The sequence below is a fragment of the Adiantum capillus-veneris genome, chromosome 3 (genome assembly GCF_014529385.1).
Source record: "Adiantum capillus-veneris isolate H3 chromosome 3, ASM1452938v2, whole genome shotgun sequence".
Taxonomy (NCBI): Eukaryota; Viridiplantae; Streptophyta; class Polypodiopsida; order Polypodiales; family Pteridaceae; genus Adiantum; species Adiantum capillus-veneris.
The window spans coordinates 60,698,127-60,770,215 of NC_140933.1; positions in this window are offsets into that span (position 1 = coordinate 60,698,127).

Sequence of the window (72,089 nt, forward strand, 5' to 3'; positions counted from 1 at the left end):
GGGTGGTGCCCCCTTTGTTTTGTTCTTTGCTTGTTTGCATGAGGCGTGGTTTGTGGAGTGTGCACGAGTACAGAGGCCACCCGATTGCACTACTCTTTTTCCCGCTATCATTTTGGTGCCCCCACTGAGGAGGGCTACACAGACCTTCAGTCCACAAGCAATGAAGATGTGAAATCTAAAACATGGACGAATGGCGTGAGGAGTTTGCAAATTGGAGAACAGAAGAGGAGGAGGCTTTAGAGGCCTTAAAAGCTTTCATCGAGGTCTTGTTACCAGGTTGCAGTGTCATTGAAATTTAAGAAGTAAGTTCTTCTACATGCCTTGTTCGTGATCGTCGCCAACGAAGGAGAGTGAGAAGAAGAGCTTGATATACCTCTCCTCTCAACCTATGAGTGCTCCAGAAACCTCCAACGCACACGAGCTTGAAATATTCTACATCAACATACACGAAGGTACTGTGACACACATTAAGGGAAGAGAAAGCATCACCAGACCTCTCTTTCTTGAGGAGCCGACTAAGAGGAGGAAGATCACCTCTACACCTAAGTGGCCCAAGGCCGCAGCGCGTGCTCAAGCGTAAGGTAACATTTGGCTTAATCTCATTAATAAGGGATTACATGACCACTACAGGCAAGAAAAAGGCTAGTGAGCAACCAACTTCAACCTCCAACTTGCAACCACGACTCTCACCCCTAAATCCTCCTGAAGCAAAGAGGCGAAGGCTTGCCTACAAGATTGCCGCCCGTCTGTGAGTGCTCCCAGTGCACTTTGTGAATCCAGACACCACCAATCCCAAGCCAACATCCTGTCCGCGTGAAGATCACTTTGGATATTGTCCAAATCGCTTTCGAGACCGGGTGAAAAGCCTCCCTGCCCTACCTTTGCTGCTAATTTTCAAGAAGTTATCTCAATCTAAGGAAACTATCTTAGTTGATGATGTGCTGCACATTAATGGTGTCACTTTCATTCGTCATGCTGATTATGGTAATAGCATCCAATTGTTGCTTGCTAAAAGGCTCAGCATTGTACAAAGTGTTGCCATCACGCCTTACGTCTTCACAGATGCATCAGGAAGAGTCGAAGTGATCTGAGGTGCTGACCTTCTGTGGCTGATCAGGCTCATTGGTCCCAAGGTGGTGCAACTAAGCTAGGCTCTTGTGTGTAAGTATGGATGCCAATAATGAGATGATGATCCCCACATGTTTCCTTTCCATTTTGTGCGTCATATCCGTGTGAATATTTGTATTGATAGAAAAATCTTTTATCAGCAAAGAATAGCCCTGTTGTTTGGAGCCGAGAGACTTGGGGAAATCTTGCGCTCTCCTCATCCTGTCATTCTACCCTTACTAGACTATTACCATTCCTTTGATGTGTCGATCTTCATCCTATTTTGAGCTAAGTTGTGCTAAAGCTCCAAATTGTAATTACCATACTCTATTTTAAAATAAATTGGAGCTATTTGTGTAATTGTTTACTCTCTCACTTATGGCCTTCCCTAATTTTTATGGTAAGCCTGGGGAGGTTGCTCCAGACTTTTTGGATAATTTGGAAATGGCCTTTCTGGTATCGGGAAGGGATGACGAAGCTACTAAGTTAAGGGCCTTTCCTTTGGTCTTGAGGGAAGGTGCAAAATTATGGTATCAAACTTTGGCACCTGAAGAAAGAAGAGACTAGGAGTCCTTAAAGATGGCCTTCATCGAAGAATTTCGCCGCCATGAGCCTCCAGAGGAGATATGGAGACAGCTCTTAGAGCTACGCCAAACATCACCCAATGACTATAGAAGCTATGAAGGAAAGTTTTCCAACCTGTGGGAGATATGGTGTGCATCACTAGGTGAAGGAGAAAGGGCGCCAGAATGCCTAAAGAAGGACTGTTTCCTGGCAGGGCTTTACCCCATCCTTCGAGAAAAGGTAAAAGGTAAATTCCCAGATCCCTTTGATAAAGCTATGACTTATGCAAGGGAGAAGGATAGGAAGTTAAAATTCCAAGCTCAACTACAAGGGGGAATGGAGCCTCCACCGCTAGCTCAACCTACGGCAAGGGTAGTAGCAGGGACAGGAGCAACAAACCAAGAGTCCTCTCAACAAGAATTACTTCAACAAATCACCAATCAACTAGAGAGCCTGTCCATCAATCTGGTTGAAGGTGTAAGGGCTCCCCAGCCAGGAAATGAACTAAATAGACAAGAAGGACAAAGACAAGCACGTGAGTACATTTGCTACAACTGTGGAGAGGTAGGTCACGGCATGTATTATTGCCCCCATCCACGACGCTATCAAGGAAATGGTAATCAAAGACGGCCTCCTCGCCAGCAAGTCACTCCTCCTCGAGCTAGGCCACTAAATGGACAAAATGCACACGTGGCTCCACCAATCCAAATATTGAGACCCCCTCCTCCACCACCACAAGCACCAGCAGAGATCCCTCCACTACCATCGGGAGGGGAGGACAGGGCTGTCTCTGTCATAATTCTTGACAATGGTAAGGATAAAGGGAAAGAAAAAATGGAGGAAGCTGTTGCCATGCCAATAAAGAGAGTTAGGAGACAAAGAACTGATGAAATGGAAGCTTCAGAGCCGGATAAAGGGAATGAGGGTTCCTCCCAAGTGATAGGAGACAAGAAAAGGAACAGTAGGTCAAGGAGGCACATAGGAGTAGAAGACTTTCCACTAGGGGTAGGATCCATACCTTACGACCTGGTAGCAGATGTGAGTAAGCAAGGACCAAAGATTTCATGGCAGCAACTCCTCCACCTTTCCTCAAAGATGCGTAGAACCTGGTCTAAGATGGTCAGCACCAGGAGGGCTAAGGCAAAGTCAGTTGGGTCTATTAGTGCAAGAGGCATGTAGGATATCGTGCCAGTCATTGATGCAGAGATTAAGAGTCAGCGAGTCTCCAATGTGTACGTAGATGGTGGAGCCGAGATTTGTGTTATGACAGAGAAATTAATGCACAGGTTGGGTTTGGAAGTAAACGAGCAAACTTCCTTGCAAGCTAAGATGGCAAATAATGTAAGGGTGGCTTGTGTGGGAAAGGTTAATGGAGTGAAGGTTTCAGCTTTTGGTGTGGCAATCTCAATTGATGCTTATGTGATCCCAACTAAGGGGGAGGGCTATCCGCTAATCGTTGGAAGACCTTGGCTTATGGCTATGAAAGCTAGGCAAGATTGGGAGACAGGTTCCCTTGAGTTGCGACCAAATCATAAGGTAGGTGGCAAGCAACAAAAAATTGTGTATGACATGAAGCAGGGTAGACAACAAGACCTAGAGATGGAGACTTCTATGGATGAATGGAGCACAAGCAGCTGCTCTTCATATGAGGATGAGTCATCTGAGGAGGATGCTAGCTCTTTGGAAGTCATGGGTATAATACTGCGAAACCCAGAAGGAGAAGGTGGTCAAGACTCTCTAAACAAGGAAGAAGCCACAGGCTTAGAGGAGATGCTAGCTAAGGACCTACTAGAAGAAGAGAGAGAACCCTATTTGCAGGTTCTAAAGAAGCATGCTGGCCTCTTTATAACTGATTACGAGCACATTAAAGGAGTGACGGTAACCCAACACCATATCCAATTAAAGGAAGGTGCCGTCAACCTTGTTGGTGATGAGGTATTTGCACAGGTTGAAGCTCTGGTAGGTCATGTTTCTGAGTATAAAGAGATGGTTGTGGAGACTTTTACAGAGGGTTTGGATACAGGTTTGAAAAGTGATCAGGTTTGCTTGGCTATGTAGCAAGTGGAGGCAAATGGCAGGGTCTTGCTATGTTATGTGATGCTATGGATACATGTGTTATTGGAGGTTGCTTTACATATATTTTTGTGTCAATGGCGAGGTTTTTTTGAAGTGGACTATACCATGGAGGGTTCTGTAGCAGATGGTAGGATAGCTGCTTATGATTCAGGTTTCTCAAGTGATGGCAAGTATGCTTATAGTGGACACGAAGGATTATGGATGCAGGGTGACGAAGCTCCGTGCTATAAAGAGCTGGAAGGGTGGCCTGTCTATTGGCCTACAAGTGCAAAGGAAGGCTTGGATATACATGTTTTACAGGTTGATGGCAATGACCAATGCTTTACTTTTGATCCAGGTGGATTCTACACCATGCGTGGGGGAGCTTTGAGCGTTCCATTTGACCCTGGAGGGTGATGCAGTAGCAGATGCTTTTTTCTCTATCTCTATCCTATCTATATAGCCACTATACTATCATTTTTCTTATACAGTCTATAGCTCTATGATATATAATTCTCTCTATACAGTCATCTTTTACCTAAATAATACTATGGTTGAGCATGAATGCTCAACGAGGGGATGTGCAAAAAAAAAAAAAAAAAAAAAAGAGAATGCTACCAGTGAAAGCGGATATTGACAATGGATGGGGTATGGCTTTCAAGGGTCTAGGAGACCAGTTGTTAGTCATGGATGGATACAATTATTCATCAGAAAGGACTAAACAGGGTGCATCAGCCAAGAAAGCAGTAACATGGAAAATTCAATTGGTACCAGGTGGGTAAGTATTCAAGAGAACCCTATTGTAGCACAACCTACAGCTAGAGGCATCAAATACCTCTAGCTTAAGGGGGAGGGCTATATGGTATTTATATATGGTAGGGTATAGTTGAGATATTAGAAGAAATATACAAATGCTTTTTCCCCAGACAAAAAGAGGCACAATCATTGATACTTCTCTTGCAGTACTTTCTAATAGTAATGTACATTTATATTACTTGAAAGTTAAATACTAAGGTATGGTAGAAAGCTTTTATTTATGCATATGAGTATTATATGAAGTATACTTATGCATCAAAAAGTCACAAGATAAATCGTTTAATGCCCGTTCCCACTATATACGTGCCACAACACGACAGCGTTAGATTTAGATTTATGTTAGATTAGATTAAATTTACGTTTATTTTGAGTTTAAGATTAAATTAGATCTAGATTTATGTTCGATGGACCATGCGGACCAGCAATTCCATGACATTCTAGCGGTGGTGGTTGTTGTGGCAAGGAGCACTACCTATGCGTTTGAGAGTGCTGTCCTAGCCATTGCGTCGGAGATGCTGAGGAGTGACCCGAACACTACATCGGGGTTGCCTAGAGGCCTATACGATGAGCATTCACGGGACAGGGTTTCTATAGTTCACGGGAGGGACATGCCAAAGGGAAACACGTAACTCATCAATTGTATGTCCAATGAGATCATTATGACCCATGAGGGAAAGCAAATGATGGGCCGCATACGACAGTTGTGTAGACAGGTTTTCTCACACACTGTAGTCTATCATGGTCTCTTGGAGGGCTCAAGATAAAGCCTCCAAGGATTATCTTATTTCTTCAAGACATCAGGAGTTTCCATTTCCCTCTCTGGAGAATACATTTGACGATGCTTGGATGAGGAGACGCATGCGCGACTACATGAAGCATCAGAGGTCAGATGCACAGATGCGAGACCTGGCTGGCTTGAAAGAGAGGAGTGGTTCATGGATCGACGTGTGGAGAGGTAAACTCTTACATTCAAGTATTTGTATATGTGAGGCCCATTCACATCTACGTAGCTAGTAGCCCCATTGGTATGTCTTTTACCCTTCAATGGAGCGAATCACCACATGTTAAATTAGGTTAGATTTAAGATTAGATTTTGGATTGAGTTTCTATATAAGATTTTACCTTCAAGATTACGGTAAAAAAATTAGAGTTAGACGAGCAGTGAAAAGATCTACTGTGAAAAGATGTCAAGATGCTATGAAATGCTATAGCTAGAGAAGAGGCAAAGGGGTTTTGTCCACTACATGCACTATCATGTAGACGTGGGTGTGTAGATTTCTTGTACCCACAAATATAGGCATTGACCAATAAAGACGAGATTATAACCCGGTGGTTCTGATCTCCTTGCACCTCTAGCCCAAGGTGTGCGGGGACTGGACATGACTAGAGGATGTGAGGTAGTTTACAATGTGAACAAAGAGAGAGAGAGAGAGAGAGAGAGAGAGAGAGAGAGAGAGAGAGAGAGAGAGAGAGAGAGAGAGAGAGAGAGAAGACAAAGAATGCCAATAGAAGATTAAATTTGTTGTCCAGGTTATAAGGTTTTTACCCTCATTATGAGTAGTGACCAGGATGTGGGGCCATCCACCCAAAACACCTATCTCTCAATGAGGATCTTATGTCTTGTAATCAATGCAAGCATGATGTGCGACGAACAAGACGCGTTTCTTTGCAGCACGTTCACAAATTTGGCGAGTTCGATTCATCTATTATAAATCGAGTTGTTGCCAATTATAACTCGTCGTACTCTGACGCTAGCCAATAGGCAGCAATCTCACCACCTAAGTGGGATGAAAAATTCTATGTCACCTCAGGTGTTGGTGATGACTCATTGGGGGCTGTGCTACTCCAAAAGGATAGGACGACATCTTTCATGAGGCCAATCTACTTCTCTAGTCGAATGATGACAGCAGGAGAGAAAGGTTTCACCCATGTGGAACACTTAGTCCTAGCTCTTAGATTTGCAACTACAAAGTTTAGGTCATATTTGCTGCCTAAGCAATTTGTGATTCTAACCACGGATGAAATATTTCCCTATGTTGTACAACACATGGATGTGTCTGCTAGAATTACTAAATGGCTAGTTCGTCTGCAAGAGTTTGACTACACGGTACAGGTAGAAAGCACGACAAGGGCAAGTTTGGGGGGACTCATGACCTACCAAGTCTTTGAAAGGAAGGAGAAGAAATCTAAGGAAGGAGAAGTCTGATTACCTCCAGTACCACCGATGGTAGAAGGAGCATACTCTCTCTACTTTGATGGAGCCTACAAGCGAGCGTCCGACAAAGCAGCTGCAGGCATAGTGGTCTTTGATGACAAAGGGACAAAGGTATTTTCGTTGGGCCAACTGTTAGATTCACATTCTAACAATGAAGCTGAGTATGCAGCACTAACCAAGGGTCTACAATGGTGCGTCTCGCAAGGTATACAACGCCTTAATGTATTTGGGGATGCTCTACTTCTGGTAAGGCAAGTAAATGGAGCATGGACATGCAAGAATCCTAGTTTAAGGACTCACTTTTGTCATAGCATATGTATCATGAGATGAGGTTTATACGTCTTTTTGAAAACCATGTATATTTTTTCAATAATGACAATGGTGTTGTAACTATTACATTTGCAATGTTTAACAATCAAGTGATTTTGCCTATGATGTGTACAATTGTCATTGATTTACTTTCATCAGTTTACTTTTATAAGTTTTGTATCTTTATTCTGCAAACAATATTATGGATGATGGAGTTAATGGTTATATTGTCTTGTGGGTGGCTACTTTGGGTCTATATCTAAGCTTGCACTTTCTTTCAAAAGTGAAACAATTAATGAAACATTCAATATGGTTGATGGGTGGCAGGGCATTCAATGCCTTGCCACCAAAAAAAAATTCTCTCGGGCGTCGCTATGACCATCGCTATATATAAGGTTCTCTAGCGTCGCTATAAACGTCGCTATGAACGTCGCTATATAGCGATGAATATAGCAACGTATATAGTGACCGTTATAGCGACGTTCCCGTATCGACGCTCTCAGCGACGCTCTTAGCGACGCCGGGGAGTATAAAAACCGAATGTATTGCGGTCGCTAACAACGTCACAAGTGCACACAACCTCTTGTAGTGCAATGTGGATCATGGTTGAGTAGGAGGATACTTACAAAACGTTGTTCACTATCCCACAACACCTTAACTCATATAAGCAGCTGCATAGCTTAATGATAAATCATCTCAATAGAAATTACATTAAGTGTAAGGGAACTCCACAATCTTAGGATGGTTAATTTCACATGCCATGTAAAGAAGAAAAAGATCTTTTTGCTTTTAAATAGTCTAATGATATTATCCATGTTGCAAACTGCTTGAGTCTGTGTCCTTTAATATATGTACAAAGAGAACACTTTCAAGGAAGATTAGAAAAAAGTTTGAATTGTTAACTACATGTCCTAATGAAATAAATATTAACCAACTTCAAATATAGTATTGAAAAAATTATAAATTGAGGGAGGGATTGGGAATATATGTTGCACACTAAAAAGGATCGTAAACATCATGCCATGATAAATCACAATCAATAAGAAAGGAACAAGAATGTAAAAGGATCAATAAGATCCTGTCACAATTGCTACGTAGATACCTGAGAGATTTTTTTACTATTATTATTTTTAAATTTATTTTTTGGTTCAATTATTGTTTATTTATTATCCTTAGTTTCCAAGTTAAGCTGGTCCAAGTGTAGAATAGTAGTCTCATTTTTAAAATCTTGTGCATCAGGAATCCTACCTACCCAAAATGTATGGAAGACATGTGGTGCCTACTGTGAGAATTCCTTTTAGCAAAGAGAAATAATTTGTAGCAGCACCCTTATTAACTATGGTTACCACGTAAAATACCAGAAGGTAGAATCGTATGAAGTGCCTTAAAGCCAGATTTTGCGCTAGGAAAAGGCTCATACTAGGATTAGATGTTGGGCTTCTAGCGCCCAGGTCACAGGAAGGCTAAGGTTAAAGGTCCAAGATCAAAGGGAAAATTGATTATTTACCATATATACCATATGTGCCCTAGAAAATTAACTAACATCTAATAGAAATTTTATTTTTAAGTTTTCATGGTTAGACCATCATCTACTATCATGAGCTAATGATAATAGGAGAATGGGACATTAACTATAGACCAAAATTCCCATGAGTGACAAATTAATATTTATTCATGTGTTTTACGAGTATCATCAGATGTAGACAATTGAAAACTACAAACAATTGAAAATTGTTGACACTTTGTGTGGAGTACGAAATATTATTTGACTAATGAGTAGTCTGTGATTTGGTAGCCCAACTAATATATTTTTTGTAGTATCCACAGATTCAAAAAAGTACCATTCAGATTGGTGCTTTGTTTTGAATTTGCAGCATGCGTGGCAAGAGACAGAACATGGATTGTGAGTGTATTGGCCATTTTAAAGAAAGTGTGTAAGAGAACCTCCATGAAAAAATCTTGACCATCTTCTTATGGGACCAAATGCATACAATTCTTATGGATCGAATACAATGTCTCGGTACAAAAATAGAATGAAGTAAATTGTGAGACTAAACCTAAAAGCCTAAAATCAGCATCATCGTCATTGTCAATGCCGGAGTATGCTAGGTCGTGGCCGTTGTCAGAGAAAGTATTCCAAAAGTTGTTGAAGAGCGTCGCCGATATCTTCTTCTGTAAGTAGCCGTACAGGGAGGGGGAAGGTAGAGAGAATAGGAACAATACCACAGTTGAACTGAAACAGCAGATGGAACTTGGTAGAACAACCGAGTCAAGACATAAAGGGCGGAGTCTCCTTCTGAGAAGCACTGGCTATTGCAAAAGGATAATATATATATTGTACATTTTATTATTCAAGTTCTCTTTTATGAGCTTTGGACATTTATGTCCGGCCAGCTAGTTTGTACTCAATTGGACCATTCAAGAAATCTATAGATCAAACACGTGCAAGAGGGAAATGGTCACTCTTGCATGGGGGGAGATTGCACCCAGTGTCTATGTATTCTTCTCTCCTCTCCTCTGTTCTCTCTCGTCATGCTGGCATAGCACTCCACTCTAGGAGGTGCACCTGCACATGTTCTTTCGCTCTTTCCCGCTCTCTATCTCTCTTTGTTCGTGTTTATCATCGATTATGTGCTCGTGGATGCGTGAAGTATGCAGCTCTATCGTTTTATTGTCTGTAGTGTGTTATTTTACGTATTTTATAGGCCTTCCGCGCCCCCGTCTGTAGCATGAGCAAGTGTGTATCTAATCCCTCTTTTTCTACAAAAATTCTTGAACTCGGTTAATGTGTTCTCTTCTTTGTTATCAATGCACAAAGCCTTCAACTTCTTGCCAGACTGGTTCTCTACCATTTCAAGGAATTTCTCAAAGGTAGAAAAAATTCACCTTTCTTCTTCAAGAGGTAGACCCACACCTTCCGAGTAGACTAATATATGAATGTTAGGAAATATAAATCCCCCTTAGTGATGTGTGCGGAATAGGCCCACATATATCACTATGTACTAACTCTAGAGGATTCCCTAACTGTCTATTCAATGGTGAAGTGGTAACCCTAGTTTTCTTTCCATAAATACAATGCTCACACAAACTAAAATCAGAATAGTTTAAGACATGCAAGTAGCCCAAACATTGAAGTTGTTTCATGTATTTTTGACTCATGTGACCAAGCCAGCTATGCCATAACTCAATAGAAGGTAACTTGACAACACAAATGGAAAGAAGAACAGGATCGGCATTCATTTTTGAGAACCTACACAAGTAAGTTCAAAACTTCTTCAAATCTTCACCATCACAAGGATTCCCTCACTTCATTCAACCATATATCTTACTTCAACCATCCACCTCATTCTACCCATTGTAAATATATCATTAACTTTTCAGTGATTACTAACACTAACCACTAACCTACTAACACAAAATATCCATTGACCTAACCATAAAAGGCACCTCACCTCAAGACACGTACATACTAAAAACTCCCTCTCTCTCTCTCTCTCTCTCTCTCTCTCTCTCCCCTTCATTAACTCTATAATTTCACCCTATTTGCCATCAATAATGCCTTTTCCTTGAGCCCACATCCATGACTCAAGCAGACAAAGAAGGCCCGCAATGTTTTGATATTCATAAAAATCATAATCCTCATTTGTTAGCTTGTAAATTAGGATTTCCAATAATCTTAATGAGGGTCTCCAACCTATAAATAGCCCCCCTCTCCTTCTTTTAAATGATCCCCAAGCATCCCAACACTCTATACAACAAGGAGAGATTTAGGTGTAGTCATCACCTTGTGAGCTTCACACTTGGTCAAGGAGAAGCTTTGATGTTACACATTGCATAGTGAAAGAGTGTGAGTGTCCTATCTCAAACCACTATTGTACATGCTCTTTCGCTATCAACAATTGAGGTTTTGGTGCTTCAAAGGCATGCTTGGCTTCAAGATCTTTGTCCTTCCACTTGCGTAAAGTTCTTTGGCAAATGAAAGGTGACTTGTGTCTTTTAAGTTCTATCATTTGAGCTTGTTTAAAAAAGTGCTTAGTGTGTTTTTGTTGCCAAAGTTGTGTCGATTTTAAGAGGGTATTGTGGTGAGAGGTCTCCCACACCCCGAAGACAATGGGAGCGTGTGTTGGAAATGTTTAGCATTTACTATGCATTGTGTTAGGTTTTGTACAAGCTTTATGGTCGTGTTGTAACAAACCATCTCCATTTGCAAGTCACAAACAAGGTATTATGAAAGTTTCCATTTCTCTCTCTCTTCCCTTTGCTTAGCTCTCTCTTGCTCCATTTGGTGTTGGTCTTGGTGTGAGATTGCTTGTATGTGTGTTTGTTGCTCCTCTTCTTGGTTGTGACAAAATCTCTCTTGCGTCCTAGTTCGCATCCCATAACTAGGTGATCCCCCTTCATTTGTTTAGTTGTGGGTTTGTTGTTTTTGTTTCTTGCTTGTGGTTGCCCCAACCCCAATTGAGTAGCACGGGAGCCTTGAGGGGTGTTTAGAGGTCGCCTCTCTTGTTACCCGCCCCGGATCGCTCACTAGTAAAACAAAAATGTTTTTTTTAAAAAAAAATTTAAGCTCCTATAAGAGGGGATGCACACGTTTTTGTAGGGTCTTTTTGACAATTTGGTATTTTCCACTTTTGCTCCACAAAGAGGCGAGAGCCATTGTGTGCTGGCGAGGTGCGGCTATGGAGCTGTGATGTCTATGCAAAGCCTAAGGGGTTGCCAGGTTATGTGTTGAGATCCTCGAGGAGTGTGTCTTCTTGGAGCTATGTTGTAAATGGTGTTTTTTGTCATTCAAAGCCATCATTGTTGTGCAATTGTGTTGATTTTCCCTTTTTGTCTCTGCTTGTGTGCGTGTGTTTTTGGGCGTATGTTGACGTGTGTGCCCCCTCCTCCCCCCCAAAGTCTATTGCAAAGAGAGAGATAGAGAGAGGCTGTGTGTGTGGTGAAGGTAGTGAATCAGGTTGGACAGAATGATTGGTCAAGTTTGTGGTGTCGTAACATGCACGTGTGCATGTGCATTTGGTCATGTGCAAATGATGGTTTTCTTCTGAGTTGTGTGAGTTTTGAAGGTGAACGCTAGTGGATTGGGGTGATGTACTGTATATCCTGGGCTATAGAGAGGCATGTTGGTTGTGTTCTGGTTGTGTTTCTCTTTCCATCTTTTGGTGTCCCCCACTAAGGAGCCCACTTATGCTCTGACTGAAGTTGAAGCATAGATTTAGCCGATGTTGAAGGTGCGAGATTTGAAGAGCAGGTGTTGCTAAGCATGGCGTGGATAGGATTCTCGGTTTTCACTAGGGTTGAATATGCGGAGGTATGGCTATAGGATTACGGATTGTTTTAGCTGGAGAGCAGTGTGTCGAGGGAAGACTGTGTGGTGCGAGTATTCCCACCCCTGGTTCGTGGAAAATCAAAGCTGTGGTTAGATGAATTGCGTGATGAAGAAAAGGCGAATCATAAAGCCTTAGAAGCAGCTTTTTGAAGCAAGTTTGTTGCAGATGCACAGTTGGACGAAGTGAAGAGAAAGGTTGATTGATTGAATCAAAGTTTTGATGGAGATTTTCAGGCGTTCAAATGGGAGTTTGAAGCCCTTTGGGGGAAGTTGGTCAAGATAAATGCTATTGAAGAGAAAGGGCAGACAAAGAAGATATTGAAGACACGACATGCGAGACAGAGTTTTTCAGATGCAATGATGTCAAAGCGGATTGAAGCGATGAGAGTTGAGTAGAAAGGGTGCAAAGGGAAGTACCTGTGCAAGATGAATGGAGGGTCTTGTGGCTGCAAAGAGATGGCGTTGTTCCCATGCCAAGAATGCCAGTTAGAGCATCTCCAATTCTGCAAGAAGTGAAGACGGTTCTAGATCAAGCAAGAGATGTGTTGCCAAATTGAGGTATGGATGTTCAGGCTCCTTTAATGAATGCTAGAGAGAAGAGAGTATGGCTTGCAGATGATTGAAGTCAAAGCTATGAAGCTGGAAGAGATTCATGAGCTTGAGACAGAGGATGAGGTTGAGCGGAGTGATAGTAGCTTTATGGATGCAGATACGAGCTAGGAAACAGAGTTTTCCCGATCAAGGTATGAAGATTTTGCTCTTTTGAATGTGCATGGAGATGCGGTGCATGTGTGTGAAGAGCACAGAGCAGTACAAGAGGAGATTCTTGATGATGACCAAGCTGAGGAATCCAATCCTAGGGATGAAGACCAAGATGATGGGGTGCGGGGAGATTTTCTCTCTACTTTGCTAGAGCATGATGCAGCAGTAGAAGAGGTTATTGAAGGGGAGGCAATTAAATCTAGTAGGAAAATGGAGCGGATTAACTTTGAAGGGTTGATGGCTGAATCAGAAGGGCTTGATGGTGCTGAGATTAAGCGCATTGTTGATGAAGAGGAGAGCGTGGAGCCAAAGATGGTGGAGATTCTAGTGCAGCAGACATGTCATTTGGTGGACAAAGAAGAGGCCCACGTGGTGTCTTTGCTTCTCTTGAAGGTATGTGAGTTATGTTTGATGGGTGTTCTGGTAGATATATCTCTGCAATGGGTAATTCAATAAAGGTCTCCACTTTCTATGGTTGGGTAGGAGGGCTAGGTATATTTTGTTTGTGTGATGGTGGCTCGTGGCACGATGGTGCTCCATTTGAAGATGCTTGGATGCAGGTAGATGCTTGGAGTGAGGAAGGTAGGCCATGGGTAGCCTACAAGTATGATGGCCTATGTGCCGGGGTGCAGCAATATGGGATGCAGTTACACATGGGTGGAAGGAGTTAGAGCCAAGTTTTTGATCCAGATGGAAGACATGATGTGATGCAAGGGGCGGGGCAACCCACTTAAGGTCTGATAGTAGGAAGAATAAAGCTTAATACATTTGGTTTTGGTTTTCTTACAGTGTTTGCCAGCATGTGCAGTTTGTAGGAGAATAAACCATGTGTGTGGTTGAACATAAATGTTCAACAAGGGGGTTGGGCAATGATGGTGCAACCAAAGTTGGTCGACGATAGAAGATGGAATAAGCATGGATTTGTATTCTAGGAGGTTCATGACAAAGAGCTAAGCAGATGGGAAGATATTGGACAGATAGGTAGCAGCGGTTGTGTATGGTTGATGAGGTTTCATAGACCAGAAGGGTTCCAAAAAGGGCTGAATGGTATGGAAAGTGAAGGATGTCCAAGGTGTAGGTTTTGTGTTTAGAGGTGAAGAGGTTGGAGTTTTTAGGGAACTGGTCCAGACGGCTCATCAAACAGAGTCACGGTGTACAAGGTATGTCACTTTGAAGTTGGAGGTGTTTATAGATCTGAGATGGAAAGGGCAGGTGATGACAGATGGTCAAAACCGGTTTAAAGTGATGGATGTGTAGATCTTGTGATATGGATCATGTCGGTCTTCTTCGATCGACAATCAGGTCTCAGAGGCCAAGTTACAGAGGTTTGAAGTTTTGATTCAAACTAGTTCTGTGCCAGTTTGGTCGCCTCAGCCAGTGCGCCATCTAAGGTTTTTGGAGGCTTGCCAGGGTTTGTATGTGAAGCATGCGGTACGTGAATGCCACACGAAGAGACGGCTCACCCATCAATGTCCAGAGTGTGAGATTATAGCTGAGCAGGTTGGTCCATATGATTTTTTGCAATTTTGGGGTAGTTGGCGATTCGAGGCCATCCAGAAGTCAATGTGCAATGGGGAGAGATCGGCTCGAAGTCGGAAATGGCAAGTTCCTAGGGGATGTCGTGGTTTGGTCATCGTGTTTGTGTGCACCAAATGGTAGAGGATTGAAGAGGGGTGGAGAAAGTGATTTTCTTTGAAGTTTTTGGTGGTGGTTTTGAGGAGTTTGTGGGGAACTTCGAGGGCAAGGCCTCAGGGCCTGCCACATGTTAGCAAACTAGTCCCACATGGAAAACCGTGACAATAGATTGCGGGGTATATGGGCCATAGTGGGCATCTTTTATGGGTAATGTGATGGTGAGAGAGAGCTTGAGATCTCTTGGCTATGGAGTCTCCCCTTGGGCTCTGCACGGCGTGAGCAGACAACGCTATAGGCACATCCGGGTGGTGACCTTGGCGGTTTCTATTGCGACACCGGCCATGTTCGATTGATGATGTGGCATCCCTGGTTGGCGACATGTCCTGCGCCCATGAGGGACACTATTTTTTTAGGGAAAACCTGGGGAGCAATGACGGTGTTGTCGTTGGCCCTAGGGGGTTATCCATGCGTGTCTTGAGGAGCAAGGGTTACCGAAGGGGTATTTCTCATGCAAATGGAGGTGGAAAGTCAGCCAAGTGTCCCGAGCATGCAGGATGTGCCAAATAAGGAAGTGACAAGTGGTTGTAATGCAAGGAAAATTCCTAAATGAAGCTCCAGCTGATTCCACGAGGCAGTTAAACCAAAATATTTGTTTTTTAAAGTTTTGTAAGCTCCTATACGAGGGGCTGCACACATTTTTGTAGGGGCTTTTTTTCGGTTTGGCTTTTGTCACTTTTGCTCCACGAAGAGGTGAGACCAGTTGTGTCCAGCCGACGTGCGGCTATGGAGCTATGATGTCTATGCGGAGCCGAAGGGGCATCCAGGTTATGTGTTGAGCTCGCCGATGAGTGTGCCGGCTTGGTGGTATGTTGTAAATGGTTTTTTTTGTGAGTCAAAGCCATCATTGTTGTGCAATTGTGTCGATTCTTCCTTCCCCCTTCTCTTCTCTGTAGGTGTGCGTATGTTTTTGGGCATGTGTCGGCATGTGTGCCCCTCCGAGGTCTATTGTGCAAAGAGAGATAGAGAGAGGCTCTATGTGTGGTGAAAGCAGTGGATTAGGTTGTACGGAATGATTGGTCAAGTTTGTGGTATGCATGTGCATTTGGTTGTGTGCAAATAGTGGTTTGTGTGTGAGTCGTGTGAGTTTTGAAGGTGAACTCTAGTGGATTGGAGTGATGTGTATATCGTGGGCTATACAGAGGCATGTTGGTTGTGTTCTTGGTTTGTTCCCCTTTCCAGTATGCTCCCTAATCAGCAATGATTAGCATTAGGCTATGAAGGGTGAAGCCTTAGCGTAACCATGGTGCTAGGGTTAGAGTTAGAGAGATAGTGATTAGAGTTAGGTTATGCCAATAGCCAGGGATTTTAATTACGCGATGATGCATTTTGTTAAATGTTAATTATTTTTGTTATTATCACTATTTTTTTCATGCTAATAACATATCTAATGTCATGACCTATGAAAACCGGTAGAAAACGTAGAACCAGCGGGGCAACCAACAATCCCGGAGGGCCCGGCGGGCTTATGAAGAAACCCGGCGAGCTCGGAGGGCACAGCAAGAATTTCGCCGGCCCCATCATGTACCCCCTCCATATTTGGCGGCTCTATATAACCCTGTAGTAGACATCACATCACATCACCGCTTCCTCTATATTTGGTCATCCTTTAAAATTTAGAAGAAAAACTAAAGGTAAAAAAATGAATAGTCTTTAAAAAAAATTAAAACTTAATGTAACTCTGATCATGGATCATTAGTTCTTTTTTGGACTGAACTGATTCTTGAAAGGAGGTAGAAAGGTGAAACTTTGGGTCGGTATCTCTACATTTGGGATGGACTAATCTCATGTTTGGTTCACTGTTATATTTGCTAAATTGATTGCTATATTGATTAGAACTTCTATCATGGGTCATTAGTTCTTTTTTGGACTGAACTAATTCTTGAAAAGAGATAGAAAGGTGAATCTTTGGGTCGATATCTCTACTTTTGGGATGGACTGATCACATGTTTGATTCACCGTTGTATTTGCTTGCTATTCCGATTAGAGCTCCAATCATGGTTCATTAGTTCTTTTTTGGACTAGACTAATTCATGAAAGGAGGTAGAAAGGTGAATCTTTGGGTCGATATCTCTACTTTTGGGATGGACTGATCACATGTTTGATTCACCGCTGTATTTGCTTGCTACTTCGATTAGAGCTCCAATCATGGGTCATTAGTTCTTTTTTGGACTGGATTGATTCATGAAAGGAGGTAGGAAGGTGTATCTTTGGGTCGATATCTCTACTTTTGGGATGAACTGATCACATGTTTGATTCACCGCTGTATTTGCTTGCTATTTCGATTAGAGCTCCAATCATGGGTCATTAGTTCTTTTTTGGACTGGACTGATTCATGAAAGGGGTAGGAAGGTGAATCTTTGGGTCGATTATCTCTACTTTTGGGATGGAATGATCACATATTTGATTCACCGTTGTATTTGCTTTCTCATGTTTGAGTAGATTGAGGTTTATTCCCTTCAGGCTTCACTACTACGCTTGTGTGTGATATTGATTATAACACTAATGTTTAGTTTGAATAATACTTGAAAGAAGAGATAGCATACTGAGCTATGTTTATTGGTATTGCAGGCATCCAATAAGTATGTATTCCACCAGGAATGTGAGCGGTGATGTTGGTGTCTCAAGCATGGCTTCCTTGAGGAGACCTCCTACCTCGATGCCAGGTCCTGCTTCGCAGGGCACCACTTCGCAGGGCAAGCGAAAGGCAAGTGGAAAAAGTCCAGAACCCGAGAGGGATTTTTCCACAAATTTAAATAAGTATCAAGATTGGAAATGTAACTTTTGTGGCGAAGAGAAATCTGGAGGAGCACCAAGAATAAGGGATCATTTGCTAGGTGGCAATACCAGAATCCAAGGAGGAAAGTGCAAGGGCTTAGGTGCAGAAGAAGCAGCTATGCACTTAAAAGCTTTAATTGGTAAGCTAATTTCCACGAGCAAAAGATCAAAACTCTCTACTTTCGACCATCACACCCCGGTATCGATAAGATCAAACCAGTATGAGGGATCATTGGGTGTAACGCCCACCAATGGAAGCACTCAAAGCAGGGAATCAACTTCTCATATCAATGGAACTACACTTCCAAACCATGGATCTCTTGACTTTCAGGTAGGATCCTCAAAAAGTAGACAGGTTAGCTTACATACGAGCTTCAAAATGCTTGCCTTAGAAGAAGCACAACTTGCACTAGCTAAAGCCGTCTATTTCACTGGGGGATCATTGGCCATTGTCACCCGTGATGCATGGAAGTCAGCTTGGAAACGCATTGGGGAGTATGGTGCCGGATTTACCCCTCCAACATATCACCATATGAGAAACCAATTGTTGGATAAATGTTACACAAGCACACAACAGGATATTCAAAGGGTAATATTAAATGCAACAGAACAATCTGGATACACCATAGTTAGTGATGGTTCGTCCAACGTTCAAAGGCGGCCATTGATCAACATCATGCTTGTATGTCCTCGTGTTGAGTGTTTTATCAAAGCTGTGGATAGCTCTGGTCAAATAAAGTCTGGCAGTTTTATAGCTGACATCATTGGCGACGCAGTTGAGGAACTTGGAAAAGAAAATGTTGTCCAAGAAGTAATCACTTGGACACAAATGCCAAAAATTGCAGGGCTTGCAGTAGGATACTTGAAAGTCGCTTCTGTCTCTCACCTATATATTGCTAGTTGGAAGTATACAACACGCTTGAACTGGTATTGCAAATTGGTACAAGAGGAGGACACAGAGTGGTTCAAATGGAAAGTAGACAATTGCTTCGCTTAATAGTCAAGTTTGTTTTGAAGCGTTAGAGGGTTCCTTGACACTTAGTACCACGTCAGAGGATGCTCCTACTATGTTAAAACTGTCGTGCGAAACTACTACATTTTGCACCAACTACTAATACTTCGGTAGAATCACTAATAAAAAAAAAGAATGCTGTGATGGAGACATTTGTTTGTGCCACTTTTCAGAATGGGAGGCTGGTCAAAGGAGAAGATAAAAAGAAAAATAGGGTGATTAGAGATCTACTAGCTGATCCCCTCACTTTTATTGATATGTGGATGTGCACAATGTCATGATGCCAATTATGCTCGCATTACGCCAACAAGATTCTGCCTTGCCTAACACTAGGTAAGGAGTGGATGGCTTGGTGGACTGTTCAAGAAAGCCTTGCAAATCCAGAGGAGCCCCACGAGCCAATTGTGAAGCCTTGAATACACCATTCACTTCAAAACTATGAGAGATATTTTTGAGAAAGTATGTGCATGGTCGATGGGCATTGGAGCACATAGTCCCACTACACAGCGTAGCTTTCTTTATTGGATCCAGAGGATTGGGCAATGGAAATAGAAAAAACAAAAAAATAGATGAGGAGGTGCTTGAAGACTTTTAATGATGTGATAGGCAAGTTTTCATGATGATCCTGATGAGCATGCATCAGCTGTTACACGATCTTAGGAAGTTTAAACTCAAAGAGGGATAAGTTTGGTACAGAATTTTGTGCAGAAACTTGCCACGGATCAACCAGGTGAAGTGGTGGATGATGATTGGTGTGTAATGCACCCCCCACCCTTAAACGCCTAGCCAGTAGAACATAAGAATCCTAGCCAATGTGCATCCAATTCAAGTTCTGAGAGAAACTGGAGTACATATAAATATGTACATTCCACCATCAGAAACCACCTTCTAAATTCAAGAGCTGAAAAATTGGTGTATATGTACTACAACCATCGGCTATTGGCAAGAGTGCAAGCTGAGAACTACAAAGAGGAGATGCCGCGCTGGACTTATGATGTAACCAAGATAGCACCTTCACCTCCCTTTGCAAGTCTTTATTTAGGGTTTCTTCTGCATGAGAGCCTTGTGTAGCTTGTGATGCTTGCCTGAGTTGAGTTTGAAGCTCCTCCTTAACTTGGTGCACTTCCATTGATGCACCTTCTAGTGCCAATGACATCTCTTGCCGTATGACGGTGATTGCAGTACTACGAATGTCCTCAACCGTCATGTGAGGTGTGCTTGAGCTAAAGGCAACTGCTTCACCCAAGACATAATGCATGTCTAACATCTTGGCAAACCACAATGGACAATCCATATGATGCATAGGATGACCCATAACATCAAGATATATGTTCTCTCCATTGTCTCGTATGTCTGCATTAATGCATTGTGATAGCTTGAGTCGGCCTTTCTTGATGTTGTCATCTGCAATGCCTGGCCATATGGATTTGACCATTTCTCGGTCAATCCTAGTGTTCACCTCTTTCCATTGTGTACCCACTGGGTTCGAGCGGTGTCGTTCACTCCACCGCCTTGACACATGGATCTGAGACGCTCAAAAGCGCGCTTAGCCCTTTGATTATCATTATCCATATCCTGATTAAACACTATACTTCAGTTATGGCATACAAACTTAATGATAATCAATTGCTATAAGAGTAACCACCATTTTAAGACAATCAATTGATATTAGAATAACCACCATCTTAAGACAATCAATTGATATAATAGTAACCACCATTTTTTAAATCAATGAATGACAATCAGTGACTCCATGTGGTTTATTGCTTGAAACTTCAGAGAAAAAACAAAACTCATAGAAAATGTCGTCTATTGAGATATAACAAAGTGTTTTTATTACTCGTACATCATCCATGGCGCATAAAACCCAATTTTTAAAAGTGCTTTTATAAGTCAAAAGTCTTAGAAAACCCTGCTTCATAAAGTACATCATATATCCATCAAAAAAAGGCTACACACATTTCAGAGGGAGGGCATAAGCATCGTTCTGGCTGGGCTTCAAATCTTTCTAATTCTTCGTCCAAAAGTGCCAAGGTCTTTCTGTCTATGGATTTCTTCCTCACCCAACCTTCCACAACAATCCTAGATATGGCTTGTACCTCCACTGAAACCTTATGTTTGAACCAATCTGTGCTGTAGTAGTCAGAGAACTCTCCACAAAACTTACAAAATTGCCATATCACCCATCCTATGGCGTACACATCTGTGGCCTTGGTCCATGGGCATAAATTCTTGCCATCTAGTAACTCAGGAGCTCGCCAAGGATGAAGCTTTTGCCAGTTTTCATCAGTATTGTTGGTCTTTTGTGTCTCTAAGCCAATCCCCAATCAATTATTCCAATACGAGGAATGAGATCCTTGGTAAAGTCCAACATGATGTTCCATGGATGGAGATCATTGTGGATGACTCCCTCATCATGTGCGAATCCCAATGCCTTCACCAAGGCATTGATCAACGAGGGAGCATGATTGCACAGGCTCTTGATACGTGTTTTCTTGTCTTTAGAGGGCTGCTCCTATTTAAAGTCTTCAGGGATCTTTCCTTTCCCCTCTTGATGCGCTACAAGCGTCGTGAAAGAGCCATGTGGAAGGAGCATTGTCTCCATAAGATCACCTAAAGTTCCCCCAATATTGAAGTAGGGGAATATCACAAACCATGGCAACGTTACAGAGTGGGCAATACTCCTCAAAATCCCTCTATGGTTGAGATCTACCGCACTTTCTGATGCAAATCTTTTCCACTGATTCTTGGCTTGTCCTTTGAACTCCTTTGCACAATAAGTATTCGTTGCAGGAAGGAAACTGATCCCTTTGATTTGAACTTGCCACCCTGTGCCATAAGCCCCTGACCCAAGTTTCTTGATCTTCTTAATGGACTTATTTGGAATGCCCAGAGTCATACTACATTCAAAATTGTATATACTGCTCTCCAGGTGACTGGCAGAAGCAGTAGAACCCGATGTTCCCTCAATGGCAGCCTCCTCAATAAACGGTTCTCCAACTTGGCTGCTCCCCATAACTCTGGTGATAGCCATTCGCATTTTCTTGCTTAGGCCAAACTGTGTGTCTATGTGGGATGCTCGCCTTGACCTCTCCTTTTCAGCTCTCCATCTCGTGTTCCAATGCTCTAGCTTACCCTTGTCTACTTCTTGAGGGCATTCCTCTTTCAAATCAGAGGCCACCTTGGGCAAATTGCCCACCCAACTGCTCAGTAATGAGATTATTGATTCGGTTGTTTTGTCCAGATATAACAATAACATTTTGCGGGCAATCTCACTGTATAATGATCGCAATCTAGACTCATCTGCAACAATCTGCGCTATATCGTCGAGATCTAGTGCACTGACGATTGTAATCAACAATTGTCTAATTTTCTTTTTGAACTCTATCATTGAAGTAGCAGAAGGATCCATTTTGCCTACAATGGTATTATTGCAAACAACACATTGTGAAATATAACTATGTGCCACTGCATTTGGATCTTTTCTACGTGAAAGAAAAAGTGCAGTATAGACCATAGATCTCGTACGCTTTTGCAGTGACACACCTAATCGCAATTGCAATCATGTGCCAATGCCTCACCGTACAACAACTTACAAACAAATTCTCCTGTCATTCTAGCAGCAACACACCTAGTCGCAATTGCAACCATGTGCCGAAGCATGAATGACTGGGAGCAACATAAAACATAGTCACCCTACGCTTTGGCAATGACACACCTAGCCGCAATTGCAACCATGTGCCAGTGCATCCACGCACGATGACTTCTTTCAAACAGATGCTCCTATCATTCTAGCAGCAACACACCTAGTCGCAATTGCAACCATGTGCCGAAGCATGAATGACTGGGAGCAACATAAAACATAGTCACCCTATGCTTTTGCAATGACACACCTAGCCGCAATTGCAACCATGTGCCAGTGCATCCCTGCACGGTGACTTCTTTCAAACAGATGCTCCTGTCATTCTAGCAGCAACACACCTAGTCGCAATTGTAACCATGTGCCGAAGCATGAATGACTGGGAGCAACATAAAACATAGTCATCCTACGCTTTTGCAATGACACACCTAGTCACAATTGCAACCATGTGCCAGTGCATCCACGCACGATGTCTTCTTTCAAGATTCAAGCATATGAAGCATTATGAAATTATTTGAGCACACATTCATGCATTAGATGCTACCGTCAATCTAGAAGCAACACACCTAGTCGCAATTGCAACCATGTGCCGAAGCATGAATGACGGGAAGCAACATAAAACATAGTCATCTTGCGTTTTTGCAATGACACACCTAGCCGCAATTGCAACCATGTGCCAGTGCATCCACGCATGGTGACTTTTTTCAAATAGATGCTCATGTCATTCTAGCAGCAACACACCTAGTCGCATTTGCAACCATGTGTCGAAGCATGAATGACTGGGAGCAACATAAAACATAATCACCCTACGCTTTTGCAATGACACACCTAGCCACAATTGCAATCATGTGCCAGTGCATCCACGCACGGTTACTTCTTTCAAACAAATGCTCCTATCATTCTAGCAGCAACACACCTAGTCGCAATTGCAACCATGTGCCGAAGCATGAATGACTGGGAGCAATATAAAACATAATCATCGTACGCTTTTGCAATGACACACCTAGCTGCAATTGCAACCATATGCCAGTGCATCCACGTACGATGATTTGATAAAAGAAATTTTATACCTTTAAGTTTTAACGCAAAAAACTCAAGAAAACATCAATAAAATAAGGAAGGGATTAAAAACTTACTGCTACACTGCTTTGAGAATGTGGAAACTTGCCAGAAAGTTTGGTGAAGAAGACTTTTCAATGTACCTCTTTTGTGAAAAAGACAAGCACCGGCGTCACCTTTATATAGCCACGAGGGGCCCGGCGGGGAAATAGCTTTACCTGGCGGGCCTCGAACCGGTCTCCAGGTCTCTTTGGAGGTCAAAAAAGATGAATGTCAATTAACATAATATTTGTTATTTTGCATTTCTATTGTTATTAACCTGAAATTATAGTGCGATCACGTCATTTTGAAATCCCTGCCAATAGCAAGAGCATAGAGAGAGAGGGAGAGAGAGTAGACACAATAATAGCATTCAAAGTACAATGCTTCATTAGAAAATAGTCTCTCATATAAGCTTAGTGCTTTACAATCATTCGCTAGATGGGTTGCATCCTTTTGCTGTTTGACCATGTCAACATTTAACCTTTCCTAGGTGGCTAGAGGGCTTTCCCACATGGTGCCACAAGTTAGGCTTACCCTTACAGAGGCTACACCAAAGAGTCCAACAGAATGGCATTTGACGTTGTTTTTGCGATGATGTGAGAGTGGCCTTCTTATGGTTGGAGTTTGGTATCTTTTATGATCTTTTTTGTTTCTTTGGGCGACCATCGACTGTGATTTTAAGCTTTGATCAACTCGACTCACTTTGTGGTGTCTGTAGATAGGCTTGTAGTTCGAAAATTTTGGAGCATTAGTTGAGCGAGCGGAGGCTTTTTCATTAATTTCTTAAGTGGCCTTGTGTGACATCAAGAGAGAGGTAACGAGAATAATAAGGGCGATCTTTGTGTTTTATAAGGTGTTAGTGTGTACATGGTGTCTTTTGCTCCATGAACATGAGAGGAGAAATATCAGATAATGGAAAGGAAGAAGTTGGTACCTCTAAGGCCAATCTATACTCTTTATGAAAGAGCCTCAATTTCAGATTGCCACGTGTCTTCAAAAGCAGATTTTGGCTCAAATTGTGAATGAAGGCTCAATATTCAGGTGAGGCCAGCTGAGGAGCCACCGTTGCAAGAAAAGAGGAGGCGAGCTAGAGCGTTGTTTCAAGGTAAGCTGGGTATTTCTCTCTCCCCCACATGCACACATACGTCATTGCCACAGTACATAGAGAGCTAATGTTATTTTTGTTATTTGAAGGTACTCTGGACAGTTCGTTGTAGTAGCTGCTCGACGGTTCTCTCCATTGCTGCCCAGGTTCTCTCTCTGTAGCTGCCCAGGTTCTCTCTCTCTCTCTCTCTCTCTCTCTCTCTCTCTCTCTGCCTGCCAACTGAGGGCGATCCTGCTGTGTGATATAGATATAGAATAGATATAGATAGGGGCATGGCGGTCGAGCTAAACGTGAGCCTAATCCTAAATCTGGAGGTCGTTTTGAAACTCTAATCCCAACCCTAAAATCTGGATACAAAACCTTTGCGAAAACCTAGCAGCTGGCTGTGTGCTTCACCCTACCTTCCCGACGTGGACTTGCATCATCTCGTTTTCCTACGCGTCTGTGGCTTGCACAGATTTGCGGCCCTTCCGGTGGACAGGAGGGAGGCCATGTTCTCTCTCTCTCTCTCTGGGCTACCCAGGACAGTGAGAAGGGGCCCAGGTTCTCTCTCTCTCTCTCTCTCTCTCTCTCTCTCTCTCTCTCTCTATGTTGCCCTCACGGCTCCAGGTATGTTGTTGCCGTCACCGCTGCAAGCCCAAACTCCACCGTTGCGTCAGCCAGTGAGAAGCGCCATGCGACACAGTGCCCAACCTACAACACCGTGTGCCCACTCGCTCAAGCACGTACATCCACATGCTCTTGACCAGGCCATGATGTAGACGGTGACAACCCAAACCTGCTGACGCTGTTGCGAGCCCATGCTATGATTTTTTTCAGTTGCCCATGCGACCAACGCCGCTGCCAGCCCTGCTATAATTTAGTTTAAAAAAACGTTTATGGTAGGTCAAGAGGAAAAGGAGCCCCAAAATAGAGAAAAATAATGTAAAAAATGGAAAGGAATATTATATGTTTGTAGCGGGGCCGAATTGTTACACTGCTAGTCCATGGATTTTTTTGTTGTGTAAAACATTTGATTAGCAGGTCGTGAAATTAGATGATGGATTTGGTTCAGAGTCCGCACGCTTTGTCTTCGTCCTTTGGTGCACTACAACATTGTTGGCCAAAGCTCAGCAGCTCTCACAATTTGAATTGGTACCTTCTGCATCAACTCCATCTTCCGCTCATTCTTCCAAGTCGCCTCACCTCCCCCTAGGAGTCCAGTTTTCAAGTAATGCTTTGAAACATATTCCATGAATCTCTATGATCGCAAGACACCTAAGTTTAGTATACTCTAACCTTAAATTGAGTGAAAGGCTCAGGTGATGCAGTGTAGCATGGCAAAATTGCAGCTAAGTAGAGAGAGAAAGAGAGAGAGGGGGGGGGGGCACACAGAATTGATTGTGAAGACTGCAACCTTTCGCCTTTGAAGCCTAGCACACTTGCACCTTGAGGACATGCGGCATTACACAAGTGGTTTGGTCGACTACATGTATGCCAAATATATGTGGTGCACTTCATAAAGCAAGTATTTGAGGATGCATCTCTTGCAATGCATTGATTGTGGGATATGCCCAACTTGGTCAAGAAGATTAGGGATGTTTTCAGCATATTCCAAGCGAGGGTGTCTATCTAGATGCAATCAACAAAGCAACACCAAGAAAGCAGCAACATCCGCTACACAAGCAAACATGGAGAGGAAGAGTGCAATGGGTCTTTGACAAGCTTCATGTTTGCAATGTTGTCCCATGGAGTGTATTGATTACACAATATGTCCAACAGGGTGAGGGTCGAGATGCTTCAGAGAGAGGGCGTCTCTCCAGATGCAATCATGTACACTTGCACCTTGAAGAAAAGTGTAATCTCACCTACAAATTTTGAGATTTACCTCTGAATTTTTCAAATTCAAGGTGAGAAAACTTATAGAATATAGAAAACCTTAGTGTATTTTAGTGTAAAAAAATAAAATTTAGATAATTTACCTTTGAAATTTCTCATAGGTAGGTTTGCAAAGTTTTTGGAAAAAAGTTTGTTTTGAGCCCTGGACGATGGGGCTTAAGTTGAGTGAAAGGCATGTGGTATTACACAATTACCTTGGTCGACATGTATGCCAAATATGGTGCACTTCATAAAGCACAAAAAGTGCTTGAGAAGCTTCTTGTCTTTCATGGGATAATGTCTCTCTCTCTCTCTCTCTCTCTCTCTCTCTCTCTCTCTCTCTCTCTCTCTCTCTCTCTCTCTCTCTCTCTCTCTCTCTCTCTCTCTCTCTATCTATCTAATCTATCTATCTATCTATCTATATATATATATGTATCCTCTCCCTCTCTCTTTGACTTTCATGGATAAGAACTCTCTCTCTCTCTCTCTTTCTCTCTCTCTCTCTCTCTCTCTCTATATATATATATATATATATATATTATTTATCCCATTTTGCAATATTTGTATCCTCTCTCTCTCTCTGACTATGGATATATAACTCTCTCTCTCTATATATTGTGTAAATATATATGTTTATATATATATATATATATTTATCCCATTTTGCAATTTATGTATCCTCTCCCTCTCTCTTTGACTTTCATGGATAAGAACTCTCTCTCTCTCTCTCTATATATATATATATATATATATATTTTTATTTTTTTTTTATTTTAATTTTTTTTAAAAAAAAAATTTATCCCATTTTGCAATATTTGTATCCTCTCTCTCTCTCTGTGACTTTCATGGATAATAACTCTCTCTCTATATATATGTGGTAAATATATATGTTTATATATATATATAATAATTTATTTATTTATTTATTTATTTATCCCATTTTACAATATATGTATCCTCTGTGTGTGTGTGCGTGTGTGTGTGTGTGTGTGTGTGTGTGTGTGTGAGACAAGAAGCTCCTCAAGCACTTTTGTGCTTTATGAAGTGGTCAAGGAGAGAAGTAGGTGAATCTCTACAATCACAAGACACCTATACATCCATGTTATATGCATCTCACGACTAGGTTTATACTCAATTATAATTTGTTTATTTGTTTATAAAATATAGAAAACTTTAGTGTAATTTAGTGTAAACATTTCAAATTTAGATAATTTACCTCTCAAATTTGTCATATGTAGGTTTGCAAAGTTTTTGGAAAAAAGATTGTTTTGAGCCCTAGACAATGGGGCTTAAGTCGAGTGAAAGGCGTGTGGAATTACACAATAACCTTGGTCGACATGTATGCCAGATATGGTGCACTTCATAAAGCACAAAAAGTGATTGAGGAGCTTCCTGTCTTTCATGGATAATAACTCTCTCTCTCTATATATATATATATATATATTTATTTATTTATTTATTTATTTATCCCATTTTTCAACATACGTATCCTCTCCCTCTCTCTCTAACTTTCATGGATAATAACTCTCTCTCTATATATATTTATTTATTTATCTAATTTTCTATTTATCCCATTTTGCAATATATATATCCTCTCTCTCTCTCTCTCTCTCTCTCTCTCTCTCTCTCGGAATCTCCTCAAGCACTTTTTGTGCTTTATGAAGTCAGGGAGAGAAGTAGGTGAATCTCTACAATCACAAGACACCTATATATCCATGTTATATGCATCTCATGAGTAGGTTTATACTCAATCATAATTTGTTTACTTGTTTATAATTTATTTGTAATTTGTTTCTACTTAACCATCCATGTTGGTACCAACATACATTTTCATGATCACTTGCAATTAAATTGGTGCATTTATTCTCTTTCAGTGATGGATAGCCATTCGTCTAGCTGTGGAAATGTTTTCCAAGGAGATCATGAGGTAAATGAAGAAGTCATCATGCCTACAGTACCCCCAGAGTGCAATAGCGTGCGAGCCGCAAAACAATTGGCTAGATCAGGGGGCAATTGAATTGCAAGGGTCCTTCAAAGCGTTTACAAATCATTCAAGGCTTTTGTGAACGCAACGAAGCTACAAGAGTGTAGAAACTTCTTACATAAGGTTTGTAGACAAGTTCAAGGTGAAGAAGACTACATCACTTGTTGAGAGGAGGTGATTTTAGAATTGCAGGGTATCAAGGATGAAACTGCATGTTTGGAAATCAACTAGTATGAACTTTATACATTCATGGAGAATTTTCAGCATGACATTGTGCAACAATTTTCTTTGTGCTTCAAAGAGCACAAGGACCAAGTTCAAGCCATGAAAGCACATGTAGTAGGTTTGGGGTTTGAGATTAGGACCTTTAAAGAACACAAGGATCAAGTTGAAGATCTAAAAGCACACGTAACAGATTTAAGGTCTAAGATGAAGACCTTAAAACTTACAATTAATCGCTTGAATGCCATTGATAAAAGACTTAGTCGTATTGTCATGCGTAACGCACGGGGGGTGTTATGGCATCTTATCCTAGAATGTAAATTTTTTTGGAGTAATGAGATGGAGCAAAACTTCAATTTATCAATGTAGAAATTCTCTCTCTCTCTCTCTCTCTCTCTCTCCTCCCCTCCCCCCCCCCCCCATGAACACATGCATGAAAAGCACAATGAGAAGCACAATGTGTGTATGTGTGTGTGTGTGTGTGTGTGTGTGTGTGAGAGAGAGAGAGAGAGAGAGAGGATGGGAGGGGAGAAGGTTATAGGGGTAAGATATATAGTACATAAATAGAAATTAAAACATGAAAAGATATAGGGATGGATAGAAAGACAAAGGGAGAGGTAGCGAGAGGAGGGAGGAAAGGGACATAGATGCAAGTGATCTTTGTATTGACAACATTTTGGTTGTTGTTAAATTAGCCTCCCTAAGTGATTAGTCTTTAAAATTTTATATTCCACACAAATGGTGTCCGGACCATGGGTTTTGTCCCTAGGACACGCACATTGAGCTAGACTATGCAACGTTACTCAAAAATCTAGGCGAGAAACAGCACTGGCTAGGGCTCGACGATCTTTCCAACGGATCCCATTGGGTATTTTAGGGGATTGTGTGAATATCATGCATTTAAGCCATGACGGTCAACAAATGGATGCAATGGCTATGCATATTGAAAACTATACTACATACGCTCAAAGTACTAGACCTTTAGAAGTACCTTCCATTATTGGAAGTGTCATCAATCGGGAGGCCAGGGCCAACAACATCCTTGCATTGTTTTTGAAGAAGGAGGATTCCTTAAAATTGAGCATTATTGTCTAACTATTTGTTGCATTTATCCAAATGCAACAATCTTGAAGCATGACTCTATGCTTTCCTTGCACCATGGAAAATGCTTCTTCCACAACTTGGGTGGATTAAATTTTGGGTGCTCCTTTTGTGGTGCATGTGCTTGGAAGGTTGAAGATAGTTCTATATGAAAATTTATAGGTAAGTATTGTTGCTTATCAAGAAAAGTCAAATTGCTTCCTTTGAGTGATCTACCAATGGAGCTTAAAGAATTGATGCAAGGTGCTACTACAAAGAGCAAAAAATTTACTAAACACATTTTCATAATAACGAATATCTAATTATCCTAAATGATTTTCTCATGTTAAACTGATCATTTAATATGGGGAACTGCCAGGGGAGAAAAAGCTAGAATATTGGCTAAGCTGGCAGACCGGCCATAGTAGGGATCCAAAGGAGGGAAAATAGAGATCCAAAGGGGGGGCCATTTGCAAAAGAGCAATGTGCAACAATGGTCTTAAAAGACCCTAAGGTTCAGCCCATTAAGACTTCCAAATCAGAAGGCTATGACTTATGCTCTTGAAGTTCCATTGGCTAAGCCTGAAGAGGTCCAGTAGGAGGGTGTGAGCGTGAGCAAATAGCAAGAGGGGTCGACCAAGAGAGAGAGGGGGCTAATTTTCTCAATGCATTATTGCATACACACTCACACTAGTCCATGTGTGGAGTAAGAAGACTCCCTCTCTCCTTCTTAAGCTTTAATGGAAAGCTTATCACCTACTCCAAGCTTGTGAGAAGGGAAGCCTACACCAACAACTCTTGGCTTTGTGATGAAAATCCAACCAAGAGCCAAGTTTCAATGCATGCTCATCTCCTCTACCATGCTAATTACTAAGCTACGCTATGCTAATATGAGTGATTATGTGAGGAGATGTACATCTTTCTCGTAATACTACTCCTTCCTCTCAATCTACTCTCATACCCCACTAGCTCTCACCATCTTCAAAGGTGTGTGAGGTCTTGGTTCTGAGACCCTGAGGGAATTGATGTTGTGTTTAATAAGTTTTTTTCTTAGTGCTTGAAGTTTCCATTTTCATTGCACTAGCTAGTATTGAAGGAACACAAAGAATTGTATTGTAGAATGTCTCTCTTGATGGGAGAAACCATAATACAAAGCCTTTTGGAGGGGGGACCAGCTCCATGTAAATCCGGTCCTCAACTGTTGTCAATAGCTTAATTTCTCTCTATTTTGAAGTATTGATCATGTTATCTAACTAGATGTTATACTTTTTGTTGCTCTCCACCCAAGCACTCTTGTTAATCTCATTAGGAATCTATTCTAATAAACTTCTCACTATGTTCATGCTATTTTTTGCTACACACAAGTTTCTACGCTGTCGAGAAATTTGCGGTCTTGCCAGGAAAGCACCAGGCTTATGGCTGTGAGAGTTTGTGAGAGAACTCGACAAAAACTATATGAAGGAGTTAAACCATAGATGCCATGAAGACTAGGGTTTGGAAAGAAGTACAATCAAAGAAGCCCACCCATTCTCTCTTGCACTCACACGCACAAAGAAAGAACACAAAAGAAAATGTCAAAATAACACAACGATGAAAACATCAAGGCTATGGTCATATCGTATCATGGGTAATATGAAAGGGTTAACAAATGAGTTAATGGCATTCAATCTTGGCTGGCCAAATAGGCTACGAATTGTTCTTTGGAATTGTAGTTTTGTGCTTACCATAATATATATATTTTGTCTAGTGATTGCGATTAATTGTGTGTACATATCCTCTTGGTTCATAGCAAGATAAATACGCTTACGTCAAAAGAAAATTTATAGTCTATGAGAGGTAGTATGATGGGATCCGGTGATATAAGTATTTCATTGAGCCTTTCTAGGCCAAAGAGAAACACTATACGTTGTTGAAAGTGTACTTTACGGCTAATCCATACGTTAATTCTAATAGATCGTACATAGTGAAAGCGATAGAAATTATCATCATGTGGGTTATTCATCTAGGATAGTATGTGAGAAATGTAGATATGAGAGAAGAGAAGAGATGAGAAGTTTCCCTCCCAAGCCCTATTCTTGCCCGTAGGCAATAAGGATACTGCGGGGAGAGATGTACCTGTAGCAAAGAGAACCTAAAATTTGTAGAGAGGATGAATTACTAAGAGTGAAAGAGATAGATTTGGTTAAAGAGATGAGATTAGATATATATATATATATATGTTGGATTAGAGATGAAAAATAAAACAATAAGAAATCAAGAAAACATCAATGTAGAATACATCTTACTTGACAAACCCTTCGACACCATTATTGATGGAGCGAGAAGAAGAGTGGAGAATTCCACTTTGATTGATATACCAAGTGTAAGACCTTCTTTGATTAGAGTTGATCTTCCAAGGTTATCTTGTTGCAAGAATGGCTAGTCTTCTTCTAGGAAAAAGTGTAGGCTTGGGCTTATGTTAATGGCTAAGTACAATTAGGCGTTACTACTCACTCCCTCATGAATTCCTCTCATCAATGGCTTAAATGCTTGAGTTCCTTCCAAGGAAGAAGAGGTCCCCTTTTATAGGTGAAGGGAACCCCCAAGGGTTTACACAAGAAGAGAGGAGCCAGTGTGAACAGGAATTGGAAAAGTTGGAAATGAGCTGCCCCTACATGATGTGGGCAGACTGGGGTCCAGTATTTTGATCATATCTCCTCAACCGTAGCTCCAAATTAAAAAGTAAAAATATGGGCAGAAAATTCAGCTCATTAGCTACGATTTTCATTTTAAAATCGTTTTCCAATTCGGATTGGAACCTTGTGTAAAAAATTCACCAAAATAGGGTCCATCTATGGCAGCAAAAGTCTTCATGTGGTCTCCTTAGCCTAAACTTTCATTTAATTCGAAAGGACACCTCATGCTATATGAAAGCGTGACATTGCTCCTTGACAAAGTTTTGTAATCATGATTGCAATAATGCATTAAAATAAGTGTGTCTTTGAAATCATGCCACCTAGTGTCCCACTAGGATTTGATTCCCTCCTAGTAGCTATTTAAAAAGAAATATAAGAAAAGTATAAAAAATACATAGAATATATATATATTGGAGTTTACCCTAGATATAGGATCTAGCTAGGGTGTGAGATGATAATGAAATAGTAAAAATAAATAATCAATGCTTTTTGCCCCATTTTAAAGAGGCGGAGCTATTGATGCTTTTTCCTTAGTATTTTCTGATGGTAAAGTAAGGATATGTTACCCTTGAGAAAAATAATAGGATGAGATAGAAGGCTTATTATTATACTTAAATATTCATATGTACACTATAGGAAATATAATTATGTATCTAAAAAAATACAAGATAGATCTTGTAGCATGCGTTCCCACTATGTACGTGTCACAACACGACATCCACCCCCTCTAAACCTGCACATCTTCCGATATGTGCCACATTATCTCTTTGTAAGATTAGACCTCTTGTACATCTTCCTTGTCTTCTTCTTCACTGGATGATTCCAGAGCTTCATGTTCACTTTGATCTTCACCTGTGTTTTTCTCTTCTTCCTCATCCATATCTTCTAGATCATTGTCTCCTCTTCTCTTAAACATTTTAATCCTTTTTCCTGCAATGGGAATCTTTACTTCTGTACCATCTAGTTCGGACAAGCTGTAAGTAGCATTTTCATGCACATGCTTTACAACATACGGTCCAAACCATCTTTTTGAGAACTTACGCATGACTGTGTGCTGGTTATCAAGGCTACTATCATACACTAAAACCCAGTCACCTTTGTCAATTGCTTTGCTCCTGAGTCGATGTTGCTTATCAAAATAGTCCTTGTTTTTCAACCTTGCATTTTTGAGTCGTTCTTTTGCAGCTTCAATGTCTCCAGGTCTTCTCTCTAGTTGCCTTATACGCAGTGCAAGGAGAGCTTCCCTACTAAGCCCCTCTTGCCAAGGTAGTACATTCCATGTGGGAATTGTATCCTCAAACAGCATCACTGGCTTTTGACCATGCATTAGCTCCACAGGCATGTAGGCAGTTACTGAGCTATGTGTTGTACGATCAGCCCATAAAGCATATGGTAACAATTTTGGCCACTCACCAACTCTTCCTTCGCAAGCCTTGGCCAAAGCTTTGATGATAGGAGGATGCCCTCTTTCACTCTTTCCATTGCCTTCAGGGTTGTAAGCTGTAGTAAGAGAAAGCTTGATCCCTAATCTAGAAAAGAACTCCCTTGCTTCTTCGGCATCCAGTTCACCTTGATCTGCAGTGATTTTTTCCACACAACCATAACGGCAAATCACCTCATCAAGAAGGAATTTGCACACAGCTTTTGTGGTCTTAGCTCTTAATGCTCTTCCTTCAACCTGGTTAGTTAGGTCCTCTCGTGCAAGAACCAAGTATCTCATCTGCCAGAGGCCTAAAGGCATCGTGACTAGATCCACAACCCATTTATAGTGCATTGCTAGTGAATATGTAGGGTGCAATCCATCACGATGTTGAACATTTGAATACATTTGACAAGTTACACATGACTCTACAAACTGAGATACATCTTTATACATACCCTTCCACCAGTATTTTTCTTTCAACTTGGAGAAGGTTGCCCACACACCCCTGTGTCCAGCCCATAGACTCTCATGAAACTCTTGCATGAGCTGTACTTGAGTCTCTTTTTTACATATAACCCATTGTGGTGTAGCACCCTTTTGTTTAGGATGCTTCCACAAGTAACCATCCCTCAAAAAGTACCCATATGCTTTCCTGCGTATCCTCTTGAATTCTTGTTCAGACCAATCATCCTGTTTTGTTAGAGTACTCAAGTACCTTCCAATAGAAAGCCAATCACCTTCATAAAGATCTTTCAAGAACAATTCAAGTGAATTAGTCATGCAGACATTGTTACCTTTGACATGAGAGATAGAATAGAATTTTGTGCCTACATCATCTCCCTCATCAATCATTTGTGACTCATCTTCATAGCTTGCCCTTGATAGCATATCTGCCACTGTATTGTCTTTACCTGCAATGTGCTTAAACTCGGGATTTAAGGACTTAATGTAGGCAATCCACCGCAACATAGCAATGTCTGGTGTTGAGCAGCTTGTAATCATCCCAAGAAGTGGTAGACAATCTGTTTCTACAACCACACATGCACCAATTAGGTACTCTTTCCCACTTTTCAAGGTTGTAACCATACCCCATAACTCTCTCTTTATCTGTGGATAGTTTCTTTGGCGAGCACTTAGTACCTTTGCTCCAAATCTTACCACATATCTGTGTCCTTCTTTGTCATCTTACCCTATTGCCCATCCAATCCCTGTAGGACTGGTATCTACTGTCACAATCACTAGCCTTTGACACTCATAGTCTACCTTTCTCAAAGTCGTTGCTGACTGGAGTAACTCCTTTAGCTTTTTCATGGATTTTACATGTGCTTCTGTCCATTTAAACTTTTGATTCTTTCTAAGCAGCTGATAAAGAGGATCAGCTACATGTGCATAATGTGGAATCCAAATAACATAGAAGACACATGCTCCCAGAAACCTTCTAACCTCAGTGATACTAGTGCATGTTTCTTTCATTCTTTGGATGGCATCTACCTTTGATGGACAAGGTTTCCTACCATATGGCCCGCACATGTGCCCCACAATGAGCACTTCTTTGACACCAAACATAGACTTTTTCCCTGACAATGTAAGATTCACTTCTTCCAACCTAGACAAAATTTTATCACAATCATTTATGTGATTTACCACAAACTTGCGACATCCCTTGAGATCCAAAGCTTCATCTTTGTCACTTTCTTCACATCCTTTGATAGGAAAATCATCAATGAAAGGCATTGTGATTTGAGGAATAAAGTCACGTAATACCTTATTCATCCCATTCATCATATGTGCAACCGAGTTGGTTGCTCCCTGTGGCAAGGTACACATCCTTACCAAACGCAAAGGTGTCCTCATGGTTGTCAAGTCTCTGCTTTGGATTGCAAGATGAAATTGATCATATCCTGAGTAGCGATCCCCCATTGAGTAGATTGCCCTCCCTGCAAATGCCTTTGCAAACTCATCCACAATTGGACCTGTACCTACATTTCTAATTGTCACCTTGTTCACTGGTTGCATATCTTGGATAAAGCGTAGAGAACCATTCTTCTTCGGAACTGTGAACCACATGTTTGAGTATGGAGCACAAGAAGGCTCCAAGATTCCCATTTTGATTTTCTCATTTAGTAGCTCTACTAACTTTGGCAAATGAGCCTTTGTAACCAGAAAAGGCCGCAGATTCCAAGGCACATGAGGTATTGTGAAAATTACCATAGGAGCTACAATATAAGGATCAACACATCCTATCTCATGTGACTCAAATCCAAAAGCCTTACCATGCTTTGAAAGCATTTCTTTGAAGCACTTTGTCTCCTCCTGTGTTAGAAACTCCTCGCAACCAATCTTCAACTCTTGAAAGGACTCCTTTGTGAAGGTATGCCCGATCTTTTTAGGATTCCGCAAACTTGGTTGTAAAGAAGCCTGTTCAATCTTTTCCGTGTTGTTGGGTGGTAAGGGTGAAGCTACTGGTTTCACCTTCTTTGCTACACTCTTGTATTTAGTTTCAACATGGACTTCTGGGCCAACTGTTTGGCTTTCTTTAAAGGCTTCTATTACTTGATACATTTCCATAGAGCAAACTTCCACAACTTCATTTTCAAGATGTAAACTAGACCTCATTATAGCATCAAGCTCACCCATAGTATCTACAAAAGAAACTTGTTCAAACAAACCCAAAACATTTTCAGTAGGCTTTAGCAACCCACTCTTTTTCATGCCTATTTGTACATTATGCACATATTGCCTCTCATATCTCTTCAAATCTTCAAGTTTTGTAAAACATACTGATCCATTCTTTGTTACCAAGGAGCTCGTTGAAAACACTTCACCTATTTTTGGATCAGGCGAGACCCTTTTTCTTTCTATACCATTGCAATCCCGCTTTACAATGGTACTTGGCCAAAACCCATCATTTCTCTATGATCATGAAACTCTTTGCTCACCTTTGGTAGAGGATGTTCTCTGAGGTTGTCACGATTTCTTTCATGGTTCACACAAACTATGAGAAATTGCACAGCTCGTTTACCATCTTTGCTACGTATCCTAGCATATGCTGAACCATCATCCATTACCTTTGTTTCCATTCGAACTCCCACAATGTAGGGTTGTCCAAGGATGAGATGATATGAAGATGTATCCTGTACAAAGAAGTTTTGGTCAATCTTTACATCACCTATTGTTACCTTCACACCTGGACATGCTGCATACAATTCACCGGATGAGTTGTTTGCCACTTTTACCATCCAGCCATGATCTGTGTCCATCGGCCATTTGCACTTGTTGTAGATACTCTTTGACATTATGTTTATTTCTGAACCATGGTCAATCAAGGCAACAAATGGCTCTTCAAGATCACCTACCTTGACCAAAGTTTCTGTAGTAGCCCTTGCCCAATGACTTCGTGAATAGTAACTCCTAGGAATATCTTCAACTTCTTCATCATCATTTGAGAAATGCACTTGCTTCACTCTCCCACTAGATTGGTAGCATCCTACCACAGCTCCATCATTCTCCTTATTTTGGGGTTGCATCCCTTGTGTCTTTGAGGTTTCCCCTTCAACCTGTGGACGAGAAACTTCAACAAGGGTTTGCCTCTTCCTCTTGATGCTGTCAATGATCTCCTCATGGAATTCATGCTTTGCAATGCCAAGAACTTCTCCCAAAGTAAACTCAATCTTGCTATTCAAGATCCTTTCCTCCAAGACTTTCTTTAAATCTGTAGCAACCTCAATATCAGATTGTAGTTTATAAGTTGGGCCTTTTGTCTTACCTTTTGTTGGCTCTTTCTTCTTTCCTGTTGTAGACTCCTCCATGAGTACTTCAGGTGGAGATGCTCCTTTTGTTGAGGGTGTTTGAGAAGGAATTGAGTCACTTCTTCCCCCAGTTCTAGAAGCTCTTTTTGATGGTCCTTCATCAGCATTCTCACGTCTGCGCTTCTCTTCTACAATTGCCTCATTTTGTTGGCATTTTGTAATGTAGGCATGCACTGACAATGAGTCCACTGGATCATTCCATCTTGTTTCTAGACGTATGCAATCACCTACATATACAATCTCTTTTGTAAGCTTTCCCTTTTTAGCTAATTGCATGACATTTGGCCAAATTTGACCATGATGGTCACTCACCTCTTCATCACAAAAATGTTCAATTTTTACTCCATAAGTAGCTGCCTCAACTGAAGAGGTGGCATGCTTGGTTTCCATATCTTCAACTAAGGTTTGCATTCCCCCCTTCCCAAAGTTAGTTTTCAAGGGTAGACCTGTCTCTCTTAAGTGGATTTTACCATCCTTAAAAAAGACAACATCTTTTGACAAAGCATCACTAAAATCATCACAATCCCTTCTTACATGGTCTGTACTATCACACCAAATACATCTATTAACAAACCCTTCTTTGGGCTATTGTCTTTGCCTAGGAAGTGGCCCTGATGGTTGGCCTTTTTCTTCAAGCTTTGCAAACTTCACCTTCAAGTCACGCATTCTCTTCACAAGCTCATCTAGCATGGACTCATCAAACTTAGGAGCGATAAAAGTAGGCTTTACCATTTTGTCAGAAGTTGAGGTGGAAGGACTTGTAGTGTTTACTACCATCTTGTCCCTTCATCTTTGTCGTTTGGCAAGCAGTGAGACAGCACCTTCAACCTCATTCCAGTCGGTCTTTATTCCTTGCTCAGCATCTTTATCTTCAAGAAGAAGCTCCAAATTTTCTTGAAACTCTTTACCTGCAGCTTGTAAGAAAAGATCTGTCTTCTCTGCATCTAGTGTGGCCCTTTCTGTCCTTGTGAGTTGTGCATAGCGCCGCTCAAATTCCCTAAGTAGTTCTGTTATTGATAGTCCTTGCTTTGGCTTGACTACCCATTCTAAGAATGTCCTTTTGGTCACTCTCTCAGAGTCCTCCATGAAATATTCCTTCTTTAAAGCTACTTTGAGTTCTTCCCAATTTCTCCCATGCCCATCTTTAATTGCCCTAACGTGCTCCCTAATTTCTGGAGCAACAACTAGCTCAAATCTTTGAATCATCTCACCTTATGACACGCGATGCAGCTCCATCTCCTTCACATACTCGCGTAAGTACTTGGTTACATCTTTGCCATTGAACTGATCCATTCTGTTGACGACCGCTTGTATGGCCTTCGTTGCTGAAATCTCCCTTCTTTCAGTAGCATGTTGTTGTTGCATAAACATTGCAAATGCTTGAAACATTTGCATTGTTGCTGGGTCAAAATGCATACCCTGTTGGTCAACATGATCACCCATGGTTACCCACAAACTCTCACCCTAGCAGATTCGCGTCGTGTTCACCAAAAATATGTCGAGAAATTTGCGGTCTTACCAGGAAAGCACCGGGCTTATGGCTGTGAGAGTTTGTGAGAGAACTCGACAAAAACTATATGAAGGAGTTAAACCATAGATGCCATGAAGACTAGGGTTTGGAAAGAAGTACAATCAAAGAAGCCCACCCATTCTCTCTTGCACTCACACGCACAAAGAAAGAACACAAAAGAAAATGTCAAAATAACACAACGATGAAAACATCAAGGCTATGGTCATATCGTATCATCGGTAATATGAAAGGGTTAACAGATGAGTTAATGGCATTCAATCTTGGCTGGCCAAATAGGCTACGAATTGTTCTTTGGAATTGTAGTTTTGTGCTTACCATAATATATATATTTTGTCTAGTGATTGGGATTAATTGTGTGTACAAATACTCTTGGTTCATAGCAAGATAACTACGCTTACGTCAAAAGAAAAGTTATAGTCTATGAGAGGTAGTATGATGGGATCCGGTGATATAAGTATTTCATTGAGCCTTTCTGGGCCAAAGAGAAACACTATACGTTGTTGAATGTGTATTTTACGGCTAATCCATACGTTAATTCTAATAGATCGTACAGAGTGAAAGCGATAGAAATTATCATCATGTGGGTTATTCATCTAGGATAGTATGTGAGAAATGTAGATATGAGAGAAGAGAAGAGATGAGAAGTTTCCCTCCCAAGCCCTATTCTTGCCCGTAGGCAATAAGGATACTGCGGGGAGAGATGTACCTGTAGCAAAGAGAACCTAAAATTTGTAGAGAGGATGAATTACTAAGAGTGAAAGAGATAGATTTGGTTAAAGAGATGAGATTAGATATATATATATATATATATATGTTGGATTAGAGATGAAAAATAAAACAACAAGAAATCAAGAAAACATCAATGTAGAATACATCTTACTTGACAAACCCTTCGACACCATTATTGATGGAGAGAGAAGAAGAGTGGAGAATTCCACTTTGATTGATACACCAAGTGTAAGACCTTCTTTGATTAGAGTTGATCTTCCAAGGTTAGCTTGTTACAAGAATGGCTAGTCTTCTTCTAGGAAAAAGTGTAGGCTTGGGCTTATGTTAATGGCTAAGTACAATTAGGCGTTACTACTCACTCCCTCATGATTTCCTCTCATCAATGGCTTAAATGCTTGAGTTCCTTCCAAGGAAGAAGAGGTCCCCTTTTATAGGTGAAGGGAACCCCCAAGGGTTTACACAAGAAGAGAGGAGCCAGTGTGAACAAGAATTGGAAAAGTTGGAAATGAGCTGCCCCTGCATGATGTGGGCAGACTGGGGTCCAGTATTTTGATCATATCTCCTCAACCGTAGCTCCAAATAAAAAAGTAAAAATATGGGCAAAAACTTCAGCTCATTAGCTACGATTTTCATTTTAAAAATCGTTTTCCAATTCGGATTGGAACCTTGTGTAAAAAATTCAACAAAATAGGGTCCATTTATGGCAATCACCTGCTTCATGTAGAATCTCATTTGTAAGCTTTCCCTTTTTAGCTGATTGCATGACATTTGGCCAAATTTGACCATGATGGTCACTCACCTCTTCATCACAAAAATGCTTAATTTTTACTCCATAAGTAATTGCCTCAACTGAAGAGGTGGCATGCTTGGTTGCCATATCTTCAACTAAGGTTTGCATTCCCCCCTTCCCAAAGTTAGTTCTCAAGGGTAGACCTGTCTCTCTTAAGTGGATTTTACCATCCTTAAAAAAGACAACATCTTTTGACAAAGCATCACTAAAATCTGTAGCAACCTCAATATCAGATTGTAGTTTATAAGTTGGGCCTTTTGTCTTACCTTTTGTTGGCTCTTTCTTCTTTCCTGTTGTAGACTCCTCCATGAGTACTTCAGGTGGAGATGCTCCTTTTGTTGAGGGTGTTTGAGAAGGAATTGAGTCACTTATTCCCCCAGTTCTAGAAGCTCTTTTTGATGGTCCTTCATCAGCATTCTCACGTCTGCGCTTCTCTTCTACAATTGCCTCATTTTGTTGGCATTTTGTAATGTAGGCATGCACTGACAATGAGTCCACTGGATCATTCCATCCTGTTTCTAGACGTATGCAATCACCTGCTTCATGTAGAATCTCATTTGTAAGCTTTCCCTTTTTAGCTAATTGCATGACATTTGGCCAAATTTGACCATGATGGTCACTCACCTCTTCATCACAAAAATGCTCAATTTTTACTCCATAAGTAGTTGCCTCAACTGAAGAGGTGGCATGCTTGGTTGCCATATCTTCAACTAAGGTTTGCATTCCCCCCTTCCCAAAGTTAGTTCTCAAGGGTAGACCTGTCTCTCTTAAGTGGATTTTACCATCCTTAAAAAAGACAACATCTTTTGACAAAGCATCACTAAAATCATCACAATCCCTTCTTACATGGTCTGTACTATCACACCAAATACATTGATGGGGGCTTTTCACAAGCCAAGCTCCCATACCCCTCTTCTCTCGTCCCCACCCCATGAAAACCCTCTCTTAGGGAGGGAGTGATAAAAAGCATTGGAAAAAGTAAGAAAAAAATAAAGTATGATTATGTAAATATATAAGAAAGGTAAAATAGGCCACCTCATGCCTGCGGGGTAGCCCATCCCCACCTTGCCTCCTTTTTCTCCACTGTTGCCCCGCCGTGTGTCCCTTTTCCTATCCTCCACTCAAAAGGTCAACCCCCTCTCTCTTCCCCTTGTCCTTTCTCCTTTCTCTCTCCCCTCAAGCTACCCCACCTCTCACCAATAATGCATTATAACTCACCAATAATGCACCAACTCACATGCAACTTACCCTATCTTCCAAAATAGTATACCCCACCCCCTCTTTCTCTCTCCTATCATATCCCATGACCCAAATACCCCCCTCTCTCTCTAAAGGGCGCCATGTCTCTTGTCTTGTAGCTAAATAACCTCCCCCATACTCACACACAATCAGTTTCACTGAAAAAGGTGCCCACAGACCCATCCCCACCCGGTGGTTACCAGATTTTTCTTGTGTTCACACACATCTGCACACAGATTCACCTCTGAACACACTCCCCTGTCTCCCCTCTTGTAATTACTTTATTCTCCATGTCACCTCTCACTTTTTTTCATCAACCCATCTCTCTCTCTTAGTCTCTCTCTCTCTCATGAGACTGCTGTTCTGGCACATATACACACAGCCAGACAAGTGGGGCCCACAGTCACATGGCCTATGTAGATAATGATTTCTTCATTTCTAAATTCTAGAATTTCTCCCCCCTCCTCCCCTATATAAAGAGGGATCACCATCACACAAAAACACACAACATCACCAAAGAACACACTATGCACTGTGTGTGCCTAGTGCACACACACACACCCACACCATCACCATCACCGCAATCACCATGCTTGTCTTGAGCATGACCTCTACACCCTTGGCTATGGAAGATGAAGGGCAACTAAATGAAGGATGATGGCCATAATCCTCGTGCGAGTCTTCGCCATCAACTCCCACCTATCCGCCATGTGCTCTACCACTCTCTCCCTTCTCATTCCACTACCCTATGCTCCCCATTTCATCGCCTAATTCTCTAAATAAAGCTTGAGGTTTTGTGAGTATGTTTTCTTGCAATGTTTTGCCCATGTGAGGTGTGCGAAATCGCCACCTAGTCTTGTGTTTTGGAGTGAGCTTGTGTATATGTGAAGGGTGTGCGGATTCGCCATCCTTTTGTGATGCCTAAGTACTAAGCCGCTATACCCCCTCCCTCACTCTCTCTCTCTCTCTCACTTGATCTCATTCCCTTTCCTTTTCATCATTACTCCCAAGCATCCATCTCTCTTGGATGAAAACTTTGTTATGGTGGTGTGTTGTTTGCGTCCTAGCCGCTGAAGCTAGGTGGTGCCCCCTGTTTGCTTTACCATGACAGGCTCGAGGCGCGCCATTCGGTCCCCGGTGTTTTAGAGGCCGTCGGGGTTCGGGGTTCGCTTTGCTCCCGTCATTTGGTGCCCCCACTGAGGATCTTTTCATGAAACCCTTCAGTTTACAAGACTGAAACCCCTAAACTATTGTGAATGGATGAATGGATAGCAGGATTTGCTAATTAGACGACAGAAGAAGAAGAACTCCAAGCACAACTAGACGAACTCCGCATCTCCATCAAAGCTTGAGTGCCAGGCGTAACGGTAATCGATTTGCAGTGGGAGAGTCAACCAACACGCCAAACCCAGTGGATATACATAGGCCAAGTGCCAAGAAGAAGAAGGAGAAGGTCGAAACCATGTCCGCAACCTACAACCAACCCACAACAACAAAATGGAAGGAGCTCTACAAAATAGAGAATCAACACTATTCTACTTTGAGAATCGGGTAACTCAAGTCACCGAGGTAATTACCACAGTCAGTTTTCAAGTCGCACCTGATGCTGCAGCACAGATAACGGAAGCATTGGCTCACACTCTCACTAGAGAAACTAGGGATCTACTGAGTTTGTTTCAGGAAAGAACACCACCCTCTCCCACAAGCTTGGACAGTGACTAAGCACCTCTAAGCTTCACATGAATCAGTACAACCTACCTCAAGACAGATCACACATACCAACACGTGTACGCTCAATCAAGGTAATACTAGATTTAAAGACTCACTACCAGCACGTCATTGACACCATGCCGGGTGGGGAGCGGTTTTTGGAGGTTCTGGCATCAGATCAACCATTTGTCTTACCTTTGGTACAAGGCAATGTACCGTTTGAAGTTTTAATCTATGTCCTAGTATAAGAGGGTATACACGCCTCCTTGTAAAGAAGAAAAAAAACTTTTGCAAGTTAAGCAGTGTGTCTTTCTAGCTCTCTCTCAGTAATCATGGCAAGTGTAGCATTTCCAACATTTAAAGGAAAGAAGGGGGAGGATTTGGTAACAGACTTCCTAGATGACTTTGAAGTAGCATGTGTAGTGAGCAACAAAGATACGGATGAATCCCGGGTTAGAATCTTTAAGCATCTCATGAAGCTAGAAGCTAGATCATGGTACAATGCACTTCCACAAGCAACCAAGGATGACTGGGAACCCTTAAAAACCGCTTTTAATAGGCGCTTTGGGGGAGGTACCACTTCAGAAAAGTTGTGGGACAAGTTGAGAGACTTGAAGCAAGAGGGTCTTTTAAAATATTCCACCTATGAGTCCAAATTTGTGGATTTGTGGGAACGGTGGGTTGAGTCACTGGCTAGAGGGAAAGCTGCACCCGATTTCTAAAAAAAGATGGGTTCACGCATGGCTTATGGCCGCTTCTCAAGGAGAAGGTGAAAGGTAGATTCCCGGCTACGTACGAGTTAGCCGTTGAGATTGCTCGCCTTAAGGACAAGAAGCTGCGAATGAAAGCCAAAGAAACCGAGTCAACAGAAGCAGGAACATCGCGTCGACCAGCAACTACGACAACCACCATACCACCACCACCGGCTCTTGGGGTAAGAGATGACCAACAAGATATGTTGGCCCATATTACTGACCAACTGCAGAATTTGTCTGTCCACTTAATACAGCAAGGGAGGAGTCAAGAAAGAGATCAAGACCCTGGAAGAGCACGACGACAAAACAGGGAGTATCATTGGTACAACTGCGGAGAAGACGGTCATGGTATGTACTACTGTCCCAAACCACGACAAAACTATAATAGAGGAGGTAGGAGGAACCAATTGTCACCCCCTAGAGAAAGAACACCCCCACCCCGAGCACCACCCCCACCAACACAAATTCTACGTCCACCCCAGACACCACTACAAGCATCCATCCCACCTCTTCCACCAGCCCCACCACCACCCTTACCCCTGATCGCCCTGTAAACATCATAAGGCTAGAAGAGAAAGGAAAAGCCGTAGTAGTGGATCCACCCAGAGAAAAGGAGAGGGACAAGGGTAAGGAGAAGGTAACCTTTTTAGAACCACTTGAAGCCATGACTGTGAAAAGAGCTAGGAGGGAGAAAGCTACACAATCAGATGATGAGAGAAGCATGAGAGGAGAAACTAGCAAGAGGCCATCCAGGCCACGACGAAAATTGGGCATCACCGACTTCCAGCTAGGGGAAAGTTCTAAGCCCTATGATCTAACATTGGATGTGGCAGTGCAAGGACCGAAGATTACATGGACACAGCTGCTACATCTTGTACCTAAAGTAAGGCGACAATGGTCTAAAATGGTAAGTACAAGACGCTCCAAAACAAAGGTAGCCGGAGCAATTTCCGGATGCAACATGGATGACATCCTTCCAATTGTCGACGTAAACATAAAAGGAAAGAGGGTTGGAAACACCTACATTGATGGAGGTGCACAAATCTGTGTAATGAGCGAAGCTATGATGCTTCGATTAGGGCTCGAGGTTGACAGGCCTTCTCCATGCAAGGCAAAGATGGCAAACAATGCAAAAGTTAAGTGTGTGGGTGTGGTAAGTGCCATGAAAATCAAAGCTTTCAACACTGAGGTAGAGGTAGATGTTTTTGTAATGCCTACTAAGGGGGAGGGCTATCCACTAATTTTGGGAAGGCTATGGTTGATGGCCATGAAGGCAAAACAAGACTGGGGTACTGGCCTTCTACACATGACCGGTAAGAAAGGGGAGACAATCTACTACGACATGAGGATTGGCAAGCAGAAGCAAATGAATCTGGAAACATCGGCAGATGAAACCACTAGCGAATCTTCCAGTTCTGAGGAGGAGACCACATCCACCAACGAAAGTGACAGTTCCATTGATGTGATGGGTATCATTATGAAGGATCCACAGAGGAAGCACAGCTAGTGATCCATCACCAAAAGGGCAACCCAATGAAGAGGAGAGAAAATCACCTGGCCTAGGAGGAAGTAGGTTGAAGGGTATGTTGTCTACGAAATTGACGCTTGAGGAGAAAGATAGTTTTTTGCAAATGTTGATGGGATTTCCTAACCTGTTCATTGACAACTATGAAAGAATCACAGGCATTACAGTGGTGGAACATCATATTAAGTTGAAGGAAGGGGTAAAACCAATTGTGCAAAAGCTAATACGACTGGGGGTCATACAAGAAAAGGCACTCTTGGCCGAGGTAAGGAAACTGCTGGAGGCGGGATTCATCTATCCTGTACAAAACTCAGAATGGGTGTCACCCGTAGTGGTGACGCTTAAAAAGAATGGTAAGTGGAGGGTCTGTGTTGACTACAAACCACTAAATGCAGCTACAAAGAGAGACCACTTTCCTCTCCCTTTCTTGGATGAAATTCTGAATGAAGTAGCGGGTTTTGAATGCTATACCGTCTGTGATGGTTATTCTGGATACTTTCAAATACGCATAGCCTTGGAAGATCAGCTAAAAACCACTTTTATCACGCCATGGGGTTGTTTTGCATACAGGGTTATGCCGTTTGGTCTCACAAATGCACCTGCCACATTCCAGAGATATGTCACATATGTTTTTCATCTGTTCTTCGGAACATCCATAAGAGTGTTCATTGATGATTTTTGTATATATAGCTCCCGTATTTCACATTTAGAAAAGGTAACTGAAGGTTTGGCCAGGTTGCAGAGCCTAGGTGGGCAATTAAATGTGGATAAATGCCACATTGGGGAGAGTAAAGTCATTCTACTAGGCCATGAAATTTCAGCAAAAGGTATCAACGCTGACCCAAAGTCCGCACTCATAGCCCTACCTTCACCAAGGACCGCACGTCAACTGGTCTCTTTTCTACAGAAGGTGAGGTACTTAAGTAGATTCATACATCTACTATCACAACTTGTTCTACCACTGCAACAACTCACTCAAAGATCAACTTTCACTTGGGACGAGGAAAGCGAACATCACTACAACAAGGTAAAGGAGGTCTTAGCCACTCTGCCAACTATCTCACCACCTAAGTGGGATGAAAAATTCTATGTCACCTCAAGTGTTGGTGATGACTCATTGGGGGCTGTGCTACTCCAAAAGGATAGGACGACATCTTTCATGAGGCCAATCTACTTCTCTAGTCGAATGATGACAGCAGGAGAGAAAGGTTTCACCCATGTGGAACACTTAGTCCTAGCTCTTAGATTTGCAACTACAAAGTTTAGGTCATATTTGTTGCCTAATCAATTTGTGATTCTAACCACGGATGAAATATTTCCCTATGTTGTACAACACATGGATGTGTCTGCTAGAATTACTAAATGGCTAGTTCGTCTGCAAGAGTTTGACTACACGGTACAGGTAGAAAGCACGACAAGGGCAAGTTTGGGGGGACTCATGACCTACCAAGTCTTTGAAAGGAAGGAGAAGCAATCTAAGGAAGGAGAAGTCCGATTACCTCCAGTACCACCGATGGTAGAAGGAGCATACTCTCTCTACTTTGATGGAGCCTACAAGCGAGCGTCCGACAAAGCAGATGCAGGCATAGTGGTCTTTGATGACAAAGGGACAAGGGTATTTTCGTTGGGCCAATTGTTAGATTCACATTCTAACAATGAAGCTGAGTATGCAGCACTAACCAAGGGTCTACAATGGTGCGTCTCGCAAGGTATACAACACCTTAATGTATTTGGGAATGCTCTACTTCTGGTAAGGCAAGTAAATGGAGCATGGACATGCAAGAATCCTAGTTTAAGGACTCACATTTGTCATAGCATATGTATCATGAGATGAGGTTTATACGTCTTTTTGAAAACCATGTATATTTTTTCAATAATGACAATGGTGTTGTAGCTATTACATTTGCAATGTTTAACAATCAAGTGATTTTGCCTATGATGTGTACAATTGTCATTGATTTACTTTCATCAGTTTACTTTTATAAGTTTTGCATCTTTATTCTGCAAACAATATTATGGATGATGGAGTTAATGGTTATATTGTCTTGTGGGTGGCTACTTTGGGTCTATATCTAAGCTTGCACTTTCTTTCAAAAGTAAAATAATTAATGAAACATTCAATATGGTTGATGGGTGGCAGGGCATTCAATGCCTTGCCACCAAAAAAAAATCTCTCGGGCGTCGCTATGACCATCGCTATATATAAGGTTCTGCAGCGTCGCTATAAACGTCGCTATGATCGTCGCTATATAGCGATGAATATAGCAACGTATATAGTGACCGTTATAGCGACGTTCCCGTATCGACGCTCTCAGCGACGCTCTTAGCGACGCCGGGGAGTATAAAAACCGAATGTATTGCGGTCGCTAACAGCGTCACAAGTGCACACAACCTCTTGTAGTGCAATGTGGATCATGGTTGAGTAGGAGGATACTTACAAAACGTTGTTCACTATCCCACAACACCTTAACTCATATAAGCAGCTGCATAGCTTAATGATAAATCATCTCAATAGAAATTACATTAAGTGTAAGGGAACTCCACAATCTTAGGATGGTTAATTTCACATGCCATGTAAAGAAGAAAAAGATCTTTTTGCTTTTAAATAGTCTAATGATATTATCCATGTTGCAAACTGCTTGAGTGTGTGTCCTTTAATATATGTACAAAGAGAACACTTTCAAGGAAGATTAGAAAAAAGTTTGAATTGTTAACTACATGTCCTAATGAAATAAATATTAACCAACTTCAAATATAGTATTGAAAAAATTATAAATTGAGGGAGGGATTGGGAATATATGTTGCACACTAAAAAGGATCGTAAACATCATGCCATGATAAATCACAATCAATAAGAAAGGAACAAGAATGTAAAAGGATCAATAAGATCCTGTCACAATTGCTACGTAGATACCTGAGAGATTTTTTTACTATTATTATTTTTAAATTTATTTTTTGGTTCAATTATTTTTTATTTATTATCCTTAGTTTCCAAGTTAAGCTAGTCCAAGTGTAGAATAGTAGTCTCATTTTTAAAATCTTGTGCATCAGGAATCCTACCTACGCAAAATGTATGGAAGACATGTGGTGCTTACTGTGAGAATTCCTTTTAGCAAAGAGAAATAATTTGTAGCAGCACCCTTATTAACTATGGTTACCACGTAAAATAACAGAAGGTAGAATCGTATGAAGTGCCTTAAAGCCAGATTTTGCGCTAGGAAAAGGCTCATACTAGGATTAGATGTTGGGCTTCTAGCGCCCAGGTCACAGGAAGGCTAAGGTTAAAGGTCCAAGATCAAAGGGAAAATTGATTATTTACCATATATACCATATGTGCCCTAAAAAATTAACTAACATCTAATAGAAATTTTATTTTTAAGTTTTCATGGTTAGACCATCATCTACTATCATGAGCTAATGATAATAGGAGAATGGGACATTAACTATAGACCAAAATTCCCATGAGTGACAAATTAATATTTATTCATGTGTTTTACGAGTATCATCAGATGTAGACAATTGAAAATTTTTGACACTTTGTGTGGAGTACGAAATATTATTTGACTAATGAGTAGTCTGTGATTTGGTAGCCCAACTAATATATTTTTTGTAGTATCCACATATTCAAAAAAGTACCATTCAGATTGGTGCTTTGTTTTGAATTCGCAGCATGCGTGGCAAGAGACAGAACATGGATTGTGAGTGTATGAGGGAGGAGCGACCTGGCCATTTTAAAGAAGTGTGTGTAAGAGAACCTCCATGCACAAAAAATCTTGACCATCTTCTTATGGGACCAAATGCATACAATTCTTATGGATCTAATACAATGTCTCGGTACAAAAATAGAATGAAGTAAATTGTGAGACTAAACCTAAAAGCCTAAAATCAGCATCATCGTCGTCGTCAATGCCGGAGTATGCTAGGTCGTGGCCGTTGTCGGAGAAAGTATTCCAAAAGTTGTTGAAGAGCGTCGCCGATATCTGCTTCTGTAAGTAGCCATACAGGGAGGGGGAAGGTAGAGAGAATAGGAACAATACCACAGTTGAACTGAAACAGCAGATGGAACTTGGTAGAACAACCGAGTCAAGACATAAAGGGCGGAGTCTCCTTCTGAGAAGCACTGGCTATTGCAAAAGGATAATATATATATTGTACATTTTATTATTCAAGTTCTCTTTTATGAGCTTTGGACATTTATGTCCGGCCGGCTAGTTTGTACTCAATTGGACCATTCAAGAAATCTATAGATCAAACACGTGCAAGAGGGAAATGGTCACTCTTGCATGGGGGGAGATTGCACCCAGAGTGTGTGTATTCTTCTCTCCTCTCCTCTCTTCTCTCTCGTCATGCTGGCGTAGCACTCCACTCTAGGAGGTGCACTTGCACATGTTCTTTCGCTCTTTCCCGCTCTCTATCTCTCTTTGTGTTTATCATCGATTATGTGCTCGTGGATGCGTGAAGTATGCAGCTCTATCGTTTTATTGTCTGTAGTGTGTTATTTTACGTATTTTACAGGCCTTCCGCGCCCCCGTCTGTAGCATGAGCAAGTGTGTATCTAATCCCTCTTTTTCTACAAAAATTCTTGAACTCGGTTAATGTGTTCTCTTCTTTGTTATCAATGCACAAAGCCTTCAACTTCTTGCCAGACTGGTTCTCTACCATTTCAAGGAATTTCTCAAAGGTAGAAAAAATTCACCTTTCTTCTTCAAGAGGTAGACCCACACCTTCCGAGTAGACTAATATATGAATGTTAGGAAATATAAATCCCCCTTAGTGATGTGTGCGGAATAGGCCCACATATATCACTATGTACTAAGTCTAGAGGATTCCCTAACTGTCTATTCAATGGTGAAGTGGTAACCCTAGTTTTCTTTCATAAATACAATGCTCACACAAACTAAAATCAGAATAGTTTAAGACATGCAAGTAGCCCAAACATTGAAGTTGTTTCATGTATTTTTGACTCATGTGACCAAGCCAGCTATGCCATAACTCAATAGAAGGTAACTTGACAACACAAATGGAAAGAAGAACAGGATCGGCATTCATTTTTGAGAACCTACACAAGTAAGTTCAAAACTTCTTCAAATCTTCACCATCACAAGGATTCCCTCACTTCATTCAACCATATATCTTACTTCAACCATCCACCTCATTCTACCCATTGTAAATATATCATTAACTTTTCAGTGATTACTAACACTAACCACTAACCTACTAACACAAAATATCCATTGACCTAATAAAAGGCACCTCACCTCAAGACACGTACATAGTAAAAACTCCCTCTCTCTCTCTCTCTCTCTCTCTCTCTCTCTCTCTCTCCCCTTCATTAACTCTATAATTTCACCCTATTTGCCATCAATAATGCCTTTTCCTTGAGCCCACATCCATGACTCAAGCAGACAAAGAAGGCCCGCAATGTTTTGATATTCATAAAAATCATAATCCTCATTTGTTAGCTTGTAAATTAGGATTTCCAATAATCTTAATGAGGGTCTCCAACCTATAAATAGCCCCCCTCTCCTTCTTTTAAATGATCCCCAAGCATCCCAACACTCTATACAACGAGGAGAGATTTAGGTGTAGTCATCACCTTGTGAGCTTCACACTTGGTCAAGGAGAAGCTTTGATGTTACACATTGCATAGTGAGAGAGTGTGAGTGTCCTATCTCAAACCACTATTGTACATGCTCTTTCACTATCAACAATTGAGGTTTTGGTGCTTCAAAGGCATGCTTGGCTTCAAGATCTTTGTCCTTCCACTTGCGTAAAGTTCTTTGGCAAATGAAAGGTGACTTGTGTCTTTTAAGTTCTATCATTTGAGCTTGTTTAAAAAAGTGCTTAGTGTGTTTTTGTTGCCAAATTTGTGTCGATTTTAAGAGGGTATTGTGGTGAGAGGTCTCCCACACCCCTAAGACAATGGGAGCGTGTGTTGGAAATGTTTAGCATTTACTATGCATTGTGTTAGGTTTTGTACAAGCTTTATGGTCGCGTTGTAACAAACCATCTCCATTTGCAAGTCACAAACAAGGTATTATGAAAGTTTCCATTTCTCTCTCTCTTCCCTTTGCTTAGCTCTCTCTTGCTCCATTTGGTGTTGGTCTTGGTGTGAGATTGCTTGTATGTGTTTTTGTTGCTCCTCTTCTTGGTTGTGACAAAATCTCTCTTGCGTCCTAGTTCGCATCCCATAACTAGGTGATCCCCCTTCATTTGTTTAGTTGTGGGTTTGTTGTTTTTGTTTCTTGCTTGTGGTTTCCCCAACCCCAATTGAGTAGCACGGGAGCCTTGAGGGGTGTTTAGAGGTCGCCTCTCTTGTTACCCGCCCCGGATCGCTCACTAGTAAAACAAAAATGTTTTTTTTTTAAAGTTTTGTAAGCTCCTATAAGAGGGATGCACACATTTTTGTAGGGTGTTTTTGACAATTTGGTCTTTTCCACTTTTGCTCCACAAAGAGGCGAGAGCCATTGTGTGCTGGCGAGGTGCGGCTATGGAGCTATGATGTCTATGTAGAGCCTAAGGGGTTGCCAGGTTATGTGTTGAGATCCTCGAGGAGTGTGTCTTCTTGGAGCTATGTTGTAAATGGTGTTTTTTGTCATTCAAAGCCATCATTGTTGTGCAATTGTGTTGATTTTCCCTTTTTGTCTCTGCTTGTGTGCGTGTGTTGACGTGTGTGCCCCCTCCTCCCCCCAAAGTCTATTGCAAACAGAGAGATAGAGAGAGGCTGTGTGTGTGGTGAAGGTAGTGAATCAGGTTGGACAGAATGATTGGTCAAGTTTGTGGTGTCGTAACATGCACGTGTGCATGTGCATTTGGTCATGTGCAAATGATGGTTTTCTTCTGAGTTGTGTGAGTTTTGAAGGTGAACGCTAGTGGATTGGGGTGATGTACTGTATATCCTGGGCTATAGAGAGGCATGTTGGTTGTGTTCTGGTTGTGTTTCTCTTTCCATCTTTTGGTGTCCCCCACTAAGGAGCCCACTTATGCTCTGATTGAAGTTGAAGCATAGATTTAGCCGATGTTGAAGGTGCGAGATTTGAAGAGCAGGTGTTGCTAAGCATGGCGTGGATAGGATTCTCGGTTTTCACTAGGGTTGAATATGCGGAGGTATGCCTATAGGATTACGGATTGTTTTAGCTAGAGAGTAGTGTGTCGAGGGAAGACTGTGTGGTGCGAGTATTCCCACCCCTGGTTCGTGGAAAATCAAAGCGGTGGTTAGATGAATTGCGTGATGAAGAAAAGGCGAATCATAAAGCCCTAGAAGCAGCTTTTTGAAGCAAGTTTGTTGCAGATGCACAGTTGGACGAAGTGAAGAGAAAGGTTGATTGATTGAATCAAAGTTTTGATGGAGATTTTCAGGCGTTCAAATGGGAGTTTGAAGCCCTTTGGGGGAAGTTGGTCAAGATAAATGCTATTGAAGAGAAAGGGCAGACAAAGAAGATATTGAAGACACGACATGCGAGACAGAGTTTTTCAGATGCAATGATGTCAAAGCGGATTGAAGCGATGAGAGTTGAGTAGAAAGGGTGCAAAGGGAAGTACCTGTGCAAGATGAATGGAGGGTCTTGTGGCTGCAAAGAGATGGCGTTGTTCCCATGCCAAGAATGCTAGTTAGAGCATCTCCAATTATGCAAGAAGTGAAGATGGTTCTAGATCAAGCAAGAGATGTGTTGCCAAATTGAGGTATGGATGTTCAGGCTCCTTTAATGAATGCTAGAGAGAAGAGAGTATGGCTTGCAGATGATTGAAGTCAAAGCTATGAAGCTGGAAGAGATTCATGAGCTTGAGACAGAGGATGAGGTTGAGCGGAGTGATAGTAGCTTTATGGATGCAAATACGAGCTAGGAAACAGAGTTTTCCTGATCAAGGTATGAAGATTTTGCTCTTTTGAATGTGCATGGAGATGCGGTGCATATGTGTGAAGAGCACAGAGCAGTACAAGAGGAGATTCTTGATGATGACCAAGCTGAGGAATCCAATCCTAGGGATGAAGACCAAGATGATGGGGTGCGGGGAGATTTTCTCTCTACTTTGCTAGAGCATGATGCAGCAGTAGAAGAGGTTATTGAAGGGGAGGCAACTAAATCTAGTAGGAAAATGGAGCGGATTAACTTTGAAGGGTTGATGGCTGAATCAGAAGCGCTTGATGGTGCTGAGATTAAGCGCATTGTTGATGAAGAGGAGAGCGTGGAGCCAAAGATGGTGGAGATTCGAGTGCAGCAGACATGTCATTTGGTGGACAAAGAAGAGGCCCACGTGGTGTCTTTGCTTCTCTTGAAGGTATGTGAGTTATGTTTGATGGGTGTTCTGGTAGATATATCTCTGCAATGGGTAATTCAATAAAGGTCCCCATTTTCTATGGTTGGGTAGGAGGGCTAGGTATATTTTGTTTGTGTGATGGTGGCCTGTGGCATGATGGTGCTCCATTTGAAGATGCTTGGATGCAGGTAGATGCTTGGAGTGAGGAAGGTAGGCCATGGGTAGCCTACAAGTATGATGGCCTATGTGCCGGGGTGCAGCAATATGGGATGCAGTTACACATGGGTGGAAGGAGTTAGAGCCAAGTTTTTGATCCAGATGGAAGACATGATGTGATGCAAGGGGCGGGGCAACCCACTTAAGGTCTGATAGTAGGAAGAATAAAGCTTAATACATTTGGTTTTGGTTTTCTTACAGTGTTTGCCAGCATGTGCAGTTTGTAGGAGAATAAACCATGTGTGTGGTTGAACATAAATGTTCAACAAGGGGGTTGGGCAATGATGGTGCAACCAAAGTTGGTCGACGATAGAAGATGGAATAAGAATGGATTTGTATTCTAGGAGGTTCATGACAAAGAGCTAAGCAGATGGGAAGATATTGGACAGATAGGTAGCAGCGGTTGTGTATGGTTGATGAGGTTTCATAGACCAGAAGGGCTCCAAAAAGGGCTGAATGGTATGGAAAGTGAAGGATGTCCAAGGTGTAGGTTTTGTGTTTAGAGGTGAAGAGGTTGGAGTTCTTAGGGAACTGGTCCAGACGGCTCATCAAACAGAGTCACGGTGTACAAGGTATGTCAGTTTGAAGTTGGAGGTGTTTATAGATCTTAGATGGAAAGGGCAGGTGATGACAGATGGTCACAACCGGTTTAAAGTGATGGATGTGTAGATCTTGTGATATGGATCATGTCGGTCTTCTTCGATCGACAATCAGGTCTCAGAGGCCAAGTTACAGAGGTTTGAAGTTTTGATTCAAACTAGTTCTGTGCCAGTTTGGTCGCCTCAGCCAGTGTGCCATCTAAGGTTTTTGGAGGCTTGCCAGGGTTTGTATGTGAAGCATGCGGTACGTGAAGGCCACACGAAGAGACGGCTCACCCATCAATGTCCAGAGTGTGAGATTATAGCTGAGCAGGTTGGTCCATATGATTTTTTGCAATTTTGGGGTAGTTGGCGATTCGAGGCCATCCAGAAGTCAATGTGCAATGGGGAGAGATCGGCTCGAAGTCGGAAATGGCAATTTCCTAGGGGATGTCGTGGTTTGGTCATCGTGTTTGTGTGCACCAAATGGTAGAGGATTGAAGAGGGGTGGAGAAAGTGATTTTCTTTGAAGTTTTTGGTGGTGGTTTTGAGGAGTTTGTGGGGAACTTGGAGGGCAAGGCCTCAGGGCCTGCCACATGTTAGCAAAGTAGTCCCACATGGAAAACCGCGACAATAGATTGCGGGGTATATGGGCCATAGTGGGCATCTTTTATGGGTAATGTGATGGTGAGAGAGAGCTTGAGATCTCTTGGCTATGGAGTCTCCCCTTGGGCTCTGCACGGCGTGAGCAGACAACGCTATAGGCACATCCGGGTGGTGACCTTGGCGGTTTCTATTGTGACACCGGCCATGTTCGATTGATGATGTGGCATCCCTGGTTGGCGACATGTCCTGCGCCCATGAGGGACACTATTTTTTAAGGGAAAACCTGGGGAGCAATGACGGCGTTGTCGTTGGCCCTAGGGGGTTATCCATGCGTGTCTTGAGGAGCAAGGGTTACCGAAGGGGTATTTCTCATGCAAATGGAGGTGGAAAGTCAGCCAAGTGTCCCGAGCATGCAGGATGTGCCAAATAAGGAAGTGACAAGTGGTTGTAATGCAAGGAAAATTCCTAAATGAAGCTCCAGCTGATTCCACGAGGCAGTTAAACCAAAATATTTGTTTTTTAAAGTTTTGTAAGCTCCTATACGAGGGGCTGCACACATTTTTGTAGGGGCTTTTTTTCGGTTTGGCTTTTGTCACTTTTGCTCCACGAAGAGGTGAGAGCCGTTGTGTCCAGCCGACGTGCGGCTATGGAGCTATGATGTCTATGCGGAGCCGAAGGGGCATCCAGGTTATGTGTTGAGCTCGCCGATGAGTGTGCCGGCTTGGTGGTATGTTGTAAATGGTTTTTTTTGTGAGTCAAAGCCATCATTGTTGTGCAATTGTGTCGATTCTTCCTTCCCCCTTCTCTTCTCTGTACGTGTGCGTGTGTTTTCGGGCATGTGTCGGCATGTGTGCCCCTCCGAGGTCTATTGTGCAAAGAGAGATAGAGAGAGGCTCTATGTGTGGTGAAAGCAGTGGATTAGGTTGTGCGGAATGATTGGTCAAGTTTGTGGTATGCATGTGCATTTGGTTGTGTGCAAATAGTGGTTTGTGTGTGAGTCGTGTGAGTTTTGAAGGTGAACTCTAGTGGATTGGAGTGATGTGTATATCCTGGGCTATACAGAGGCATGTTGGTTGTGTTCTTGGTTTGTTCCCCTTTCCAGTATGCTCCCTAATCAGCAATGATTAGCATTAGGCTATGAAGGGTGAAGCCTTAGCGTAACCATGGTGCTAGGGTTAGAGTTAGAGAGATAGTGATTAGAGTTAGGTTATGCCAATAGCCAGGGATTTTAATTACGCGATGATGCATTTTGTTAAATGTTAATTATTTTTGTTATTATCACTATTTTTTTCATGTTAATAACATATCTAATGTCATGACCTACGAAAACCGGTAGAAAACGTAGAACCGGCGGGGCAACCAACAATCCCGGAGGGCCCGGCGGGCTTATGAAGAAACCCGGCGGGCTCGGCGGGCACAGCAAGAATCCCGCCGGCCCCATCATGTACCCCCTCCATATTTGGCGGCTCTATATAACCCTGTAGTAGACATCACATCACATCACCGCTTCCTCTAAATTTGGTCATCCTTTAAAATTTAGAAGAAAAACTAAAGGTAAAAAAATGAATAGTCTTTAAAAAAAATTAAAAATTAATGTAACTCTGATCATGGATCATTAGTTCTTTTTTGGACTGAACTGATTCTTGAAAGGAGGTAGAAAGGTGAAACTTTGGGTCAGTATCTCTACATTTGGGATGGACTAATCTCATGTTTGGTTCACTGTTATATTTGCTAAATTGATTGCTATATTGATTAGAACTTCTATCATGGGTCATTAGTTCTTTTTTGGACTGAACTAATTCTTGAAAAGAGATAGAAAGGTGAATCTTTGGGTCGATATCTCTACTTTTGGGATGGACTGATCACATGTTTGATTCACCGTTGTATTTGCTTGCTATTCCGATTAGAGCTCCAATCATGGGTCATTAGTTCTTTTTTGGACTAGACTAATTCATGAAAGGAGGTAGAAAGGTGAATCTTTGGGTCGATATCTCTACTTTTGGGATGGACTGATCACATGTTTGATTCACCGTTGTATTTGCTTGCTACTCCGATTAGAGCTCCAATCATGGGTCATTAGTTCTTTTTTGGACTGAATTGATTCATGAAAGGAGGTAGGAAGGTGTATCTTTGGGTCGATATCTCTACTTTTGGGATGAACTGATCACATGTTTGATTCACCGCTGTATTTGCTTTCTATTTCGATTAGAGCTCCAATCATGGGTCATTAGTTCTTTTTTGGACTGGACTGATTCATGAAAGGGGTAGGAAGGTGAATCTTTGGGTCGATTATCTCTACTTTTGGGATGGAATGATCACATATTTGATTCACCGTTGTATTTGCTTTCTCATGTTTGAGTAGATTGAGGTTTATTCCCTTCAGGCTTCACTACTACGCTTGTGTGTGATATTGATTATAACACTAATGTTTAGTTTGAATAATACTTGAAAGAAGAGATAGCATACTGAGCTATGTTTATTGGTATTGCAGGCATCCAATAAGTATGTATTCCACCGGGAATGTGAGCGGTGATGTTGGTGTCTCAAGCATGGCTTCCTTGAGGAGACCTCCTACCTCGATGCCAGGTCCTGCTTCGCAGGGCACCACTTCGCAGGGCAAGCGAAAGGCAAGTGGAAAAAGTCCAGAACCCGAGAGGGATTTTTCCACAAATTTAAATAAGTATCAAGATTGGAAATGTAACTTTTGTGGCGAAGAGAAATCTGGAGGAGCACCAAGAATAAGGGATCATTTGCTAGGTGGCAATACCAGAATCCAAGGAGGAAAGTGCAAGGGCTTAGGTGCAGAAGAAGCAGCTATGCACTTAAAAGCTTTAATTGGTAAGCTAATTTCCACGAGCAAAAGATCAAAACTCTCTACTTTCGACCATCACACCCCGGTATCGATAAGATCAAACCAGTATGAGGGATCATTGGGTGTAACGCCCACCAATGGAAGCACTCAAAGCAGGGAATCAACTTCTCATATCAATGGAACTACACTTCCAAACCATGGATCTCTTGACTTTCAGGTAGGATCCTCAAAAAGTAGACAGGTTAGCTTACATACGAGCTTCAAAATGCTTGCCTTAGAAGAAGCACAACTTGCACTAGCTAAAGCCGTCTATTTCACTGGGGGATCATTGGCCATTGTCACCCGTGATGCATGGAAGTCAGCTTGGAAACGCATTGGGGAGTATGGTGCCGGATTTACCCCTCCAACATATCACCATATGAGAAACCAATTGTTGGATAAATGTTACACAAGCACACAACAGGATATTCAAAGGGTAATATTAAATGCAACAGAACAATCTGGATACACCATAGTTAGTGATGGTTCGTCCAACGTTCAAAGGCGGCCATTGATCAACATCATGCTTGTATGTCCTCGTGTTGAGTGTTTTATCAAAGCTGTGGATAGCTCTGGTCAAATAAAGTCTGGCAGTTTTATAGCTGACATCATTGGCGACGCAGTTGAGGAACTTGGAAAAGAAAATGTTGTCCAAGTAATCATGGACAATGCCAAAAATTGCAGGGCTGCAGGTAGGATACTTGAAAGTCGCTTCTCTCACCTATATAGTGCTAGTTGTAGTACACACAGCTTGAACTTGGTATTGCAAGATTGGTACAAGAGGGAGGACACAGAGTGGTTCAAATGGATAGTAGACAATGCTCCTTAATAGTCAAGTTTGTTTTGAAGCGTTAGAGGGTTCTTGACATGTACCGTCAGAGGATGTCTACTATGTTAAAACTGTCGTGCGAAACTACATTTTGCACCAACTACTATACGGTAGAATCACTAATAAAAAATAAGAATGCTGTGATGGAGACATTTGTTTGTGCCACTTTTTCAGAATGGGAGGCTGGTCAAAGGGAGAAGATAAAAAGAAAAATAGGGGTGATTAGAGATCTACTAGCTGATCGCCACTTTTGGGATGATGTGGTGGATGTGCACAATGTCATGATGCCAATTATGCTCGCATTACGCCAACTAGATTCTGCCTTGCCTAACATAGGTAAGGAGTGGATGGCTTGGTGGACTGTTCAAGAAAGCCTTGCAAATCCAGAGGAGCCCCACGAGCCAATTGTGAAGCCTTGGAATACACCATTCACTCAAAAGAGGAGAGAAATTTTGAGAAAGTATGTGCATGGTCGATGGGTTGGAGCACATAGTCCACTACACAGCGTAGCTTTCTTATTGGATCCAGAGGATTGGGCAATGGAAATAGAAAAACTTGATGAGGAGGTGCTCGAAGACTTTTATGATGTGATAGGCAAGTTTTATGATGATCCTGATGAGCATGCATCAGCTGTTACTGATCTTACGAAGTTTAAACTCAAAGAGGGTAAGTTTGGTACAGAATTTGTGCAGAAACTTGCCACGGAGCAACCAGCGTGGAAGTGGTGGATGATGAATGGTGGTAGTGCACCCACCCTTAAACGCCTAGCTGTTAGAATCCTAGCCCAATGTGCATCCAATTCAAGTTCTGAGAGAAACTGGAGTACATATAAATATGTACATTCCACCATCAGAAACCACCTTCTAAATTCAAGAGCTGAAAAATTGGTGTATATGTACTACAACCATCGGCTATTTGCAAGAGTGCAAGCTGAGAACTACAAAGAGGAGATGCCGCGCTGGACTTATGATGTAACCAATGTTGAGGTGGACGAAGACAGTGAGCTGCAAGGGGAATCTCATGAAGTAGAAACTACATGTAATTTAGAAGAGATTGAAGAGAATTTGAAAATTGAACCAACTTTGACCCGTTGCAGCAAGCGACGGTGGTTTAATTAATAGATTATCGAATCCATTGAGTGACTTCTGGTTAAGTTCAGAAACTCTTTATCTTATAAGATTTTTTTTATATTTAGTTTAAGGTTTAGACATTTCCTTAATAATAAACGAAGCCCTTAAAAACCTTTACAAGGCCACAAATCACTATTAAAGCTTCATAATATACAAAGCCCTAACAAATCGTTGCATTATCACATATCATAATTGAAGTTGAAGTGAAGACAATTCACAATTCACTAATAAATTCTCACAAGACAATGAGTAAATGTTTTCAAATGTTACAAAAACTATCCAAGTGATAGTGAAATATTTGTGAGAATATCTTCATTCTCGTGTTCACGCTGACCTTTAAGCTTATTATAGTCGTCAGACATTTTTAACATTGCATATAGCTTTTTGGATATCTCATACTCACATATAGCACAATGAAAGTTATTCATCATGCTTCGCATCAAGCATGATATATGATACATATGTCCGCATGGCAAGCTGAAGTGACCACACCACTCATGAAAGAATGATCTACATATGGGGCAAGGACCACCGTGCTCACCAGAAGCTGGAGGGGCCTCAATAGATGTTGGGTGCTCAATCAATGTGGCAGCATTTTGTTTTTTTATAGTCGCCTCTAACTCTTTTACGTGGCGAGATAGCACCTTCACCTCCCTTTGCAAGTCTTTATTTAGGGTTTCTTCTGCATGAGAGCCTTGTGTAGCTTGTGATGCTTGCCTGAGTTGAGTTTGAAGCTCCTCCTCAACTTGGTGCACTTCCATTGATGCACCTTCTAGTGCCAATGACATCTCTTGCCGTATGACGGTGATTGCAGTACTACAAATGTCCTCAACCGTCATGTGAGGTGTGCTTGAGCTAAAGTCAACTGCTTCACCCAAGACATAATGCATGTATAACATCTTGGCAAACCACAATGGACAATCCATATGATGCATAGGATGACCCATAACATCGAGATATATGTTCTCTCCATTGTCTCGTATGTCTGCATTAATGCATTGTGATAGCTTGAGTCGGCCTTTCTTGATGTTGTCATCTGCAATGCCTGGCCATATGGATTTGACCATTTCTCGATCAATCCTAGTGTTCACCTCTTTCCATTGTGTACCCACTGGGTTGGCCCACTGGGAGCAACGAGCTGCAATTCGAGCGGTGTCGTTCACTCCACCGCCTTGACACATGGATCTGAGACGCTCAAAAGCGCGCTTAGCCCTTTGATTATCATTATCCATATCCTGATTAAACACTATACTTCAGTTATGGCATACAAACTTAATGATAATCAATTGCTATAAGAGTAACCACCATTTTACGACAATCAATTGATATTAGAATAACCACCATCTTAAGACAATCAATTGATATAATAGTAACCACCATTTTTTAAATCAATGAATGACAATCAGTGACTCCACGTGGTTTATTGCTTGAAACTTAAGAGAAGAAACAAAACTCATAGAAAATGTCGTCTATTGAGATATAACAAAGTGTTTTTATTACTCGTACATCATCCATGGCGCATAAAACCCAATTTTTAAAAGTGCTTTTATAAGTCAAAAGTCTTAGAAAACCCTGCTTCATAAAGTACATCATATATCCATCAAAAAAAGGCTACACACATTTCAGAGGGAGGGCATAAGCATCGTTCTGGCTGGGCTTCAAATCTTTCTAATTCTTCGTCCAAAAGTGCCAAGGTCTTTCTGTCTATGGATTTCTTCCTCACCCAACCTTCCACAACAATCCTAGATATGGCTTGTACCTCCACTGAAACCTTATGTTTGAACCAATCTGTGATGTAGTAGTCAGAGAACTCTCCACAAAACTTACAAAATTGCCATATCACCCATCCTATGGCGTACACATCTGTGGCCTTGGTCCATGGGCATAAATTCTTGCCATCTAGTAACTCAGGAGCTCGCCAAGGATGAAGCTTTTGCCAGTTTTCATCAGTATTGTTGGTCTTTTGTGTCTCTAAGCCAACAAGCAGAGCCAATCCCCAATCAATTATTCCAATACGAGGAGTGAGATCCTTGGTAAAGTCCAACATGATGTTCCATGGATGGAGATCATTGTGGATGACTCCCTCATCATGTGCGAATCCCAATGCCTTCACCAAGGCATTGATCAACGAGGGAGCATGATTGCACAGGCTCTTGATACGTGTTTTCTTGTCTTTAGAGGGCTGCTCCTATTTAAAGTCTTCAGGGATCTTTCCTTTCCCCTCTTGATGTGCTACAAGCGTCGTGAAAGAGCCATGTGGAAGGAGCATTGTCTCCATAAGATCACCTAAAGTTCCCCCATTGTAGGGGAATATCACAAACCATGGCAACGTTACAGAGTGGGCAATACTCCTCACAATCCCTCTATGGTTGAGATCTACCGCACTTTCTGATGCAAATCTTTTCCACTGATTCTTGGCTTGTCCTTTGAACTCCTTTGCACAATAAGTATTCGTTGCAGGAAGGAAACTGATCCCTTTGATTTGAACTTGCCACCCTGTGCCATAAGCCCCTGACCCAAGTTTCTTGATCTTCTTAATGGACTTATTTGGAATGCCCAGAGTCATACTACATTCAAAATTGTATATACTGCTCTCCAGGTGATTGGCAGAAGCAGTAGAACCCGATGTTCCCTCAATGGCAGCCTCCTCAATAAACGGTTCTCCAACTTGGCTGCTCCCCATAACTCTGGTGATAGCCATTCGCATTTTCTTGCTTAGGCCAAACTGTGTGTCTATGTGGGATGCTCGCCTTGACCTCTCCTTTTCAGCTCTCCATCTCGTGTTCCAATGCTCTAGCTTACCCTTGTCTACTTCTTGAGGGCATTCCTCTTTCAAATCAGAGGCCACCTTGGGCAAATTGCCCACCCAACTGCTCAGTAATGAGATTATTGATTCGGTTGTTTTGTCTAGATATAACAACAACATTTTGCGGGCAATCTCACTGTATAATGATCGCAATCTAGACTCATCTGCAACAATCTGCGCTATATCGTCGAGATCTAGTGCACTGACGATTGTAATCAACAATTGTCTAATTTTCTTTTTGAACTCTATCATTGAAGTAGCAGAAGGATCCATTTTGCCTACAATGGTATTATTGCAAACAACACATTGTGAAATATAACTATGTGCCACTGCATTTGGATCTTTTCTACGTGAAAGAAAAAGTGCAGTATAGACCATAGATCTCGTACGCTTTTGCAGTGACACACCTAATCGCAATTGCAATCATGTGCCAATGCCTCACCGTACAACAACTTACAAACAAATGCTCCTGTCATTCTAGCAGCAACACACTTAGTCGCAATTGCAACCATGTGCCGAAGCATGAATGACTGGGAGCAACATAAAACATAGTCACCCTACGCTTTGGCAATGACACACCTAGCCGCAATTGCAACCATGTGCCAGTGCATCCACGCACGATGACTTCTTTCAAACAGATGCTCCTATCATTCTAGCAGCAACACACCTAGTCGCAATTGCAACCATGTGCCGAAGCATGAATGACTGGGAGTAACATAAAACATAGTCACCCTACACTTTTGCAATGACACACCTAGCCGCAATTGCAACCATGTGCCAGTGCATCCCTGCACGGTGAATTCTTTCAAACAAATGCTCCTGTCACTCTAGCAGCAACACACCTAGTCGCAATTGTAACCATGTGCCGAAGCATGAATGACTGGGAGCAATATAAAACATAGTCATCCTACGCTTTTGCAATGACACACCTAGTCACAATTGCAACCATGTGCCAGTGCATCCACGCACGATGTCTTCTTTCAAGATTCAAGCATATGAAGCATTATGAAATTATTTGAGCACACATTCATGCATTAGATGCTACCGTCAATCTAGCAGCAACACACCTAGTCGCAATTGCAACCATGTGCCGAAGCATGAATGACGGGAAGCAACATAAAACATAGTCATCTTGCGTTTTTGCAATGACACACCTAGCCGCAATTGCAACCATGTGCCAGTGCATCCACGCATGGTGACTTTTTTCAAACAGATGCTCATGTCATTCTAGCAGCAACACACCTAGTCGCATTTGCAACCATGTGTCGAAGCATGAATGACTGGGAGCAACATAAAACATAATCACCCTACGCTTTTGCAATGACACACCTAGCCGCAATTGCAATCATGTGCCAATGCATCCACGCACGGTTACTTCTTTCAAACAAATGCTCCTATCATTCTAGCAGCAACACACCTAGTCGCAATTGCAACCATGTGCCGAAGCATGAATGACTGGGAGCAATATAAAACATAATCATCGTACGCTTTTGCAATGACACACCTAGCTGCAATTGCAACCATATGCCAGTGCATCCACGTACGATGATTTGATAAAAGAAATTTTATACCTTTAAGTTTTAACGCAAAAAACTCAAAAAAACATCAATAAAATAAGGAAGGGATTAAAAACTTACTGCTACACTGCTTTGAGAATGTGGAAACTTGCCAGAAAGTTTGGTGAAGAAGACTTTTCAATGTACCTCTTTTGTGAAAAAGACAAGCACCGGCGTCGCCTTTATCTAGCCACGGCGGGCCCGGCGGGGAAATAGCTTTACCTGGCGGGCCTCGAACCGGTGTCCAGGTCTCTTTGGAGGTAAAAAAAGGTGAATGTCAATTAACATAATATTTGTTATTTTGCATTTCTATTGTTATTAACCTGAAATTATAGTGCGATCACGTCATTTTGAAATCCCTGCCAATAGCAAGAGCATAGAGAGAGAGGGAGAGAGAGTAGACACAATAATAGCATTCAAAGTACAATGCTTCATTAGAAAATAGTCTCTCATATAAGCTTAGTGCTTTACAATCATTCGCTAGATGGGTTGCATCCTTTTGTTGTTTGACCATGTCAACATTTAACCTTTCCTAGGTGGCTAGAGGGCTTTCCCACATGGTGCCACAAGTTAGGCTTACCCTTACAGAGGCTACACCAAAGAGTCCAACAGAATGGCATTTGACGTTGTTTTTGCGATGATGTGAGAGTGGCCTTCTTATGGCTGGAGTTTGGTATCTTTTATGATGTTTTTTGTTTCTTTGGGCGACCATCGACTGTGATTTTAAGCTTTGATCAACTCGACTCACTTTGTAGTGTCTGTGGATAGGCTTGTAGTTCGAAAATTTTGGACCATTAGTTGAGCGAGCGGAGGCTTTTTCATTAATTTCTTAAGTGGCCTTGTGTGACGTCAAGAGAGAGGTAACGAGAATAATAAGGGCGTTCTTTGTGTTTTATAAGGTGTTAGTGTGTACATGGTGTCTTTTGCTCCATGAACATGAGAGGAGAAATATCAGATAATGGAGAGGAAGAAGTTGGTACCTCTAAGGCCAATCTATACTCTTTATGAAAGAGCCTCAATTTCAGATTGCCACGTGTCTTCAAAAGCAGATTTTCGCTCAAATTATGAATGAAGGCTCAATATTCAGGTGAGGCCAGCTGAGGAGCCACCGTTGCAAGAAAAGAGGAGGCGAGCTAGAGGGTATTTCTCTCTCCCCCACATGCACACATACGTCATTGCCACAGTACATAGAGAGCTAATGTTATTTTTGTTATTTGAAGGTACTCTGGACAGTGTCGTTGTAGTAGCTGCTCGACGGTTCTCTCCATTGCAACCATCTGCCTCTACGTTGTAGCTGCCCAGGTTCTCTCTCTCTCTCTCTCTCTCTCTCTCTCTCTCTCTCTGCCAACTGAGGGCGATCCTGCTGTGTGATATAGATATAGAATAGATATAGATAGGGGCATGGCGGTCGAGCTAAACGTGAGCCTAATCCTAAAGCTGGAGGTCGTTTTGAAACTCTAATCCCAACCCTAAAATCTGGATACAAAACCTTTGCGAAAACCTAGCAGCTGGCTGTGTGCTTCACCCTACCTTCCCGACGTGGACTTGCATCATCTCGTTTTCCTACGCGTCTGTGGCTTGCACAGATTTGCGGCCCTTCCGGTGGACAGTGAGAGGGGGGCCATGTTCTCTCTCTCTCTCTCTGGGCTGCCCAGGACAGTGAGAAGGGGCCCAGGTTCTCTCTCTCTCTCTCTCTCTCTCTCTCTATGTTGCCCTCACGGCTCCAGGTATGTTGTTGCCGTCACCGCTGCAAGCCCAAACTCCACCGTTGCGTCAGCCAGTGAGAAGCGCCATGCGACACAGTGCCCAACCTACAACACCGTGTGCCCACTCGCTCAAGCACGTACATCCACATGCTCTTGACCAGGCCATGATGTAGACGGTGACAACCCAAACCTGCTGACGCTGTTGCGAGCCCATGCTATGATTTTTTTCAGTTGCCCATGCGACCAACGCCGCTGCCAGCCCTGCTATAATTTAGTTTAAAAAAACGTTTATGGTAGGTCAAGAGGAAAAGGAGCCCCAAAATAGAGAAAAATAATGTAAAAAATGGAAAGGAATATTATATGTTTGTAGCGGGGCCGAATTGTTACACTGCTAGTCCATGGATTTTTTTGTTGTGTAAAACATTTGATTAGCAGGTCGTGAAATTAGATGATGGATTTGGTTCAGAGTCCGCACGCTTTGTCTTCGTCCTTTGGTGCACTACAACATTGTTGGCCAAAGCTCAGCAGCTCTCACAATTTGAATTGGTACCTTCTGCATCAACTCCATCTTCCGCTCATTCTTCCAAGTCGCCTCACCTCCCCCAAGGAGTCCAGTTTTCAAGTAATGCTTTGAAACATATTCCATGAATCTCTATGATCGCAAGACACCTAAGTTTAGTATACTCTAACCTTAAATTGAGTGAAAGGCTCAGGTGATGCAGTGTAGCATGGCAAAATTGCAGCTAAGTAGAGAGAGAAAGAGAGAGAGGGGGGGGGGGGCACACAGAATTGATTGTGAAGACTGCAACCTTTCACCTTTGAAGCCTAGCACACTTGCACCTTGAGGACATGCGGCATTACACAAGTGGTTTGGTCGACTACATGTATGCCAAATATATGTGGTGCACTTCATAAAGCAAGTATTTGAGGATGCATCTCTTGCAATGCATTGATTGTGGGATATGCCCAACTTGGTCAAGAAGATTAGGGATGTTTTCAGCATATTCCAAGCGAGGGTGTCTATCTAGATGCAATCAACAAAGCAGCACCAAGAAAGCAGCAACATCCGCTACACAAGCAAACATGGAGAGGAAGAGTGCAATGGGTCTTTGACAAGCTTCATGTTTGCAATGTTGTCCCATGGAGTGTATTGATTACACAATATGTCCAACAGGGTGAGGGTCGAGATGCTTCAAAGAGAGGGCGTCTCTCCAGATGCAATCATGTACACTTGCACCTTGAAGAAAAGTGTAATCTCACCTACAAATTTTGAGATTTACCTCTGAATTTTTCAAATTCAAGGTGAGAAAACTTATAGAATATAGAAAACCTTAGTGTATTTTAGTGTAAAAAAATAAAATTTAGATAATTTACCTTTGAAATTGCTCATATGTAGGTTTGCAAAGTTTTTGGAAAAAAGTTTGTTATGAGCCCTGGACGATGGGGCTTAAGTTGAGTGAAAGGCATGTGGTATTACACAATTACCTTGGTCGACATGTATGCCAAATATGGTGCACTTCATAAAGCACAAAAAGTGCTTGAGAAGCTTCTTGTCTTTCATGGGATAATGTCTCTCTCTCTCTCTCTCTCTCTCTCTCTCTCTCTCTCTCTCTCTCTCTCTCTCTCTCTCTCTCTCTCTCTCTCTCTCTCTCTCTATCTATCTATCTATCTATCTATCTATCTATCTATCTATCTATCTATATATATATATATATATATTTATCCCATTTTGCAATATATGTATCCTCTCCCTCTCTCTTTGACTTTCATGGATAAGAACTCTCTCTCTCTCTCTATATATATATATATTTTTATTATTATTATTATTTTTTTTAAAAAAAAAATTTATCCCATTTTGCAATATTTGTATCCTCTCTCTCTCTCTGACTTTCATGGATAATAACTCTCTCTCTATATATATGTGTGTAAATATATATGTTTATATATATATATATATAATTTATTTATTTATTTATTTATCCTATTTTGCAATATATGTATCCTCTGTGTGTGTGTGTGTGTGTGTGTGTGTGTGTGTGTGTGTGTGTGTGTGTGTGTGTGTGAGACAAGAAGCTCCTCAAGCACTTTTTGTGCTTTATGAAGTGGTCAAGGAGAGAAGTAGGTGAATCTCTACAATCACAAGACACCTATACATCCATGTTATATGCATCTCACGACTAGGTTTATACTCAATTATAATTTGTTTATTTGTTTATAAAATATAGAAAACTTTAGTGTAATTTAGTGTAAACATTTCAAATTTAGATAATTTACCTCTCAAATTTGTCATATGTAGGTTTGCAAAGTTTTTGGAAAAAAGTTTGTTTTGAGCCCTAGACAATGGGGCTTAAGTCGAGTGAAAGGCGTGTGGAATTACACAATAACCTTGGTCGACATGTATGCCAAATATGGTGCACTTCATAAAGCACAAAAAGTGATTGAGGAGCTTCCTGTCTTTCATGGATAATAACTCTCTCTCTATATATATATTTTTTTTTATTTATTTATTTATCCCATTTTTCAACATACGTATCCTCTCCCTCTCTCTCTAACTTTCATGGATAATAACTCTCTCTCTATATATATTTATTTATTTATCTAATTTTCTATTTATCCCATTTTGCAATATATATATCCTCTCTCTCTCTCTCTCAGGAATCTCCTCAAGCACTTTTTGTGCTTTATGAAGTCAGGGAGAGAAGTAGGTGAATCTCTACAATCACAAGACACCTATATATCCATGTTATATGCATCTCATGAGTAGGTTTATACTCAATCATAATTTGTTTACTTGTTTATAATTTATTTGTAATTTGCTTCTACTTAACCATCCATGTTGGTACCAACATACATTTTCATGATCACTTGCAATTAAATTGGTGCATTTATTCTCTTTCAGTGATGGATAGCCATTCGTCTAACTGTGGAAATATTTTCCAAGGAGATCATGAGGTAAATGAAGAAGTCATCATGCCTACAGTACCCCCAGAGTGCAATAGCGTGCGAGCCGCAAAACAATTGGCTAGATCAGGGGGCAATTGAATTGCAAGGGTCCTTCAAAGCGTTTACAAATCATTCAAGGCTTTTGTGAACGCAACGAAGCTACAAGAGTGTAGAAACTTCTTACATAAGGTTTGTAGACAAGTTCAAGGTGAAGAAGACTACATCACTTGTTGAGAGGAGGTGATTTTAGAATTGCAGGGTATCAAGGATGAAACTGCATGTTTGGAAATCAACTAGTATGAACTTTATACATTCATGGAGAATTTTCAGCATGACATTGTGCAACAATTTTCTTTGTGCTTCAAAGAGCACAAGGACCAAGTTCAAGCCATGAAAGCACATGTAGTAGGTTTGGGGTTTGAGATTAGAACCTTTAAAGAACACAAGGATCAAGTTGAAGATCTAAAAGCACACGTAACAGATTTAAGGTCTAAGATGAAGACCTTAAAACTTACAATTAATCGCTTGAATGCCATTGATAAAAGACTTAGTCATATTGTCATGCGTAACGCACGGGGGGTGTTATGGCATCTTATCCTAGAATGTAAATTTTTTTGGAGTAATGAGATGTATCAAAACTTCAATTTATCAATGTAGAAATTCTCTCTCTCTCTCTCTCTCTCTCTCTCTCTCTCTCTCTCTCTCTCTCTCTCTCTCTCTCTCCCCCCCCCGCCCCATGAACACATGCATGAAAACCACAATGAGAAGCACAATGTGTGTGTGTGTGTGTGTGTGTGTGTGAGAGAGAGAGAGAGAGAGAGAGAGAGAGAGAGAGAGAGAGAGGATGGGAGGGGAGAAGGTTATAGGGGTAAGATATATAGGACATAAATAGAAATTAAAACATGAAAAGATATAGGGAGGGATAGAAAGACAAAGGGAGAGGTAGCGAGAGGAGGGAGGAAAGGGACATAGATGCAAGTGATCTTTGTATTGACAACATTTTGGTTGTTGTTAAATTAGCCTCCCTAAGTGATTAGTCTTTAAAATTTTATATTCCACACAAATGGTGTCCGGACCATGGGTTTTGTCCCTAGGACACGCACATTGAGCTAGACTATGCAACGTTACTCAAAAATCTAGGCGAGAAACAGCACTGGCTAGGGCTCGACGATCTTTCCAACGGATCCCATTGGGTATTTTAGGGGATTGTGTGAATATCATGCATTTAAGCCATGACGGTCAACAAATGGATGCAATGGCTATGCATATTGAAAACTATACTACATACGCTCAAAGTACTAGACCTTTAGAAGTACCTTCCATTATTGGAAGTGTCATCAATCGGGAGGCCGGGGCCAACAACATCCTTGCATTGTTTTTGAAGAAGGAGGATTCCTTAAAATTGAGCATTATTGTCTAACTATTCGTTGCATTTATCCAAATGCAACAATCGTGAAGCATCACTCTATGCTTTCCTTGCACCATGGAAAATGCTTCTTCCACAACTTGGGTGGATTAAATTTTGGGTGCTCCTTTTGTGGTGCATGTGCTTGGAAGGTTGAAGATAGTTCCATATGAAAATTTATAGGTAAGTATTGTTGCTTATCAAGAAAAGTCAAATTGCTTCCTTTGAGTGATCTACCAATGGAGCTTAAAGAATTGATGCAAGGTGCTACTACAAAGAGCAAAAAATTTACTAAACACATTTTCATAATAACGAATATCTAATTCTCCTAAATGATTTTCTCATGTTAAACTGATCATTTAATATGGGGAACTGCCAGGGGAGAAAAAGCTAGAATATTGGTTAAGCTGGCAGACCGGCCATAGTAGGGATCCAAAGGAGGGAAAATAGAGATCCAAAGGGGGGGCCATTTGCAAAAGAGCAATGTGCAACAATGGTCTTAAAAGACCCTAAGGTTCAGCCCATTAAGACTTCCAAATCAGAAGGCTATGACTTATGCTCTTGAAGTTCCATTGGCTAAGCCTGGAGAGGTCCAGTAGGAGGGTGTGAGCATGAGAAAATAGCAAGAGGGGTCGACCAAGAGAGAGAGGGGGCTAATTTTCTCAATGCATTATTGCATACACACTCACACTAGTCCATGTGTGGAGTAAGAAGACTCCCTCTCTCCTTCTCAAGCTTTAATGGAAAGCTTATCACCTACTCCAAGCTTGTGAGAAGGGAAGCCTACACCAACAACTCTTGGCTTTGTGATGAAAATCCAACCAAGAGCCAAGTTTCAATGCATGCTCATCTCCTCTACCATGCTAATTACTAACCTATGCTATGCTAATATGAGTGATTATGTGAGGAGATGTACATCTTTCTCGTAATACTACTCCTTCCTCTCAATCTACTCTCATACCCCGCTAGCTCTCACCATCTTCAAAGGTGTGTGAGGTCTTGGTTCTGAGACCCTGAGGGAATTGATGTTGTGTTTAATAAGTTTTTTTCTTAGTGCTTGAAGTTTCCATTTTCATTGCACTAGCTAGTATTGAAGGAACACAAAGAATTGTATTGTAGAATGTCTCTCTTGATGGGAGAAACCATAATACAAAGCCTTTTGGAGGGGGGACCAGCTCCATGTAAATCCGGTCCTCAACTGTTGTCAATAGCTTAATTTCTCTCTATTTTGAAGTATTGATCATGTTATCTAACTAGATGTTATACTTTTTGTTGCTCTCCACCCAAGCACTCTTGTTAATCTCATTAGGAATCTATTCTAATAAACTTCTCACTATGTTCATGCTATTTTTTGCTACACACAAGTTTCTACGCTGTCGAGAAATTTGCG